Source organism: Chelonia mydas, chromosome 24 (genome assembly GCF_015237465.2).
Source record: "Chelonia mydas isolate rCheMyd1 chromosome 24, rCheMyd1.pri.v2, whole genome shotgun sequence".
Taxonomy (NCBI): domain Eukaryota; kingdom Metazoa; phylum Chordata; order Testudines; family Cheloniidae; genus Chelonia; species Chelonia mydas.
In genome coordinates this window covers 12,321,970-12,393,370 of record NC_051264.2, presented here as the reverse complement: position 1 = coordinate 12,393,370, position 71,401 = coordinate 12,321,970, and the positions used below count along the sequence as shown (strand labels likewise).

Here is a 71,401-nt window from a genome sequence, read left to right as displayed (position 1 = left end):
ATGGATTCACCAAGGGCAAGTCATGCCTGACTAATCTAATTGCCTTCTATGACGAGATAACTGGCTCTGTGGATGAGGGGAAAGCAGTGGACGTATTGTTCCTTGACTTTAGCAAAGCTTTTGACAAGGTCTTCCATAGTATTCTTGCCAGTAAGTTAAAGAAGTATGGGCTGGATGAATGGACGATAAGGTGGATAGAAAGCTGGCTAGATTGTTGGGCTCAACGGGTTGTGATCAATGGCTCCATGTCTAGTTGGCAGCTGGTATCAAGTGGAGTGCCCCAAGGGTTGGTCCTGTGGCTGGTTTTGTTCAATATCTTCATAAATGATCTGGAGGATGGTGTGGATTGCACCCTCAGCAAGTTTGCAGATGACACTAAACTGGGAGGAGAGGTAGATACGCTGGAGGGTAGGGATAGGATACAGAGGGACCTAGACAAATTGGAGGATTGGGCCAAAAGAAACCTTGTTGAGGATACAGAGGGACCTAGAGGGATAGGATACAGAGGGACCTAGACAAATTGGAGGATTGGGCCAAAAGAAACCTTGTTGAGGTTCAGCAAGGACAAGTGCAGAGTCCTGCACTTAGGATGGAAGAACCCCATGCACTGCTACAGACTAGGGACTGAATGGCTAGGAAGCAGTTCTGCAGAAAAGGACCTAGGGGTTACAGTGGATGAGAAGCTGGATATAAATCCACGGTGTGCCCTTGTTGCCAAGAAGGCCAATGGCATTTTGGGATGTATAAGTAGGGGCATTGCCAGCAGATCGAGGGACGTGATCGTTCCCCTCTATTCGACATTGGTGAGGCCTCATCTGGAGTACTGTGTCCAGTTTGGGGCCCCACACTACAAGAAGGATGTGGAAAAATTGGAAAGAGTCCAGCGGAGGGCAACAAAAAAGATTAGGGGACTGGAACACATGACTTATGAGGAGAGGCTGAGGGAACTGGGATTGTTTAGTCTGCGGAAGAGAAGAATGAGGGGGGATTTGATAGCTGCTTTGAACTACCTGAAAGGGGGTTCCAAAGAGGATGGATCTAGACTGTTCTCATGGGTAGCAGGTGACAGATCGAGGTGTAATGGTCTCAAGTTGCAGTGGGGGAAGTTTAGGTTGGATATTAGGAAAAATCTTTTTCACTAGGAGGGTGGTGAAGCACTGGAATGCGTTACCTAGGGAGGTGGTGGAATCTCCTTCCTTAGAAGTTTTTAAGGTCAGGCTTGACAAAGCCCTGGCTGGGATGATTTAGTTGGGGATTGGCCCTGCTTTGAGGTTGGACTAGATGACCTCCTGAGGTCCCTTCCAACCCTGATAGACTATGGTTCTAGGATTCTATGAATTGTACTTCTGACAATTGCACTCACATGTATCACAGTGAAAGATGGCTTAGAAATATTCTACAGCCATATGATCTCTTCAAAGCTAAACCTGGGCTGCAGTTCTGGGCCCCATCATTAAACTCAGTAAGTGGACACTGTACCCACCCTACCCAGCGTGGTCCTCCTGCATTAGTGTCTTTCTCAGCTCTGTGTTGGTTCCCAATTTGTTCTTGCAGCTGGTCCAGACATGTCACCTATATGGTCCCTTTCAGCAAATCTAGAAAGTCTCTCTTAGTGCCTCCAGTCCCCTGACTCCCCTAACTGTCAAATGGGCCCAACATCGAGCCATTCGCTGTGGTCAGGTAAGGTGTCTAGCATCATGGGTCTTTACAAATGAAGGGGGGTCTGGCACTGCAGGGGAGAAGCCCCCACCAGGGATCAAGAATGAGTCTCCTCATTGCTCCAACCCATTTTTTTAATCTGATAAATGACCTCTGGCATCAGCGCCCATATCCTTCAATGGACTCTGGAAATTCAGAGATCTTTGCATCTCTGCAGGCTCTGGCATCTTCTCCCAAGACCTGGATGAATCCTAGACTGGGATTATCTCTGATATCAGCCTTGAACCTGGAACAATCTTCAGGATCAACTTCTATGATCTAAACTGGAATCAATATTGTCCTCTGAACTGGGATGGCCCCTGACATTGACCGTGCACACGAGAACGGTCTCGGGTATCTCCTCCTATGCCCTTGGATGGACCCTAGCATTGCTTCTAAACCAGGATGATCTCTGACATGAACCTAGTACCCCTGAATAGTGTGTGTGTGTGTGAGACCAAGAGGCTCTGTTTTGAAATAGGCTGATTCCTAGTTTCAGAGAGACAAGGGCAGTGGCAGTGTGTGAGTGTGGAGACTATTTCAGGCCCTAGGATATGATGAGAAAATTACCAGTCAGAGTAGTTGATCTTCAGTTCTATTTTGATCTGGATCAGGCTAAGATACTACAGTGCATTCAGGAGTGAAGGCAGGCATCAGATAGCATTCTGGGTTCAATTTGGTCCCATGGAACAAGTGATTACAGAGATCACCCTGATCAGAGTCTTTTCATGGTACAAGCAGGAAGCTTTCCTGGAACCTCTGAATGATGGTTGGGGGCATGCCACAGACTAGGGAAGAGCAACTGGCGAAAGAGGAAGAGATGATGAGACAGTAAACAGAGAAAGAATGAAGCTCCTCTTCCTGGCAGGCAGAGAAGAAATTCCCACCTTGGGACCACCAGGTGACAAGTACCTTCAGACCCATCTCCCTCCCAGCAGTTAATCCTCCCATACAGCTTGAATGACAAGTGCACCAACTCATTGCTGTAGCTTTGGAGAGTGAGTACCAAAGAAGGTTTTACGGTATTGCCTGGGTAGTGGAGTAGAGAAGTGGTAGGAAACTCTGGAAAATTAGCTGTCTATGTGAATTTTGTTCAGATACAAAATGCGTGCACACATTAGATTCCCTTCCATTAACGCGTATGCAAAAGGTTCTGGTTTGCTGCATCACTGGGCATGGCATGGACTCTGTCACAGCCTCCTCTCACCTGGGTGCATGGACTCAGACATCATGCCTAATAGGCTCTCTGTGTCTAGCTTCCCTCTGCTCTCCTCCTGAATGTGGTCGTGAAAGGCTGTGGTCTAGGAAGAGGGACAGCAGTGCTGAGTGAAGCATTGGGTGAGCGATGAGTGACTTTTCTCATCCTCTCAGCTACTGCAGAGGGAAAGCAAGGAAAGGGATAGTGCAGGAGGGAAACTTGCATGATGAAAGCAGAAAATGTTGCATCAGAACACAGGGTCATAATCTGGTGCTCACAAGGAGATGTCGGGGGTTGCAACTTGAACCACCACGCTCTTTCTATGACTAGAGAGAAGGGAGGTCTTGAAACTTTTTTCGTTGCAACCGCGTTATGGTCTGGAAAAGGCTATGAATCCCTGCCTTAGATGGAGTATGACAAAAGGGTAGCTGGGTGGCTTGAAGCTGGGCAGATTGTGCTCAGGAAGCTGTGAGGCGAGCTCTTGAAGTATCATGCTCCTTGGACACTAGTTAATTGTAATAACTTCCTTTTAATGAGCCTTGTTGTGACACTAGGCTATCTTCCTATGGGGCCTGGTCACAATGGAGGTAGAAGACCCTTTCACAAACAACATCATTAGAAGCACAGAGATCATTACCTTCCCCCTGAAGTTACAGAGATAGACTGAGCATCCCCAGCTGAGGGCACATGGGTCTAAAATTACAAACACATAAAAATCTGCAGGTGCCATCCCCAGGCAGAGACAAATAACTGCAGGTGGCCCTGATGTCCTGCCTGCTTTAAAAATAACTCTGAAGCAGCCAAAAGTGCTTGAAAATATTCAATAACTTTATCATTGGAAGATCGTATAAATTCATTGCTGGTGAAATTTTTAGATAAGACAAAAATTGGTGGAGTGATAAATAATGATGGGGACTGGTCAGTTTTATGAATCTATTTGGATCACTGGGTCAACTGGGCTCATTTGAATACCATGTGTTTTAATACAGCCAAACACAAGGTCTCACATCTAGAGACAAAGAATGTGGGTCACACTTACAAAAGTGGGGACTGTATCCTGGAAAGCAGTAATTGTAAATGGTTTAGAAATCATGGTGGAAGCTGAAGATGCGATGTAGTAGCTTAAACTGATAGTGCAATCCTTGGACGTATGAGCAGTAGAATATTGAGAAGGAGTAGGAAAGTGGAAATACCTCTGTATACAGTATTAGTGAGACCATTACTAGAATACTGTGTCCATTTCTGGTGTCCACACATCAAAAAGAATGTTGAAAATTTGGAAAGGATTCAGAAAAAAAGACAAGAACAAAAGAGGTTGAAGAACATTACTGAATCAGATTAATTGTTCATCTAGGCCAGTATCCTGTCTTCAACAGTGACTAGTACCAGAGCTTCAGGGGGAGTGTACAGAACAGGGCAATTTTGTAGTCATCCATCCATCTTTCACTCCTGGCTTCTGATAGTCAGAGGTTTAGGGTTGCCCCAAGCATATGGTTGTAGCCATCGATGGACTTATCTTCCATGAACTTATCTAGTTCTTTTTTGAACCCAGTTATACTTTGGCCTTCAAAACATACCATGGCAATGTGTTCCACAGGTTGACTGTGCATTGTGTGACAAAAGTACTTTCTCTTGTTTGTATTAAACTTGCTGCCTTTTAATTTCATCAGGTGACCTCTGGGTTTTGCATTGTGGGAAAAGGTAAATAACACTTTTTCCACACTGTTCATGATTTGATAGACCTATATCATATGACCCTTTTGCCATCTCTTTTCTTAGCTGAACAGCCCTAATCTTTTTAGTCTCTCCTTGTATTGAAGCCATTCCGTACCCTTGATCATCTTTGTTGCCCTTCTCTGAACCATTTCCAGTTCCACTATATCCTTTTTGAGATGGGCAGCAGGAACTGTATTCAAGATATGGGTACACCATGGATTTATATAGTGGCATTATGATATTTTCTGTCTTATTTTCCATCCCTTTCCTAATAGTTCCCAACATACTGTTAGCCTTTTTGATTGCTGCTGCACACTGAGTTGATGTTTTCTGAGAACTTTCCATGGTGACTCCAAGAACACTTTCTCGTCTGATAACAATTAATTTAGAACCCATCATTATATACCAATAGCTGGGAAAATGTTGAAATTAATCTGTCCAGTAAGTGGATCTCTTGTTTGGACTGGTCCAGGCTGAGGTTGATGGTGGGATGGATAATGTCACGGCAAACCTGGTGGCTGAACTTTGTGACCTTGTCCTCACCCATAACTATTTCATATTTGGGGACAATGTATACCTTCAAATCAGCGGCACTGCTATGAATACCTGCATGGCCCCACAGTATGCCAACATTTTTATGGCTGACTTAGAACAACACTTCCTCAGCTCTCGTCCCCTAATGCCCCTACTCTACTTGTGCTACATTGATGACATCTTCATCTTCTGGACCCATGGAAAAGAAGCTCTTGAGGAATTCCACCATGATTTCAACAATTTCCATCCCACCATCAACCTCAGCCTGCACCAATCCACACAAGAGAACCACTTCCTGGACACTACAGTGCTAATAAGCGATGGTCACATAAACACCACACTATACCGGAAACCTACTGACCGCTATACTTATCTACATGCCTCCAGCTTTCATCCAGACCCCATCACACGATCCTTTGTCTACAGCCAAGCTCTACGATACAACCACATTTGCTCCAACCCCTCAGACAGAGACAAACACCTACAAGATCTCTATCAAGCATTCTTACAACTACAGTACCCACCTGCTGAAGTGAAGAAACAGATTGACAGAGACAGAAGAGTACCCAGAAGTTACCTACTACAGGACAGGCCCAACAAAGAAAATAACAGAACGCCACGAGCCATCACCTTCAGCTCCCAACTAAAACCTCTCCAACGCATCATCAAGGATCTGATGGACGACCTGAAGGACGACCGATCACTCTCACAGATCTTGGGACACAGGCCAGTCGTTGCTTACAGACAGCCCCCCAACCTGAAGCAAATACTCACCAGCAACCACACACCACACAACAGAACCACTAATCCAGGAACCTATCCTTGCAACAAAGCCCGTTGCCAACTGTGCCCACATATCTATTCAGGGAACACCATCATAGGGCCTAATCACATCAGCCACATGATCAGAGGCTCGTTCACTTGCTCATCTACCAATGTGATATATGCCATCATGTGCCAGCAATGCCCCTCTGCCATGTACACTGGCCAAACCGGAGAGTCTCTACGTAAAAGAATAAATGGACACAAATCAGACGTCTAGAATTATAACATTCAAAAATCAGTTGGATAACACTGCAACCTCTCTGGTCACTTGATTACAGACCTAGAAGTGGCAATTTTTCAACAAAAAAACTTCCAAAACAGACTCCAACGAGAGACTGCTGAATTGGAATTAATTTCAAACTGGACACCATTACATTAGGCTTGAATAAAGACTGGGAGTGGATGTGTCATTACACAAAGTAAAACAATTTCCCCATGTTTATTCCCCCCACCCCCACTGTTCCTCACACATTCTTGTCAACTGCTGGAAATGGCCCACCTTGATTATCACTACAAAAGGTTGTTTTTGTTTTTGTTTTTCTCCTCTCCTGCTGGTAATAGCTCACCTTACCTGATCACTCTTGTTACAGTCTGTATGATAACACCCATTGTTTCATGTTCTCTGTGTATATAAAATCTCCCCACTGTATTTTCCACCGCATGCATCCGGTGAAGTGAGCAGTAGCTCACGAAAACTTATGCCCAAATAAATTTTTTCATCTCTAAGGTGCCACAAGTACTCCTTTTCTCTTTGTGGATACAGACTAACACGGCTGCTACTCTGAAACCTGTCATATTACAATATGTAGTTCTGCAATTTCATATTTGAGTTCCTTCAAAACTCTAGGATGAATAACATCTGGTCCTGGTGACTTATTACTGTTTAATTTATCAATTTGTTCAAATACCTCTTGTTCTGACACATCAATGTGGGAGAGTACTTCAGATCTGTCACCCAAAAAGACTCTGATGTGGATATCTCCTCATAACCTCTACACTAAAGACCAATGCAAAGAATTAATTTAGCTTCTCTGCAATGTCCTTGTCTTCTTGAGTGCTCCTTTAACACCTTTGTCATCTAATAGTCCCACTGCTTGTCTGGCATGCTTCCTTCTTCTGGTGTACTTAAAAAATCTTATTTTTAGCTTTTGTGTCTTTAGCAAGTTTCCTTTCAAATTCTTTTTTGGCCTGCCTTATTGTACTTTTACACTTAACCTCGCAGAGTTCTTCATTAGGATTTGACACCGAAGTTCTTCATTTTCTTCATTAGGATTTGACTTCCCATTTTAATAGATGCCTTTTTGCCTGAAATGGCCTCTATTACTCTGCTGTTTAGCCATGGTGACATTCTTTTGGTCTTTTCTGATTTGGGGTGTAGCCTTTTATTTTATTTAAAGTGAATTTAGTAACGTGGTATTACATTGGGCCAAAAGAAATCTGATGAGGTTCAGCAAGGACAAGTGCAGAGTCCTGCACTTAGGACAGAAGAATCCCATGCACTGCTACAGGCTGGGCACCAACTGGCTAAGGGGCAGTTCTGCAAAAAAGAACCTGGGGATTACAGTGGATGAGAAGCTGGGTATGAGTCAACAGTGTGCCCTTGTTGCCAAGAAGGCTAACGGCATATTGGGCTGCATTAGTAGTAGCATTGCCAGCAGATTGAGGGAAGTGATTATTCCCCTCTATTCGGCACTGGTGAGGCCACATCTGGAGTACTGTGTCCAGTTTTGGGCCCCCCCACTACAGAAAGGCTGTGGACAAATTGGAGGGAGTCCAGCGGAGGGCAATGAAAATGACCAGGGGACTGGGGCACATGACTTATGAGGAGAGGCTGAGGGAACTGGGCTTGTTTAGTCTGTAGAAGAGAAGAGTGAGGGGAGATTTGATAGCAGCCTTCAACTACCTGAAGGAGGGTTCCAAAGGGGATGGCGCTCGGCTGTTCTCAGTGGTGGCAGATGACAGAACAAAGAGCAATGGTCTCAAGTTGCAGTGGGGGAGGTCTAGGTTGGGTATTAGGAAACACTATTCTACTAGGAGGGTGGTGAAGCACTGGAATGGGTTACCTAGGGAGGTGGTGGAATCTCCATCCTTAGAGGTTTTTAAGGCTCGGCTTGACAAAGCCTTTGCTGGTGCTGGTCCTGCTTTGAGCAGGGGGTTGGACTAGATGACCTCCTGAGGTCTCTTCCAACCCTAATCTTTTATGATTCTATGATTGTGGGAGTAATGGGAATTGAATGGAAGGGATGGATTATTGGCCATAGTAGCCTTACTATATGTGCCACCTTTACCTCATGTTACATGGGAGGAAAATTTAGAGCCATATGTGCAGAAAGGGTTAAACGCCAGCCTGTTTCCTTTCCCTTGCTATGCACTGCCACTTCACTAGCAGCAGCTAAAGCTAACATGAGAGAAGTAGATGAGGATGTGGATGGTGAGGATTACTTAAAATCTTATTCACTATATATAATGTTCTACCACTCCCAAGAGAACGGACACATTATCCACCAGGTCAATGAATATTTCAGATCTTACCCAAATACATGCTTACAGCCAATTCTTATTCACTAATCTAAGATTTATTTAAAAAGAAAGAAAGGGTACCTGCGGCTAAATACATACAGATATGAATAAAGTTCTTAGGTCAGCATCATAGCAGAGATGGTGAGCTGCTCATTTACAAAAGTCCTTCCGTAATTAATTCCATAGGCAGCCCGTGTGCAGAGTTTGTTCAAATTCTTCCATAAGAATTGCAGGGTTAATCCAGAAGGGAGGTGGAAACCTCAGTCTTGTAGTTTGAACTTTCCCTCACAAAAATTAAGCAGATCTGAGATAAAAAGGATCAGACCCTAGAGTTCTTTTATAGTTCTCTGGCAGGCTATGGTAGCCTCTTGACAGCAGACAACCCAGCAGGCATTCCTTGGAATAGGTAATATACATGGTAGCTTTGAAATAAATCCATCTCCTAAGCACACACTACTAACTAGCTCCATTCATTAGCATAAGGTAATTAACTATTCAAGCAGTTCATAGACAGTTTGCTACAAACTTCAAAGAGAAATATAGAGAATGATATTATTACACCCAACTTTCATCTAAATATGAATATTCCCTTTTGATCTCTGAATCAATCTAATATAGCAACAGACATTACAGATAAGAACCAAAGTTTAGCATCTACAAGCTAATTGGATCACATTGTGGATCTTCTAACAAGCTATGGGTAAACACAGACAAATACAATTAGTACCTATTCTTAATATTCTAACAATACAGGTTTACATTTCAAATAATTTAGTCTACTCTACATGGCTTTGATAGCTATTGACCAGAAATGGCCCTGTTTACCACTTCAATACTTCTCTAATATGTTCTTAAAGGTTGATTTTGGGTCACTTAGCCTGCTGGTTGTTTAACCTTCACTGGCTCAGTGTCACAGCACCTTTTAATTTCCATCTAAGAACAGTCCTCATTCTTGTGTAGTTCTCCTTTCTAAAGTAAAATGTTACAGTCGTGGCTTTTAGATTTTTGGTGTTGGTTTTTTGGGTTGGTTTTTTTTGGTATTATCCCCCCTCCAGGGACATTAAATTTAAGTATATTATCACTATTACTGAGTGGTTCAGTCAGAGTTACCTCTTTGACCAGATCCTGTGCTCCACTTAGGACTAAATCAAGAATTGCCTTTTCCCTTGTGGATTCCAGAACTAGCTACTCCAAGGAGCAGTTGTTTATGGTGTCTACAAATTTTGTGTCTGCATCATGCCCCGAGTTTACATTTACCTGGTCAATATGAGGGTAGTTGAAGTCACCCACTCTTATTGTACTTTTTGCTTTTGTAGCCTCTCTAACCTCTTTAGCATTTCACAGTCACTGTCACCATACTGGTCAGATGGTCAGTTGTATATTCCTTCTGCTATACTCTTATTATTCAAGCCTGGAATTTCTATCCATAGAGATTCTTTGGTACAGTTTGATTCTTTTAAGATTTTTACTTTATTTGACTCTATGTTTTCTTTAACATACAATGCCATTTCCCTCACCAGCACGACTAACTCTGTCACTTCTATATCTTTTATACCCTGCTACTGCCATGTCCCATTAATTATCCTCATTCCACCAAACTTCCATAGTGATACAAAAATGATCTGAGGTCTGGAAAACATGCCTTACAGTGAGAGACTTAGGAAATTCATTCTATACAGCTTATCAAAGAGAAAGTTAAGAGGTGATTTGATCATGATCTCTAAGTACCTACCTGGAGAAGATTTTTGATAGTAGTGAGCTCTTTAATTTAGCAAAAATAGACATAACAAGATCCAGTGATTGGAAGCTGAAGCTGGTTAAATTTAGGATAGAGATAAGATGCAAATGTTAAACACTGAGAGTAAATAATCACTGGAACAACATACCTAATGGTGTGGTGGATTCTCCAACACTGACAATTTTAAAATCAAGATTGGATGTTATTCTAAAAATATACTGTTATGGGCATGATGCTGGAATAACTGGGTGAAATTCTCTCACTTCTGTTATACAAGAAGAGAAACTGGGAAATCATAATGTTCCCTTCTAGCCTTAAAACTGGTGAACCTATGAATATGAATAATTACATACAAAGAAGTCAAAAGAACATTGTTGAGTTGCAAAGTCAAGCACTCAAAAGTAATGAAGGAAGCGGGGGAGGGATAGCTCAGTGGTTTGAGCATTGGCCTGCTAAACCCAGGGTTGTGAGTTCAATCCTTGAGGGGGCCATTTAGGGATCTGGGGCAAAAATCGGGAATTGGTCCTGCTTTGAGCAGGGGGTTGGACTAGATGACCTCCTGAGCTCCCTTCCAACCCTGATATTCTATGATTCTATGAAGGAAGCCTGTGCCACCTTAATTTGGCCCTCTTGTGCATATACATTATGACCTAACTTCCCTGTAAGCTGCGTGGTCATGCAGCAGTCTATTTAGGGCCACGCAGGTGCTCAGAGAACCCACCTGGAGACCTGCCACAGCTGGAGGAGGGCACCCTTCCCCCAGTCCCAACCTAGCTCGGACTCCAACCTGCCATGGCTGGCGTGGTCCCCCGGCCTCAGCTATGCCACAGCCTGGACCTCCCCCACCCTGGCCCAAATGCAACTGGAGCAGTGCAGCCAGGCCTGGCCCCAGCCGCAGCCAGGGCATCATGGCACAGTCCAGACCCAGCAATGGCTGTGGCATTGTGGTGCAGTCCGGACCAGCCACGGCAACCTGGGTTGTCTGGCCTGGACCTGTCACAGACCTGCAGGGGCCAGGGGAGAGGTGCCTATCTTGCGGTCCCAGCCCTGGAGCTGCCACGGCGGGGAGAGGTGCCTCTCCCCCTAAGCCCAGGTGCTGCTGTGCGGAAAGAGACCTGGAGGGAGTCCTTTCTTCCCACCATAGCCCCAGAGCTCCCTCATGGAGCAGGTCCTCAAAGAATCAATCCTGAAGCACTTAGAGGAGAGGAAAGTGATCAGGAACAGTCAGCATGGATTCACCAAGGGAAGGTCATGCCTGACTAATCTAATCGCCTTTTATGATGAGATTACTGGTTCTGTGGATGAAGGGAAAGCAGTGGATGTATTGTTTCTTGACTTTAGCAAAGCTTTTGACACGGTCTCCCACAGCATTCTTGTCAGCAAGTTAAGGAAGTATGGGCTGGATGAATGCACTATAAGGTGGGTAGAAAGCTGGCTAGATTGTCGGGCTCAACGGGTAGTGATCAATGGCTCCATGTCTAGTTGGCAGCCGGTGTCAAGTGGCGTGCCCCAGGGGTCGGTCCTGGGGCCCGTTTTGTTCAATATCTTCATAAATGATCTGGAGGATGGTGTGGATTGCACTCTCAGCAAATTTGCGGATGATACTAAACTGGGAGGAGTGGTAGATACGCTGGAGGGGAGGGATAGGATACAGAAGGACCTAGACAAATTGGAGGATTGGGCCAAAAGAAATCTGATGAGGTTCAATAAGGATAAGTGCAGGGTCCTGCACTTAGGATGGAAGAATCCAATGCACCGCTACAGACTAGGGACCGAATGGCTAGGCAGCAGTTCTGCGGAAAAGGACCTAGGGGTGACAGTAGACGAGAAGCTGGATATGAGTCAGCAGTGTGCCCTTGTTGCCAAGAAGGCCAATGGCATTTTGGGATGTATAAGTAGGGGCATAGCGAGCAGATCGAGGGACGTGATCGTTCCCCTCTATTCGACACTGGTGAGGCCTCATCTGGAGTACTGTGTCCAGTTTTGGGCCCCACACTACAAGAAGGATGTGGATAAATTGGAAAGAGTCCAGCGAAGGGCAACAAAAATGATTAGGGGTCTAGAGCACATGACTTATGAGGAGAGGCTGAGGGAGCTGGGATTGTTTAGTCTGCAGAAGAGAAGAATGAGGGGGGATTTGATAGCTGCTTTCAACTACCTGAAAGGGGGTTCCAAAGAGGATGGCTCTAGACTGTTCTCAATGGTAGCAGATGACAGAACGAGGAGTAATGGTCTCAAGTTGCAATGGGGGAGGTTTAGATTGGATATTAGGAAAAACTTTTTCACTAAGAGGGTGGTGAAACACTGGAATGCGTTACCTAGGGAGGTGGTAGAATCTCCTTCCTTAGAGGTTTTTAAGGTCAGGCTTGACAAAGCCCTGGCTGGGATGATTTAACTGGGACTTGGTCCTGCTTTGAGCAGGGGGTTGGACTAGATGACCTTCTGGGGTCCCTTCCAACCCTGATATTCTATGATTCTATGATTCTATGATTCCTGCATCCCAAACCCCTCATCCCCAGCCCCACCCCAGAGTCTGCACTTCCAGCTGGAGCCCTCCCTGCAACCCCAACCCTGAGCCCCCTCCCACACTCCAAACCCCTTGGCCCACCCCAACCACATGAATGTTGTTATGTTCACCGATATGAAGGTGATGTGTCACACATCACCTCCATGTTGGTGCACAAAACAACATTCGTTCAGCACATGGGTGTGGGGAAGGGGGAAAAATTAGAGGGAACACTGATTATGACATAGATGACTCGTGCCTCCTGATACTGGGGGCACATTGTAAAGGGGAGGATATGTGACTGCCCCACCTGTCTCCTTTGGGAGAAACTTCCAGCCCCACTGCCCTGGGCCAGGGCAGCTAATCCCTCTAGCTCCTGGGGGGCTGAGGCCACAGAAGCAGGAAGCATATGCCTCTGGGCCCAGGTGGGGCCAGCCCCAGCCTCAGCTGAGCAGAGCCCAGGGAACCTGCTCCCAGCACCTTCCCCAGAGCCCTCCCACCCCACCCTGTGCATAGCCAGAGACTGCCACACTATCCCCACCCCACCAGAGTTACCGGGGCTGGGGGCTCTGTTCTTCTCCTGCTGCACCTCCCCCGCCCCAAGTTTGACCCCTGTCCCTGGCAGCTGGGTCCAGGCAGGGAGAGGAGAGGGAGGGCCATTGCCGCCACCTCTCCAGACGGGCTCTCTTTCAGGCAACTGCCATGCTGCACAGAGCAGCTACCCGGAGAGGCTGACATGAGAAGTGGCTGGTCCTGCCCCTTCCACTGCCCACCCAGACCGAGCTGCCAGGGACAGGGGATGAGCGTGCAGGGGGGGCTGGTGCAGTGGGTCAAGGACAGAGAACTTCTCCCTCCCTGCCTTGCAGGCCATGCAGAAATCGGGGAGGGGAGGGGGGACTTGACCCCGCATGCCCCCCCCCCATGTGTCACCTATGGATTATGATACAGCCTTTAATGATATGATCACATGCTATATTTTTCCACCAGACCACTGCATCCGATATTGATTTAAAAATTGTCAGTGATGGAGAATCCACCGTGACCCTTGGTAAGTTGCTCCAGTGGTCAGTTTCTCTCACTGTAAAAATGTGCACCTTATTTCCAGTCTACATTTGTCTAGCTTTAACGCCCAAGCCATTGGATCGTGTTAGACCTTTCTCTGCTAGATTGAACAGCCCATTATTAAATATTTGTTTCCTATGTAGATACCTATAGACTGTAGTCAAGTCACCCCTGAACCTTCTCTTTGTTAAGCTAAATAGACTGAGCTCTTTGAGGCTATCACTATCAGGCAGGTTTTCTAATCCCTTAAACAGTCTTGTGGCTCTTCTCTGACCCTTCTCAAATGTATAAACATCCTTCTTGAACTGTGGGTACCAGAACTGAACACATGATTCCAGCAGCAGTTGCACTTCTGCCAGATACAGAGGTACTCGCTCCTACTTGAAATTCTCCTATTTATGACAGGTTTCAGAGTAACAGCCGTGTTAGTCTGTATTCGCAAAAAGAAAAGGAGTACTTGTGGCACCTTAGAGACTAACCAATTTATTTGAGCATGAGTTTTTGTGAGCTACAGCTCACTTCATCGGATGCATACTGTGGAAGCTGCAGAAGACATTATATACACACAGAGACCATGAAACAATACCTCCTCCCACCCCACTCTCCTGCTGGTAATAGCTTATCTAAAGTGATCATCAAATTGGGCCATTTCCAGCACAAATCCAGGTTTTCTCACACACACCCCCCACAAACTCACTCTCCTGCTGGTAATAGCCCATCCAAAGTGACCACTCTCTTCACAATGTGTATGATAATCAAGGTGGGCCATTTCCTGCACAAATCCAGGTTCTCTCACCCCCTCACCCCCCTCCAAAAACCACACACACAAACTCACTCTCCTGCTGGTAATAGCTTATCCAAAGTGACCACTCTCCCAACAATGTGCATGATAATCAAGGTGGGCCATTTCCAGCACAAATCCAGGTTTTCTCACCCCCCCACCCCCATACACACACAAACTCACTCTTCTGATGGTAATAGCTCATCCAAAGTAACCACTCTCCCTATAATGTGCATGATAATCAAGGTGGGCCATTTCCAGCACAAATCCAGGTTTTCTCACCCCCCCCCCGCCAACACACACAGAAACTCACTCTCCTGCTGGCAATAGCTCATCCAAACTGACCACTCTCCCCACAATGTGCATGACAATGAAGGTGGGCCATTTCCAGCATAAATCCAAGTTTAACCAGAACGTCTGGGGGGGAGGGGGGGAGGGGTAGGAAAAAACAAGGGGAAATAGGCTACCTTGCATAATGACTTAGCCACTCCCAGTCTCTATTTAAGCCTAAATTAATAGTATCCAATTTGCAAATGAATTCCAATTCAGCAGTTTCTCGCTGGAGTCTGGATTTGAAGTTTTTTTGTTGTAAGATAGCGACCTTCATGTCTGTGATTGCGTGACCAGAGAGATTGAAGTGTTCTCCGACTAGTTTATGAGTGTTATAATTCTTGACATCTGATTTGTGTCCATTTATTCTTTTACATAGAGACTGGGAGTGACCAATGTACATGGCAGAGGGGCATTGCTGGCACATGATGGCATATATCACATTGGTGGATGTGCAGGTGAACGAGCCTCTGATAGTGTGGCTGATGTTATTAGGCCCTGTGATGGTGTCCCCTGAATAGATATGTGGGCACAGTTGGCAACGGGCTTTGTTGCAAGGATAGGTTCCTGGGTAGTGGTTCTGTTGTGTGGTATGTGGTTGTTGGTGAGTATTTGCTTCAGGTTGGGGGGCTGTCTGTAGGCAAGGACTGGCCTGTCTCCCAAGATTTGTGAGAGTGTTGGGTCATCCTTCAGGATAGGTTGTAGATCCTTAATAATGCGTTGGAGGGGTTTTAGTTGGGGGCTGAAGGTGACGGCTAGTGGCGTTCTGTTATTTTCTTTGTTAGGCCTGTCCTGTAGTAGGTGACTTCTGGGAACTCTTCTGGCTCTATCAATCTGTTTCTTCACTTCCGCAGGTGGGTATTGTAGTTGTAAGAATTGGATAAGCTATTACCAGCAGGAGAATGAGTTTGTGTGTGTGGTTTTTGGAGGGGGGTGAGGGGGTAAGAGAACCTGGATTTCTGCAGGAAATGGCCCACCTTGATTATCATACACATTGTGAAGAGAGTGGTCACTTTGGATGGGCTATTACCAGCAGGAGAGTGAGTTTGTGGGGGGTGTGTGTGAGAAAACCTGGATTTGTGCTGGAAATGGCCCAATTTGATGATCACTTTAGATAAGCTATTACCAGCAGGAGAGTGGGGTTGGAGGAGGTATTGTTTCATGGTCTCTGTGTGTATATAATGTCTTCTGCAGCTTCCACAGTATGCATCCGATGAAGTGAGCTGTAGCTCACGAAAGCTCATGCTCAAATAAATTGGTTAGTCTCTAAGGTGCCACAAGTACTCCTTTTCTTCTCCTATTTATGCATCTCAAGATCGCATTGGCCCTTTTGTTCACAGTGTTGCAATGGGAGCTCATGTTCAGCTGATTATCCATCAAGATCCCCAAATCTTTTTTGGTCACTGCTTTCCAGGATAGTGTCCCCCATTCTGTAAATATGGCCTACATTTTTTGTTCCTAGATATATGCATTTACCATTAGCCATATTAAAACTCATATTATTTGCTTGCGCCCATCTTACCAAGCAATCCAGACAATCTATCCTCCCCATTATTTTACCACTCCCCCAATTTTTGTGTCCTCCGCAGACTTTACTTGTGATGATTTTGTTTTCTTCCAGATCATTAATACAAATATTAAATCATTAACTTGCTGATCCAAGGCGCCAATTCCCAGTAACAACATAGTCTTTTGCTTGTTCCTTTTAGGTTTCTTATCCAGTGCTATCCGTTGAAGCTCCTTTTCCACGCAGTCCCAGACTCCCCCTAACACATCTCTGGGGAGTCCATAAGGACCTCCTTTGGATTCAACCCACTCCTCCAGCATGCTGGCCTCAACTAAACATTATCCTTCTTCCAGTCTTCTGAAATTTCCCCAATGATCCAAGACTTTATTGAAAATCAACATTAACAGTCCAGTGAGCTCCTCAAACAACTCTTTTAAACTCTTGGTTGCAAGTTCTCCAGACCAGCTGATTTAAATATGTCTAACATCCTTCAGAGATACTACTGGACTGGAAAGAGTCCAGTAGTGATATGATTACATGAGCTGTTTTTTCCCCAAATATGGACCAGAAGTATTAATTGAACACATTTCTCTTTTCTGCATTACTATTGATAATTCTACTATTTCCATCTAGTAATGGACCAATACCATTGTCAGGATTCTTTTAGTTCCCAATATACACTTTAAAAACTCCTTCTTATTGTCCTTAACTCTGATAGCAATAGAGTTCGCTTTGTGTCTCTTTGCTTCCCGTATCAATTTTCTACAAACCCTAGCATCTGATTTATGTTCGTTATTATCAACTTCCTCTCATTACCCTGTGAGTCTCAAAGCAGGGTCCACGGGGTTCACAGTTGATGGTTGCCCCCTTGCTCCCATCCAGCAGCTGATTGCTAACCAACTGAGTGGAAAGACCATGGAACCTGAAGCTACTTCAAGGAGACCTCTCCTGAACCATGAGTGGAGGAATACTGAGACCCCTGATTGGTCAGGGCTTCCCATTTAAACCCAAAGAGAGGTGCAAGAAGGTGTCTGCACAACTAGGCTCTACCTGGCTGCTACACTGGCTCCTGCCTTCTTCCCTGATTCCCTGCCTTGATCCTGATCCTCCTTTCCAGACCTTCTCCTGATTCTTGCCTTCTAGCCTTGTTCCTGATTCTTGCCCTGATTTCTGACTCTAGCTGCACTCTATATGATTTTATGAAAATATGCAGATGAGTGTGATTTTCATGTAACTGGAATATGCTTCATGCGAAAGGTCTCTTGTAAGGTATCACTACAAAGCTTATAATCTGCTGAGTGTGGTCATCCTATTTGTATAAATGTATCACTCTTGTATCTGAAACTAGAAATATGAAATATAACTCTGAGGGCCTATAGTAGTTATGCAAAGTGTGGGCCATTAATGGTGGTTTGGAATCTCGATGGCTCCCGTCAACCAGGACAATTGACTGTGGATGGCTCTGTTTGCAGGCAGACCTTCCTGTGAGTCAGGCTGGGAAGAATGAAGGCTTGGGGGGGGTCTCACAGGACATGTGACCATGTCACCTGGTACCGGAATCCATCTTAAACCTAGTGCTTTTCCATTTGGGGGAGGGGGCGGGGGGGAGACCCAGAAGGACAAAGGATTCCTGCCTTATGCAAATGATATATAAGTGGGTGGAACAGAACAAAGTGAGGGAGCCATCATGAGGAATCCCCTAGCTACCACCTGAGCTGGAACAAGGGGAAAGGATTGTGCCAAGACAAGGAAGGCGTCCAGTCTGTGAAAGAAACTTATTGAAACATCTCTAAGGGTGAGATTAAATCTGTATTCAGTTTTTATTGCTGTACTAGACTTAGACTTGCGTGTTTTATTTTGTTTTGCTTGGTAATTCACTTTGTTCTTTCTGTTATTACTTGGAACCACTTAAATCTACTTTCTGTATTTAATAAAATCACTTTTTACTTATTAATTAACCCAGAGTATGTATTAATACTTGGGGGGGGGGGCAAACAGCTGTGCATATTTCTCTATTAGTGTTATAGAGGGAGAACAATTGGGAGGGTAAATGAGTTTACCCTGTATAAGCTTTATACAGGGTAAAACGGATTTATTTAGGGTTTGGACCCCATTGGGAGTTGGGCATCTGAGTGTCAAGGACAGGAACACTTCTGTAAGCTGCTTTCAATTAAGCCTACAGCTGTTAGGAGACGTGGTTCAGACCTGGGTCTGGGTTTGCAGCAGGCTAGCGGGTCTGGCTCAAACCAGGCAGGACACTGAAGTTCTAAACTGACAGGGCAGGAAAGCAGGAGCAGAACTAGTCTTGGCACATCAGGTGGCAACCCCCGGCGGTGTCTGTGATCCAACCCATCACAGTGGAGTAGTTGTGACGTTATTGACTTGAACTGAGACCATATAGAACACTGTTGCAACCAAGATCCTGTAGTGGCACCAAATCTTGTATAAAGGGGGTCAAATAAGGTGTCTAAGACAAGGTTATGATTTGCTGGTTATGATTATGCTATGTTGAGGCTGTGTTGGTGAGTATCTGAGTGTCTGTTGTGGGGACCGTTTGACCACGTGCTTGATTGGTTGTTTGAAAAGTGTGAATTGGGAGTGCTTTGTTCCAGGTGAGCCTTGAGTGGGCCTGACTGTTATAAAAAGCCAATCAGCTGCAAACCAGCTCAGCAGCGAACAGCAGAGAGGCTAACAGAGGGAGGTTGCCTGGGAGTTCGCCTTGGGAGAGCCCACCGAGGCTTAAATCTTGCCGGCTTCTCTGAGTAGTTACTACAACTCCTGAGGAAGCTCGCAGAAGGAAGGTAATATGGATGGGGAGTGTTCAGCTGTTGTGACCTGCACTGGATGTGCCATGTTTGTCTTTCTTCCACAGGACAGAAGCGACTTTGTCTGTACAAAGTGCAAGCCGGTCTTCAAATTGGAAGAGAAGGTTCAAGGTTTGGAGAAACAAGTATCGACCCTGCGTTGCATAAGAGAAACTGAAGATTTCCTGGACAGATTTCAGGATATGCTTCTATGGGCACAATGTTCTGAAGATTCAGAGCAGGCTGCGCAGCGGGGACAGGACGGTGAAGAAATTTGGCAGCATGTGACCTCCAGAAGAAGAAAGGGGAGCGTCCATGTACCAGCAGCGCAGATACAGGTAAGCAACCGTTTTCATGTTCTCTCCACAGGTACTAATGAGGAGAGTGGACTAGATGATACAGCTGAAGGAAGAGAACAGAAGGAGACTCCGCCGATTAGAAGGCATGAGATGCACTGTCCTAGGGATGGGGGTTCCATGACCACCACTCCCAAGAGAAGGAGATGGGTGGTGGTGGTCGGGGACTCTCTCCTCAGGGGGACTGAGTCATCTATCTGCCACCCAGACCAGGAAAACTGAGAAGTCTGCTGCTTGCCAGGAGCTAGGATTCACGATGTGATGGAGAGACTGCAGAGACTCATCAAGCCCTCGGATTGCTACCCCTTCCTGCTTCTCCACGTGGGCACCAATGATACTGCCAAGAATGACCTTGAGCAGATCACTGCAGACTACGTGGCTCTGGGAAGAAGGATAAAGGAGTTTGAGGCGCAAGTGGTGTTCTCGTCCATCCTCCCCGTGGAAGGAAAAGGCCTGGGTAGAGACCGTCGAATCGTGGAAGTCAACGACGGGCTACGGAGGTGGTGTCGGAGAGGAGGCTTTGGATTCTTTGACCATGGGATGGTGTTCCAAGAAGGAGGAGTGCTAGGCAGAGATGGGCTCCACCTAACGAAGAGAGGGAAGAGCATCTTTGCAAGCAGGCTGGCTAACCTAGTGAGGAGGGCTTTAACCTAGGTTCACCGGGGGAAGGAGACCAAAGCCCTGAGGTAAGTGGGGACATGGGATACCAGGAGGAAGCACGAACAGGAGAGCGCGAAAGGGGAGGGCTCCTGCCTCATACTAAGAAGGCAGGACAAACAGCAAGTTATCTCAATGCCTATACACAAATGCAAGAAGCCTGGGAAACAAGCAGGGAGAACTGGAAGTCCTGGCACAGTCAAGGAATTATGATGTGATTGGAATAACAGAGACTTGGTGGGATAACTCACATGATTGGAGTACTGTCATGGATGGATATAAACTGTTCAGGAAGGACAGGTTTTTCTGCAGTTTCATACCGGAGCTCTGAGCAGTCATACTGCTCTCTTACATACAATGCAACTCCCCCACCTTTTCTGCCCTGCCTGAGTGTCTTTGGATTAAATTTAGAAGTGTGAGCAACAAGGGTGATGTCGTGGTGGGAGTCTGCTATAGACCACCGGACCAGGGGGATGAGGTGTACGAGGCTTTCTTCCAGCAATTAACGGAAGTTACTAGATCTCAGGCCCTGGTTCTCATGGGAGACTTCAATCTCCCTGATATCTGTTGGGAGAGCAATACAGCAGTGCACAGACAATCCAGGAAGTCTTTGGAAAGTGTAGGGGACAACTTCCTGGTGCAAGTGCTGGAGGAACCAACTAGGGGCAGAGCTCTTCTTGACCTGCTGCTCACAAACCGGGAAGAATTAGTAGGGGAAGCAAAAGTGGATGGGAACCTGGGAGGCAGTGACCATGAGATGGTTGAGTTCAGGATCCTGACACAAGGAAGAAAGGAGAGCAGCAGAATACGGACCCTGGACTTCAGAAAAGCAGACTTTGACTCCCTCAGGGAACTGATGGGCAGGATCCCCTGGGAGACTAACATGAGGTGGAAAGGTTTCAGAGTAGCAGCTGTGTTAGTCTATATTCGCAAAAAGAAAAGGAGTACTTGTGGCACCTTAGAGACTAACCAATTTATTTGAGCATAAGCTTTCGTGAGCTACAGCTCACTTCATCGGATGCCTAAGTCTCTAAGGTGCCACAAGTACTCCTTTTCTTTTTATGAGGGGGAAAGGAGTCCAGGAGAGCTGGCTGTATTTTAAAGAATCGGTTACAGGGACAAACCATCCCGATGTGTAGAAAGAATAGTAAATACGGCAGGCGACCAGCTTGGCTTAACAGTGAAATCCTTGTGGATCTTAAACACAAAAAAGAAGCTTACAAGAAGTGGAAGATTGGACAAATGACCAGGGAAGAGTATAAAAATATTGCTCGGGTATGCAGGAGTGAAATCAGGAAAGCCAAATCACACCTGGAGGTGCAGCTAGCAAGAGATGTTAAGAGTAACAAGAAGGGTTTCTTCAGGTATGTTAGCAACAAGAAGAAAGTCAAGGAAAGTGTGGGCCCCTTACTGAATGAGGGAGGCAACCTAGTGACAGAGGATGTGGAAAAAGCTAATGTACTCCATGCTTTTTTTGCCTCTGTCTTCATGAACAAGGTCAGCTCCCAGACTGCTGCACAGCATGGGGAGGAGGTAACCAGCCCTCTTTGAAGAAAGAAGTGTTTCGGGACTATTTAGAAAATCTGGACGAGCACAAGTCCATGGGGCCGGACGCGCTGCATCCAAGAGTGATAAAGGAGTTGGTGGATGTGATTGCAGAGCCATTGGCCATTATCTTTGAAAACTCATGGCGATCAGGGGAGGTCCCGCATGACTGGAAAAGGGCTAATGTAGTGCCCATCTTTAAAAAAGGGAAGAAGGAGGATCCTGGGAACTACAGGCCAGTAAGCCTCATCTCAGTCCCTGGGAAAATCATGGAGCAATCAATTCTGAAGCACTTAGAGGAGAGGAAAGTGATCAGGAACTGTCAGCATAGATTCACCTGACTAATCTAATTGCCTTCTATGACGAGATAACTGGCTCTGTGGATGAGGGGAAAGCGGTGGACGTGTTGTTCCTTGACTTTAGCAAAGCTTTTGACACGGTCTCCCACAGTATTCTTGCCAGCAAGTTAAAGAAGTATGGGCTGGATGAATGGATGATAAGGTGGATAGAAAGCTGGCTAGATTGTCGGGCTCAATGGGTAGTGATCAAAGGCTCCATGTCTAGTTGGCAGCCGGTATCAAGTGGAGTGCCCCAAGGGTCGGTCCTGGGGCTGGTTTTGTTCAATATCTTCATTAATGATCTGGAGGATGGTGTGGATTGCACCCTCAGCAAGTTTGCAGATGACACTAAACTGGGAGGAGAGGTAGATACGATGGAGGGTAGGGATAGGCTACAGAGGGCCCTAGACAAATTAGAGGATTGGGCGAAAAGAAATCTGATGAGGTTCAACAAGGACAAATGCAGAGTCCTGCACTTAGGACGGAAGAATCCCATGCACCGCTACAGACTAGGGACTGAATGGCTAGGCAGCAGTTCTGCAGAAAAGGACCTAGGGGTTACAGTGGACGAGAAGCTGGATATGATTCCACAGTGTGCCCTTGTTTCCAAGAAGGCCAATGGCATTTTGGGATGTATAAGTAGGGGCATTGCCAGCAGATCGAGGGACGTGATCGTTCCCCTCTATTCGACATTGGTGAGGCTTCATCTGGAGTACTGTGTCCAGTTTGGGGCCCCACACTATAAGAAGGATGTGGAAAAATTGGAAAGAGTCCAGCGGAGGGCAACAAAAAAGATTAGGGGACTGGAACACATGACTTATGAGGAGAGGCTGAGGGAACTGGGATTGTTTAGTCTGCGGAAGAGAAGAATGAGGGGGGATTTGATAGCTGCTTTGAACTACCTGAAAGGGGATTCCAAAGAGGATGGCTCTAGACTGTTCTCAGTGGTAGCAGATGACAGAATGAGGAGTAATGGTCTCAAGTTGCAGTGGGGGAGGTTTAGGTTGGATATTAGGAAAAACTTTTTCACTAGGAGTGTGGTGAAACACGGGAATGCATTACCTAGGGAGGTAGTGGAATCTCCTTCCTTAGAAGTTTTTAAGGTCAGGCTTGACAAAGCCCTGGCTGGGATGATTTAGTTGGGAATTGGTCGTGCTTTGAGCAGGGGGTTGGACTAGATGACCTCCTGAGGTCCCTTCCAACCCTGATATTCTTTGATTCTATGATTCTATATGCATGTATCATTTTTGTATTTAAAGCTATAAATATTGGCTCTATACTGTCTTCTAGTTCAAACTTGTGCTATGCTTCTGGGTGACACCCCAGACAAGTTGGTGTCAGCTCTGCCTAGCCTGCTTGATGGCCCATTAAGGACCATCAGCTATACAATTGACCCATTGAGAGAAGGCAGACATGCCTTGTGACTCAGCAAGGTATGCAGGGACATGCCTAAGGACAGAACTCTGAGGTTTTTCCAGGCCATGTGATGGACAGCTTGTCTTTAAACAAGAAAGCAGAGACCACATGGCAAGAGAATATAAAAAGCTGCTGCAGCTCCTCCATCAGGTCTTCAATCCTGCTTCATACCTCTGGAGGGACTTTGCTGCACTGAAGCTTTGAACAAAGGACTGAAAACCCATTCCAGCTGTGGATGTTCTCCAGAGACTTGATTTGAATCTGCAGTTTATTCTATCACTGCTGCAAGCCTGAACCAAGAACTTTGCCATTACTGTGTGTAATTGATTCCATTTAACCGATTCTAGCTCTCATCTGTATCTTTTTCCTTTTATGAACAAACCTTTAGATTTTAGATTCTGAAGGATTGGCAACAGCGTGATTTGTGGGTAAGATCTGGTTTGTATATTGACCTGGATCTGGGGCTTGGTCCTTTGGGATCGAGAGAACCTATTTTCTTTTACTGGGGTGTTTGGTTTTCATAACCATTTGTCCCCATAATGAGTGGCACTGGTGGTGATACTGGGAAACTGGAGTGTCTAAGGGAATTGCTTGTGTGACTTGTGGTTAGCCAGTGGGGTGAGACCAGAGTCCTCTCTGTCTGTCTGGTTTGGTTTGCCTTAGAGGTGGACAAAGCCCAGCCTTGGGCTGTAACTGCCCTGCTTGAAGCAATTTCTCCTGAATTGGTATTCTCAGTTGGGTCCCACCAGAACAGCATTGTTACAGTAGTTGAGCAGGATCTGTGCACAGCTGATTGCTTTGCGGTACTGGTAGTGATTTTAAGTGAGTTTTAAGTGTGGTGGCTGGAGAACAGACAAAGTGATTACTGGTTTGTTATTTTCTGTTTGCTTATTTCGGGTAAGGGAAGTAGGGACAAAAAGGAAGCAAAATAAGTAAGAGGGAAGATCAGAAGAAGCTAAACCTGCATAGGTTGTAAATCGCCCAGAAAGGCTGAACACTGGGCACTGGGAAAGTCTCTGTTAGCTAAGTGCAAGTTTCAGTGAACTGCAGATGGGTGTGGCCCAACCTCTGTGTCTGTGCTGAAGCTGACTGGAGTGTCTTAACTCAGCAAGACAGGAGTGGAGGGGTGCCTGTTCTGGCAGGAGGGGGTTTCTGTGATCTAACCCATCACAGCAAGTGGCCATTGTGTGTGATGACTAGAGGTCAAAGACTCAAAGTGCGTTCCTCAGTCACCATCATCAAAGGAAAAGCCCACATGGGCAGTGGTGGATTAAAGATTTTGCCGCCCCCTAGGACCTGAAATAATTGCCGCCCGCCCCACCCCAGCTCACCTCTGCTCCACCTCCACCTCCTCCCCTGAGCGCACTGCTGGGTCCTGCTTGTTCCCGCTCCCTGCCAGTGCTTGTGCGTGAAACAGCTTCGCGAAGGAGGGGGAAGAGAGGGGAACACGGCGCGCTCAGGCGAGGAGGCAGGACCGGGGCGGGGATTTGGGGAAGGGGACCAATAGGGGCAGGGAGGGGGCAGGGAAGGAGTGGAGTTGGGACGGGGCTGGGGGCGGAGGGCGCGAACCGGCAACGGGGGAAGCAGCCTCGGGCTGCTATTATAAATTTGCCACCCCTGAAAATTTGTCGGCCTAGGTGTTCATACGCCGCTGCACATGGGTAGAGACACTGTCAGCTTGTTTTCTGTCAGAAAAGGTTATAAATGTGGATTCAAGGAAAGATCTCTGGACAGTTTGGAGTCTTACAGGGAAGTGTACCAGATGCAAAACCGAGATCCCCATAGACAATCTGGGTACCCCGAATAGACTTTTGGGAAACTGACAGTTTATTACATCACTGCCACAGTTAGGAATTACAAACTGTGACTCACTTGTGCATATATTTTACCTGTTTTAACCTCTCAATAACTCTCATTTCCTTTTCTTAGCTAATAAATCTTAAGTTAGTTTACTATAGAATTGGCTACCAGCATTGTCTTTGGTGTAAGATCTAGAGTACCCATTGATCTAGGGTAGGTGACTGGTCTCTTGGGACTGGGAACAACCTGACGTGGTGTGATTTTTGTTTTAAGTGACCTTTTATCAGAAGTTCAGTTTGTCTGGGTGGCAAGATAGACTGGAGAGTCTAAGGGGACTGGCTGTGACTCCATGGTAAGACTGGTATTGTGATCCAGGAGTTCACATTTGTTACTGGATTAGTGAAATCTAATTATGAACACATCACCAGCTTGGGGTCTCTGCCCTGTTTATTCTCCTAATAAAATCCATAAAAAATATACCAGACTGGTTCCTTTCTCAAAACTGCAGTGAGAGCAAACAACTTCAAGAACATAGGTGGCCACTGGACCCTGCCACTGAACACATTGTTATCCTGGCAATAGTCTACAAGGCTAGATTCACAAAGTGACTTAGGTGCTTAAGTGCCACTTTAGGCTCTAAATCCAAGAATCAGGCCCCACTGGGATTCATAAAACCCCACTCAGCTGCCCCCAAGCTCTGTAGGTGCCTAAAATCATTTGTGTTGCTGTTACAGAACTGTGAACTCTGAGGGGGTTTTAGGGTCACAATGCTGCATCCTGCACAATATCAAATTGCAGTGTGGAACATCTTTACCTGAGGGTTTAGACAGAGATGGTGAGAAGGGGGGAGGTGGATGAGGAAGAAACATTAGAGGAGGCATTTGGTGTTCCCAAGAGCAGGAGCTTCTAGGTATCCCAATCATCATGCAGGGATGACAAATTCACCAACCCTTTTTGCATGAGGCATTCTAAAGCACCTCAGGTACTTGTTTACTTCAAGGATGAGTGGTGATGAAGGCCAACAGACTCCAAAGCGCGGGCTCATAACTTTGTTAGAGTCACAGCATTGTTTTTCAGGGGAATTTAGGGAGGAAAAGTTGGGGCATGTGGCATGGCCTCAAGGGGAAGAGGAGGAGCAGGGGGTAGGACCACAGAGGGTGCGGGGCTTCTGATTGTGTCCCAACAGAAAATCAGTTGGCAAGAGCAAACATGACAAATGCCCAGTTTTGCCAAAAAGGGCTTGGGGGCTGAGTGGTGGGGCTTGGGCCAGGCCCACGTGGCGGGGCTTGGGCCAGCTCCATATGGGGGGTAGGGAGAAGGATGACTGGCTTGGGCCAGTTCTGTGCGGGAGGGGGAGGGAAGTTCAGGTGAGCAACTAGGGCCAGCTCCATGGGGTGAGGAGGAGGCCTTGGGCCAGCTCTGCATGGAGGGGGAGGGAGCTCAGGCCAGCTCCGCAGGGAGATATGGTCACCTGCCACAGCCTGGCTCCAGCTTCTGGCCTGGCCAGGGGTGGGACCTCAGGGGGAAGAGGAGGAGCAGGGGCAAGGACACAATTCTGGTGCCAGTGGCCTTCCCACCTCTACACAGGGTCCAGTGCTCCTGCAGGGGCCCCCAAATTGGCTGGGTAGGGATGCCAGGTATCCAGTTTTTGACCGGAACACAGTCAAAAAGGGACCCTGGTGGCTCTGGTTGGCACAGCCGACCATGCCATTAAAAGTCCAGTCAGTGGTGCAACAGGGGCCCAGGGCTAAGGCAGGCTCCCTACCTGCCCTGGCTCTGCACTGCTCCTCGAAGCAGCCGCCAGGTCCTTTGGCCCGTAGGCGCTGGGTCTGCCAGGGACTGGGAGGCTCTGTGCGCTGCCCCTGCCCCATGCCGGCTCTGCAGCTCTTATTGGCTGGGAACTGCGACCAATGGGAGCTGCGGGAGGGTGGTGCCTGTGAGCGTGAAGGCAGCATGCACCACAGAGCTGTCTGGCGGCCCATGCGCCTAGAAGACACAGGGACCTGGTGACTCCCAGGCACAGGGCCCGTGCATTAAGCCACTACTGGGGATAGGGAAAAGGGACAGTGTGGAGAGGTAGGAGGATGGGATGGGGAAAGAAAGGGAGGGGATGGAGCAGGGGTAGGGTTGCCAACTTTCTAATCACACAAAACCGGACACCCTAGCCCCGCCCCTACTCCGAGGCCCTGCCCCCCACTCACTACATTCCCCTTCCTTCTCACTCTCACTTTCCCCCACCCTCATTCACTTTCACTGGACTGGGGCAGGGAGTTGGGGTGTGGGAGAGGGTGAGGGATCTAACTGGGGGTGTGGGCTCTGGGGTGGGGCCAGAAATGAGGGGTTCAGGGTGTGGGCTGGGGCTCCAGGCTGGAGCAGGGGGTTAGGGTGTGGGAGGGGGTAAGGGCTCCAGCTGGGGATGTGGGCTCTGGGGTGGGGCCCAGAATGAGGGGTTTGGGGTGCAGGAAGGGGCTCCAGGCTGGGGTGTGGGTAGAGGGGTTCAGGGTGTGGGAAGGGGCTCTGGAATGGGGCAGGGGGTTGGGATGCAGGGGGAGTGAGGGCTCTGTCTGGGGGTGCAGTCTCTGGGGTGGGGCCGTGGATGAGGGGTTTGGGGTGCAGGAGGGGACTTGAGGCTGCGGGGGGGAGACTCAGGGCTGGGGCAGGGGGTTGGAGCTTACCTCCTGGTCAGCAGCGCAGCAGGAGGGCTAAGGCAAGCATCCTGTCTGTCCTGACTCTGTGCTGCGCCCCGGAAGTGGCCAGCAGGCCCGGCTCCTAAGTGGAGGCTTGCAGGCAGCTCTGCGCGCTGCTCTTACCCGCAGGTACTGCCACCGCAGATCCCATTGGCCGCAGTTTGCGGCCAATGGGAGTGCAGAGCTGATGCTTGGGGTGGGGGCACCACACGGAGCCCTGTGGCCCCCTGCCTAGTAGTTGGACCTACTGGCCACTTCTGGGGTTCAGCGTGGAGCCAGGACAGGTTGGGACTAGCCTGCCTCACAGCACCACCGACCGGACTTTTAACGGTCCACTCGGCGGTGCTGACTGGACCCAACAGGGTCCCTTTTCAACCGGGTGTTCCGGTTGAAAACCTGACACCTGGTCACCCTAAGCAGGGGGCAGTGGGGAGTGGAAGGGGGAGGAGATAGGGCAGGGGGCAGTGGGGAGAGGAAGGGGGAGGGGATGGAGCTGGTGCCATGGGATGGGGAAGGGGATGGGGTGGGGAAGAGAGAGTGGGGAAGACAAGGGATAGGGAAATGGGGGAGAGGGGATAAAGGAGTGGGGGGAGGGGGATGGGGCAGAGGACAGTTGGGAGAGTAAAGGAGATGGGGTGGGACAATGGGGAGGGGGAAGGGGTGAGAAAGAGAAGGGGATAGAGAAATGGGGGTGGGGGAGTGGGAGCCCGGTATGCAGCGTTCCCTCTGCAGCAGCAGCAGCCCCAGCAGGAAGGCCGGTCACAGCAGCACCAGGAGGCACCAGAGTGGTGGCATTGCTGGCTCCCTGCAGCAGCTGGTGCTGGGGTGTCCGCAGCTCTCCTGCTCAGGTCATCACAGCAGCAGCTGGGGCTCCCCTGTTAAGCCAGCACCAGCAGCCCAGACACCACTCCAGGCTGGGGAGAGAGCCAGTGAGCATGGGCAACTGGCTTCAGTGCACACGTGCTTGTGCTGCTCCTCCAAATATAGCAGTCAAACTATGCTCAGTGCTAAATGTGCAGCAGCGGCCAAAAGTAAACCAAATGTTGGGAACCATTAGGAAAGGGACAGAGAGCAAGACAGAAAATGTCATAATGCCACTATATAAATCTATGGTACCCCCACATCTTGAATACTGCACGCAGATCAGGTCATCCCATCTCAGAAAAGACATACTGAATAGGAAAAGTTACAGAAAAGGGCAACTAAAATGATGAGGGGTATTGAACAGCTTCCATATGAGGAGAGATTAATAAGACTGGGACTTTTCAGCTCGGATAAGAGACGACTAAGGGGGAATATGATAGAGATCTATAAAATCTTGACTGGTATGGAGAAAGTGACAAGGAAATGTTTTTTACGCTTCATAACACAAGAACCAGCTGTCACCCAATGAAATTAATAGGCAAAAGAAAAGGAAGTATTTCTTCACACAACGCACAGTCAACCTGTGGAACTCCTTGTCCAGGGATGTTGTGAAGGCCAAGACTATAACAGGATTCAAAAAAGAATTAGGTAAGTTCATGGAGGATAGGTCCATCAATGGCTGTTAGCCAGGATGGTCAGGGCTGCAACACCATGCTCTGAGTGTCCGAAGCCTCTGTTTGCCAGAAGCTGGGAATGGGCAACAGGGGATGGATCACTTGATGAGTCCCTGTTCTGTTCATTCTCTCTGGGGCACCTGACATTGCTCACTGTCAGAAGACAGGATACTGGGCTAGATGGACCATGGGTCTGATCCAGTATGGCTGTTCTTATGTTCTTATGTACACCTATGCCTGCCTCCAGGGGCCCACCTTGGTTCTCACTGCCCTTTAGGCAGCATTTAAATCTGTGTCTTATCCGACCCCCTCCTCCCCCCTTCCCAGCAGACTCGGATGCCCCCAGTGCCCAGGCCGCACCGCAGCTCGCTCCCAGGGCTGCTGGAAGGGGGCTGTTCCCGGGCACTTGCTCTCTTTCTTTGCCCTGGACAGTGCTGGAGCTGTGACTTCCCTGCGCTCTTCTCCCTGCAGTGACCGGGATGGAACTTTGCATCTTTTGGACGCAGATTGCAGCAGCTTCAGTGCTGAGTGCAGGGGCCAGAGTGCAGCGAGCTGATCCCAGGGACTCTGGCAGCCTCTGCCCTGCCTCCCCCCATGCCATGCACCCACCCCACATGGAGCACTGCTGCACAGAGCCTGGTATCTCCTGGGACACCTGTCCCAGAGCCTGGGATTTCCCCGCTCCAGGGGATACACACTCTACAGTCTGGGATCCGCTGGACACAGAGGAATCATAGAATCATAGAATCATAGAATATCAGGGTTGGAAGGGACCTCAGGAGGTCATCTAGTCCAAACCCCTGCTCAAAGCAGGACCAATCCCCAATCAAATCATCCCAGCCAAGGCTTTGTCAAGCCTGACCTTAAAAACTTCCAAGGAAGGAGATTCTACCACCTCCCTAGGTAACGCATTCCAGTGTTTCACCACCCTCTTAGTGAAAAAGTTTTTCCTAATATCCAACCTAAACCTCCCCCACTGCAACTTGAGACCATTACTCCTTGTCCTGTCCTCTTCTACCACTGAGAATAGTCTAGAACCATCCTCTCTGGAACCACCTCTCAGGTAGTTGAAAGCAGCTATCAAATCCCCCCTCATTCTTCTCTTCCGCAGACTAAACAATCCCAGTTCCCTCAGCCTCTCCTCATAAGTCATGTGTTCCAGACCCCTAATCATTTTTGTTGCCCTTCGCTGGACTCTTTCCAATTTATCCACGTCCTTCTTGTAGTGTGGGGCCCAAAACTGGACACAGTACTCCAGATGAGGCCTCACCAGTGTCGAATAGAGGGGAACGATCACGTCCCTCGATCTGCTCGCTATGCCCCTACTTATACATCCCAAAATGCCATTGGCCTTCTTGGCAACAAGGGCACACTGCTGACTCATATCCAGCTTCTCGTCCCCTGTCACCCCTAGGTCCTTTTCCGCAGAACTGCTGCCTAGCCATTCGGTCCCTAGTCTGTAGCTGTGCATTGTGTTCTTCCGTCCTAAGTGCAGGACCCTGCACTTATCCTTGTTGAACCGCATCAGGTTTCTTTTGGCCCAATCCTCCAATTTGTCTAGGTCCCTCTGTATCCTACCTGCCCTCCAGCGTATCTACCACTCCTCCCAGTTTAGTGTTTTCTGCAAATTTGCTGAGAGTGCAATCCACACCATCCTCCAGATCATTTATGAAGATATTGAACAAAACCGGCCCCAGGACCGACCCCTGGGGCACTCCACTTGACACCGGCTGCCAACTAGACATGGAGCCATTGATCACTACCCGTTGAGCCCGACAATCTAGCCAACTTTCTACCCACCGTATAGTGCATTCATCCAGCCCATACTTCTTTAACTTGCTGACAAGAATACTGTGGGAGACCGTGTCAAAAGCTTTGCTAAAGTCAAGAAACAATACATCCACTGCTTTCCCTTCATCCACAGAATCAGTAATCTCATCATAGAAGGCTATTAGATTAGTCAGGCATGACCTACCCTTGGTGAATCCATGCTGACTGTTCCTGATCACTTTCCTCTCGTGTAAGTGCTTCAGGATTGATTCCTTGAGGACCTGCTCCATGATTTTTCCGGGGACTGAGGTGAGGCTGACTGGCCTGTAGTTCCCAGGATCCTCCTTCTTCCCTTTTTTAAAGATTGGCACTACATTAGCCTTTTTCCAGTCATCTGGGACTTCCCCCGTTCGCCACGAGTTTTCAAAGATAATGGCCAATGGCTCTGCAATCACATCCGCCAATTCCTTTAGCATTCTCGGATGCAACTCGTCCGGCCCCATAGACTTGTGCACGTCCAGCTTTTCTAAATAGTCCCTAACCACCTCTTTCTCCACAGAGGGCTGGCCATCTACTCCCCATGTTGCGATGCCCAGCGCAGCAGTCTGGGAGCTGTCCTTGTTAGTGAAGACAGAGGCAAAAAAAGCATTGAGCACATTAGCTTTTTCCACATCCTCTGTCACTAGGTTGCCTCCCTCATTCAGTAAGGGGCCCACACTTTCCTTGGCTTTCTTCTTGTTGCCAACATACCTGAAGAAACCCTTCTTGTTACTCTTGACATCTCTTGCTAGCTGCAGCTCCAGGTGCGATTTGGCCCTCCTGATTTCATTCCTACATGCCCGAGCAATATTTTTATACTCTTCCCTGGTCATATGTCCAACCTTCCACTTCTTGTAAGCTTCTTTTTTATGTTTAAGATCCGCTAGGATTTCACCATTAAGCCAAGCTGGTCGCCTGCCATATTTACTATTCTTTCGACTCATCGGGATGGTTTGTCCCTGTAACCTCAACAGGGATTCCTTGAAATACAGCCAGCTCTCCTGGACTCCTTTCCCCTTCATGTTAGTCCCCCAGGGGATCCTGGCCATCTGTTCCCTGAGGGAGTCGAAGTCTGCTTTCCTGAAGTCCAGGGTCCGTATCCTGCTGCTTACCTTTCTTCCCTGTGTCAGGATCCTGAACTCAACCAACTCATGGTCACTGCCTCCCAGATTCCTGTCCACTTTTGCTTCCCCCACTAATTCTACCCTGTTTGTGCGCAGCAGGTCAAGAAAAGCTCCCCCCCTAGTTGGCTCTTCTAGCACTTGCACCAGGAAATTGTCCCCTACGCTTTCCAAAAACTTCCTGGATTGTCTATGCACCGCTATATTGCTCTCCCAGCAAATACCAGGAAAATTAAAGTCACCCATGAGAACCAGGGCGTGCGATCTAGTAGCTTCTGCGAGTTGCCGGAAGAAAGCCTCATCCACCTCATCCCCCTGGTCCGGTGGTCTATAGCAGACTCCCACCACTACATCACTCTTGTTGCTCACACTTCTAAACTTAATCCATAGACACTCAGGTTTTTCTGCAGTTTCATACCGGAGCTCTGAGCAGTCATACTGCTCCCTTACATACAGTGCTACTCCACCACCTTTTCTGCCCTGCCTGTCCTTCCTGAACAGTTTATAACCATCCATGACAGTACTCCAGTCATGTGAGTTATCCCACCAAGTCTCTGTTATTCCAATGACATCATAATTCCTTGACATCACCAGGACCTCCAGTTCTCCCTGCTTGTTTACAAGGCTTTGTGCATTTGTATACAAGCACTTGAGATAACCTGCCGATCGCCCCTCCTTCTCAGTATGAGGCAGGAGCCCGCCCCTCACAGACGTTCCTGCCTGTGTTTCCTCCCGGTATCCCGCTTTCCCACTTACCTCAGGGCTTTGGTCTCCTTCCCCCGGTGAACCTAGTTTAAAGCCCTCCTCACTAGGTTAGCCAGCCTGCTTGCAAAGATGCTCTTCCCTCTCTTCGTAAGATGGAGCCCATCTCTGCCCAGCACTCCTCCTTCATGGAACACCATCCCATGGTCAAAGAATCCAAAGCCTTCTCTCCGACACCACCTGCGTAGCCATTGGTTGACTTCCACGATCCGATGGTCCCTGCCCCGTCCTTTTCCTTCCACGGGGAGGATGGACGAGAACACCACTTGCGCCTCAAACTCCTTTATCCTTCTTCCCAGAGCCACGTAGTCTGCAGTGATCCGCTCAAGGTCATTCTTGGCAGTATCATTGGTGCCCACGTGGAGAAGCAGGAAGGGGTAGCGATCCGACGGCTTGATGAGTCTCGGCAGTCTCTCCGTCACATCACGAATCTTAGCCCCTGGCAAGCAGCAGACTTCTCGGTTTTCCCGGTCAGGGCGGCAGATAGATGACTCAGTCCCCCGGAGGAGAGAGTCCCCGACCACCACCACCCGCCTCCTTCTCTTGGGAGTGGTGGTCGTGGAACCCCCCATCTCAGGACAGCGCATCTCATGCCTTCCAACCAGCGGAGTCTCCTTCTGCTCCCTTCCCTCAGACGTATCATCTGGTCCACTTTCCGCATTAGTACCTGTGGAGAGAACATGAAAGCGGTTAGTTACCTGTGTCCGCGTTGCTGAAACCCGGACATCCCTCCTTCTTCTTCTGGAGGTCACATGTTGCCAAGCCTCTTCACTGGCCTCTTGGCTCCGCTGTGCAACCTGCTCTAAATTTTTAGAGCTTTGTGCCCGTAGAAGCATATCCTGACTTTTGTCCAGGAAATCCTCAGTTTCTCGTATGCAACGCAGGGTCGTTATCTGTTGCTCCAGACCTTCAATCTTCTCTTCCAATATGGAGACCAGCTTGCACTTTGTACAGACAAAGTCGCTTCTGTCCTGTGGAAGAAAGACAAACATGGCACATCCAGTGCAGGTCACAATAGCTGAACCCCCCCCTTCCATATCACCTTCCTACTATGAGCTTCCTCGGAGAAGTTGGCAAGATGTAAGCCTCACTGGGCTCACTCCAGGCGAACTTCCAGGCAAACTCCTGCTGTGTGCTGCTCTGCTGTCCCCCGCTGCTCAGCTGGTTCGCCGCCGCTCAGCTGGTTCGCGAAGCTCTGGCTATTTTTAAAAAGGAGTGTGGGAATGGCTAGGAGGGCTGCATTCTCTGCCTTTCTGAACTGGGCTGCCCCCTAGCCTGGAAGCTGCCTATATCTCAGCAAAGGAAGCTGTTGTTAGCTGAGTGGATTCTTCTCCATTGGGCTGCAGTCACCCTTGCCTATTTGTCCATCACCATATGTTCGAGGCTTAAAAACACTTCAATGGGCAATTCTACCCTGTTCCTGCCCCCACAGTATGAGACGGCACCTTGCCATAGCTGGATGAGCTCCATATCCACTATCTGCTTGAAGATTTTTAGGGCATAGACCCATGGGGCATCAGCCTGCCATGAGATGCCAAGGATTCTTGAAGTGTCCTGGGTCGTGACTGAGGGTGACTTCTGGGAGTATGTTCCTTGCAGCGCATGGAGCCTGGAGAAGAGGGATGGGGCACTGGTGTAAGTTTTGGGGGGGCATACGAGTGGAATTGAAGCTCTGCTCCCCCGATCTCCCTTCTCCCTTCCTGTTTTCTGTAGCCTCCTTACCTTTTCCCCTGTCCCCTCCATGTTGGATCACATGTCCCTGCACTGTCTTGGAGCAGTGGTGTCTGCTGTCTGTGCACATGGCATCTGGAGCCTGCTGTGCTAGGTGTGCCCTGTCCAAAGAGGTGCTGCAGGGGAAGGGAAGTGGGGGCCTAGGAAGGTAGATGGGGCTTTGTCAGTGTCCTGGAGTCTGTATTTCAGGGGATGCTACCTGTGTCTTTGTGCCAATGTTGTCAGTTGGTGGGAGCTTCTTCTGACTGAGACTATTGTTTGGCCTGGCCACCAGAGCTTGTGGGGGTCTTCCTTGCACCCCACCCAGGTTGCTGATTTCTGCGAATTCCATTCTTAGACCTTGTCTGCACTGGCAGCAGCATGTAGGATATGGGTAGCTACATGCCACAGTGAAAAGCAGGCTGAATCCACACTCATAGTATCATAGAATATCAGGGTTGGAAGGGACCTCAGGAGGTCATCTAGTCCAACCCCCTGCTCCAGCAGGACCAATCCCCAACTAAATCAACCCAGCCAGGGCTTTGTCAAGCCTGACGTTAAAAACCTCAAAGGATGAAGATCCCATCACCTCCCTAGGTAACCCATTCCAGTGCTTCACCACCCTCCTAGTGAAATAGTGTTTCCTAATATCCAACCTAGACCCGCCCCCCTGCAACTTGAGACCATTTGCTTCTTGTCACTCCAGTGTGTAGCTACATGCAGCAGTGACAGGCCCCAGCAGGAAGGAGGCAATGGGGAAAGGCTCCAGCGGTGGGCAGGCAGTGGACACTATGCTGTTAAAAATAGCAGCCAGTGTAGACCTTGGAGAACAGTTTAGAACTTTGTTACATTAGGCTCTGTGGGGAAATGATCAAAGGAAGGATTTGGAATAGAAAACTAGTTGAAAATAGCATGAGAATAAGCTAGACAATTCAGCTTTGTCCTCTGCACTGAACAGATACAGGTTTGGGGAGGACCAGAGGGAAAACTGATGTCAATTTAAGGTATTTAAACTTCATTTATAAATATAAAATTGAACAAAACCTGAAAGCCACTAAGAGGCCTTCTGAATCTAAGCACGCTGTGCAAGCCCTCCCTCACTTCCCAGCACAGAGGAGAGTCCTGCCCTTTGTGCCTGTTAGTTTTACTTTCATCTTCCTGTATACTTGCAGGAGAGAGGCAAAAGGGCTCGACAGTACCAGTCTGCAGGGAAGGAGGACCACATGCCCCAGGGGCAGATGCGTGGGACCATATTATAGAAGGAGAATTAAGGAATGACTTGGTTATTTTAGCAGTTTGTGATCTTTAACGCGATGGAATGAAAACTGGAAGGTGAGATTTCTGTCTGAAGTTGCAACTGAACGCACAATCTGCACTTCCCTCTGTGCAATGATGATGTACTTCAGCTGAGGTTTTGGAAGGAGAATCCCAGGGGTATTTCAAACAGAAACATGTTTTAAGGAAAGGAGCATTTAGTGGAGGTGTCTAACAGTGAAGAAAGTGAGACACTAAGAGGTTTTGTTATTCATGTTCCCTGCAGTTTTTTTCTTTCGTTTTCTCATTAGTTCTGCATTTTAAACCTTATTTTCCTCTGAATTTCCCTTTCCTTTTCTTGGCACTTTGCTTTGGGAAAATCTGTTTTTTCTGTTTAACTTGTAAAAAGTGTTTAATCAGTAATTGAATTTCTGCGGGTATGTTTTGCATGTCTGTCTGTGTTCTGTGTTCACGTGTGTGTTTGACATGAATGCTGCTGCTGTGATTTGCCAGAGAGGAGACTGGTTTGTTGAAGCCGAGCAGGTCCATGAGACCAAGGGCAGATCAGATCAGATCTTCTAGGGCCAGGGAGCAAAGTGGGTTTAAGGGACTGACTTAGATTCTCTTTAGTAGAGCTGGCCAGAAAACAGAATTTCTGTCCTGTGGAAAATGGGAAGGTTTTGGAAGTATTTCATCCCAATTCAGGACAAAGAATAGAACCTCACATTTTTTGTGGGAGAGAAATTAAAAAAAAATCTGTTTTGGGAGAATGAAAATGTTTTTTTTGTCTTGCTGGCAAAGTGACAGACTGACCATATCTTGCAATATCCTGAACTAACTTTATGGAATTCACATAAACTCTATTGACTTAAGTTAAACCTTTTTGAATTAGGGTTAATACCTTCAGGTACATTGTGGATGTGTTGTTGTGGCATTGTATGTACCTTCTCTGGGGAACCTTCTCCATTATCAGCTTTTGAAGCCTGCCCTTCTCCAGAGAGAGAGAGACGCATATACTGGTTCAAACTGTATTCTCCAGAGACCAACAGACAAAGAAAAGACTTTTGAATGAAGAGACAGAGCTTAAAATGACTCTGGGCTTTCTTCCTGATCCAGCAAATGGACAGGACACCTGGTCCACGGAGGGTCCCAATCCTTAGCGTAGGCTCGGGAGAACTTGGCCTATTGAGGCCTCATAAGACAGACAGGGAAGAATGACAGCTTGTTCTGAGCTGAAGCTCTGATGAACTTGTAGCCACAAGGAAGCCCCCGTGACTGTACAGGGAGCTGCTCCCCGATGCCAAACCCCCATGCATCTGGACCCCCCCATACCCAACACTCCTGCCGAGCCTCACTCCCCCACACCCAGAACACCCCCACTTAGCCCTCTGCACCCAAACCCTGCACCTGGACCACCATAACGAGCCCCCTGCACCCAGACCCTCCTGCTTAGCCCCAATCACAATCAACTGGACCACCCTGCAGACTCCCATTCCCCCTGCACCTGCAACCCCCTCAAGAAGCCCCTTTGTATCCAGATTCCACCCACACCCAGACCCACCACCAGGCCACCCATACCTAGATTGCCCCACACAGAATCCTCTCACCCCACACCTGGATCCCCCCATATTAAGTCCCTCAACACTTGGATCCTGTTAGGTTGAGCCTGTTAGGTTGAGCCATACCTGTATCGGGGTCAGGGCTACACGTGCATGCAAGACTCTGTCCCTCTTGCTCGCAATATTGGTATGCCTGGCACAGAGGGGCAGAGCCCCTGGGTGTTTCTGTGGCAGGTCCGCCCTTGTGCTGTGTCAGGGTTGGGTGCAGCCTCACTGCTTAGTCCATGTCCCAGGGAATGGGGGCTAGTAGTAATACCTCAATAGTATTCATCACCAGCATTTTTTGACAGGTTTCCATGCCCCGTTTGGGGCTTTTGTCCCACCTTCCCACCCCGTTTCTGTTGGCGCCGAAGTTTGGCGCCATCGGCCATTTTGAAAATTTTTTTGTGCGCATTTGAATGGGGGAAGTGTTGTGCTTGGATACATGGAGAGCAGTTTAAAGTTTGGGTAAGGTTTATTGAAAAAAGGGGATTGTGTAAGGAGAGCTGTTGTTAAAGGGCAGGTTATTAAAGAAAAGAGAGATGATGGGATGCTAGAGAAGAATAGAAAATGTGATAGATTGAGAGATGTTTGGGTAAGGTTTATTGAAAAAAGGGGAGCTGATGGTAAAGAAGAGAGTGTTTGTGTAACTGAACACATGCAGAGCGAAACATTTTACCCCTTTGACTGTGAATCGGGGAAGTGTTTGTGCTTGGATACATTGAGATCAAAAAGGTTATTGGCTGTGATTGAGTAAGGAGAGCTGTTTGTGTTACTGAACACATGCAGAGCAAAACATCCTACCCCATCACTGCCGGTAGTGAAATGATAGCTGGTTTGGGCAGAGCTCCTGGGAGCTAGCCCCTCCTTTTGGTGGGCCATTCAGAGGTTGTTTTACAGCTAGGTCACAGAATGTGCTTGTGGAACCAATCCTGTAGTCCCAAGATTTAGAGAAGATCTTTACATTACATTAAAAGCTATAAAAACAGGATTAAAAAGGAAATTTAGTAAGCACACGATAAAAAAGCATTAAACAATATTAAAAACTTGTTGAGTAAGCACATGGCCAAAAACTGGCTAAAAAAGCAATAAAACCCAGGTTTAAAAAGGAAATTTAGTAAGCACATGATCAAAAAGTGAATAAAAAGCATTAAATAAAAGCACATGGCCAAAAACTAGTTAAAAAAACATTAAAAGCTAGGTTTAAAAAGAAAAATTAGGAAGCACCTGATAAAAAAGTGAATAAAAAAGCGTTAATTAATATTAAAAACTAAGGCAAAACCTGTTTAGTAAGCATTTGATAAAAAATGGGAATAAAAAACCATTTAGTATCAGGGTAGGTTAAAAAAAAAGAAATGTTAAAAAAACAGGGCAAGAAAAGGAAATTTAGTAAGCAGATAATCAAAAAGTGAATAAAAAAGCATTAAACAATATTTAAACCTGTTGAGTAAGCACACGTCCCAAAGCTGGCTAAAAAAGCATTAAAAACAGGTTTAAAAAGAAAATTTAGGAAGCACGTGATAAAAAAAGTGAATAAAAAAGCACTCAGTATCAGGGAAGATTAAAAGAAAGAACAAAAAAAAGATAGAGAGCACATGGCTGAATCAAAGAGAAAAAGAGAAGATCTTTACCTTACATTAAAAGCTATAAAAACAGGATTAAAAAAGAAATTTACTAAGCACATTATAAAAAAGCATTAAACAATATTAAAAACCTGTTGAGTAAGCACAGGGACAAATGCTGGCTAAAAACCATTAAAAGCTATAAAAAGGAAATTTAGGGAGCACATGATAAAAAAGTGAATAGAAAAGCATTCAGTATCAGGGTAGATTAAAAGAAAGAACAAAGGAAAGATAGAGAGCACATGGTTAATCAAAAAGAGAGAGAGAGATTTTTTACCTTGCCTGTCTTTCTGTAAAATGAGGCAGCTGCACAGTTTAGAAATTTTCAGATTTGTTATTCCCGCCTTTGGATTGGGCCAATCAGAGGTTGTTTTACAACAGCATTATAGAGCTTATTTTTCTGAACCAATTTTATAGGCCCAAGGGTGCCCCCCCCTTAACTGCTTTATGCTTATCTAAAGAAACAGACCCCCCAGCATTTTACCCACCATGTAGTTTTTTAGAAGGGGGTTTTCATAAAAGTTAAAACCATAAGCTTTTAGTAACAAACAATTTTAAAAGTTTTTTTCTAAGTTTTAGGCTAGTATTGGTTATTTTTTTAGAAAGCCCAATATAAAACAACAGGCTTTTGCAGCTGATAGCTGTGATTAGAAAGAAGAAGTTTGCTTTTTTACCTGCTTCAAAAAAACAAACACAAGTTAGTTACATTAAGTTTTGTAATGGAATAAAGCTTTGCTTTATATTGACTTGAAAAGACACAGCCCTTTATTTACAGGGCTGTGTCAATAAAATAGAGCAGGCAGAATTACCCCAGGTTTCTAGTAACAGGCAGTTTATATTTCCCTTATTTTGTTAACCCCTGGATCAGAGAGAAGAAGTTTGTTTCTTTTGTCACTTTTTAACAAAGGGAAGTGAAAGTCTTGTAAAGGAATAAACCCTTGAAAAGATACACTCCTTTATTTAGTCCCAGAGGCATAAGTGTTTTAATAAAAGGTAAGCCTGCAGAAACAGTTCAGGAATTAAAAACACAAAAAGGTTTTAGACTAACATGGTCAGTAAGAACAACGTGAAAAAAGAAGCCATTGTGATCAGAAATAAGAAAGCCCAAGGCCTGCTTTTAAAACAAAATAATACCAAAGACTTGTACTAAAAAGAACAGTAACTTTAACTGTAAATAAGCTTACTATATAAAATAAAAACTTTTTAAGCATTAAAGCTAAAGCATGTAGCCCAGGATTCCTGCCCCCCCTTTTTTTAGAGGCCACTTGCTCTGCTCTTATCTGAACAAACTGGACCCTGTAACAAAAGGTGACCAGCACACACTATAAACAATTTAAAAATGTGTTTATTTGTAAAGTAATGCCTAAAATCCCCTCTTTTCTAACTTATTAAATAAACACTTTAAAAGAAAAACCCACCTAAAGACACAACCCTTTACTTACAGGGGTGTTTCAATAAAAAAGCATCCTAGGGCCTAAACCCTGACTAAGAAAAAGTTTTTCCCCAATGTTTTAGTGAGAACAACTTGAAACAGCCTTCTGAAGGTAGTGGATTAGAAAAGAAGAAGACCCCTTTGAAAAACAAGGCTATCTGAAGACACAATTTTTCATTTAACCCCCTTGGCATAGGTGTTTCAACAAGTGAGTCTGCAGAAACAATCCAGGGTTAAAAACACAGAAAACCTCTTTATAAAAGTAATGTATAGTGATAAAAATGTTTTCCCACTCTGTTTTAGACGAGCACTGGTCACTTTTTTAGTAAGCACAGTTTGAAACAGCATGCTTTTGCAGCTGTTAGCAAAAACAGCCTCTGTAAACCGGTGGATCAGAGATAAGACGGCTGCTTCTTCGCCTGCTTTTTAACAAATACAAGTGAAAGTTCTATTAAGTTTTGTAAAGGAATAAACACTTTAAAAGACAAACCTATATGAAGACAGAGTCCTTTATTTAACATTTTTACATGTTTTGTTTCAATTAAAAAAAAAAGAGATGCAGAAAGCACCCCAGAGTGAAAGCCATTGAACCTTCGTAACAGTGAGTTTCTATTCCCCTTATTCTGTAACCCAGTGGATTAGAGAGAAGTTTATTTTCCTCCCCCCTTTTTAACATATCCATGCAAAAGTTATATTAAGCTTTTATTTTCTTAGGACTTTTAGATTTAAGTATGAATTTTTCTGTTGCATTATTAGAATGTCTTGGTTTTTAAATGTTTGCAACCATGTGCTGAGACACAGAGACAAGCTCCTGTGTTTGTTTTGCGTCCATAGATTTTATTAAACTAATACAGCACAGGCTGAAGCTGTATTAGTTTCTCTACATTTTAAAAACAGATAAGCCTAATTAGGCTAGCCAGTGGTCCATGCACTATAGTCTGCCTTAGCAAGGCTCTGGGGTCATTCCTTCAGTTTGCTTGGTTTTTTACTCAGACTTTTTTACTAACTTTTTAAACGCTGTTAAAGTTTTAACAAATGGTGAGACTGCATTGAAAGATACTTTGTGAAAGTTATAACAAGTATTTTATTCCATTTACTGATTGTAAAAGACAAAAACAGTCGCTTTGTGACTGCATGAAGCTTAGAGATAGCTTATCTGAAGATGACCCGCCCTTTTTTCCCCCTTCTTCTTTTTTATTGTTTTTTAAAACCTAACCCGAGGACAAACAAATTTTAAAAAAAGCCACAGAGATCAGCCCATGGGGGTAAGAAAGCTGTCCTGAGTTTTAGGGGGCATGTTGATAACTCTTTTAGTGAAACGGTTTTGTAGGCAGCCATTTTGTGTTAGTTGTTATGCTTTAGCATGGGCAAGCGTTTGTCATTTGGAAGCACTTTTCCACTTTATGAGGTATTATCTTCTTCCTGCAGTGGGACAGTCAGGGTTTGGACATTTCAATTTTCCTGAGGAAAACCCGTTTTTTCCCCAACAAAATTGAGTTTTTCCTCCAGAAAATTTTGATTTTGTGAAAAGACCATTTTCCTTTGGAAAATCATTCTGACCAACAGTTCCCAGCTAGCTCTGATCTGTATGGGCTGCCTGTCCAGCTAGCCAGTCTCCTATAGCGTGTCTGAGAAAGGGTTGGGAAGATGGCAGGCAGGATGGTATGGGCTGGGGAACAGGATTCCTTCTCTCTCCCTCTATGAAGGTGTTGGGGGGGCCGGCTAGGTGGTCACCCTCAGAGGTGATATGAGGGGGAATGCCCAATCTCCCCCCACAAGAAACTCCAAGGGTGAGTTCTTAGAGGTGGGAGGTGTTAATGGTGAGGGGATATGAGGAAAATGGGGGATGGATCATAGAGACAGGTGGGTGTTTGACATGATGACTGGATGTTTGTGCTGGGAGAATAGGCCTCATTTGCTATGAGGCAAGAGGGGCCGTTGCCCCCCCCGACCTTGGTTTGGCCCCCCTACTTTTCCTGAGTCTATATGCTTTATGCCCTCACCCAACTTCTCAAAGATATAATATAATCACATGTACTGTTCTGTATGCTGACACACCTTTGTCCCCTCCAGAACTGTTCTGAAATGACATCGCTGTAGCATTTCCCTGTGCCGAGGGGAGAACGTAGGTACTCCACCTCCATGAGAGGCAGTAGCTATGTTGACAGGAGAACTTAGCTCCCTTGGCACAAGCGCTGTCTACACAGGGAGTTAGGTCGGTATAATGATGTCTCTCAGGGGGGTGGATGTTCTACCAATGTCAGTTTATAGTTGAGACCTGGTGTTAGGGAAAAAAACCTGGTCATGCTTTCTTTGAGCCCCATAAACAAGCAAAAAAGGGCATGAGTCCAATTTTTATAATCCTTTTAAGATTGTTTTTGAATATCATATAACTGCTTAGAAGTATATGAATGGTACAGATTGAAAAGGATTGTGCAGCCTGGTACAAGAGGGGATGGAGAACTGAGGGATTACACCAAGCAAAGGAACATTTAAGCTTAATTTCCTGAGAAGTCTATTCAATTGTGAGTAATTTTCTAGTGGAAGTGCTGGGAGCCCATCACAATTTAGTCTGGAGAGAGCACAGTGAGGGACAAGTCTGCTTTGGATCTCCAGCTTCTGAGATTTTTTAGAAGAGGTTTTAATTATATGAAGGCAGGAGGTATTAAAAATCTGTGCCCACCGCATCCCACTCATGACGTGAGCTGGAGATCCTCTCCCCCGCTGTCTGGCTGGTTAATCCCTCAGCCCTCAATAAGGTCTCCTTGTCCAATCTCACTGTATTCTTCAGCAATATGGATGAATACCTCAAGGAGCTGTCTGCACTTCGCAGGGGGCCAGGACACAGGACTGTAGTAAATAGGTACATAAGAGATAACTGGCAATAGTTCTTTGTTCAGGGCAGTAATCAGCAGTCTAATGTATTTCCTGTTGCCACATGAACTTGGCTGAGTTCCCAGCTCTACAGTTTAAAAAGGCCTAGTACACCCTAGTAGGGCCCCACCCCCTGAAACATGGAGTTGATTTTGTCCAAAGGTGCGTAGAGCGGAGATAACAGATCTCAGAAGGGGTGAATTTTACTAGCAGCATTGAAAGAATATAATCTGGCCCCTTCTTACTCCACATCACTACCCTGTGCAGTCTTTACACTGCATCCTCTACTCACTTCCTCAGCTCAAATTAGTGCAGTCCCATGACTTCTCTCTTAACACTCCTTTCCCCCTGCCCTCCAAACTTGCTTACAATCCAACTTACAACTTACAATCCAAACTTGCTAGGACTTCCCTTTCATCCCTCTTCACTTGTGCACAACTTTCCCTAACTATCCCTACACCTGGCTTGATTCTGACCTTGCACCATCCACAACACCCTATGGCCCACCCCGCTTCCTGAGCCTGCAGTGTCCTCGTTAACCCTAAAATACCAAGGTGTCACTCCTCCATGTCCTGATCCTTTTCTGATCTTGCTGCCTCATCTTGCCCCATGGGGTTGATCTCCATGCCTCCTGACCCACTTGCACCTGCTGGCCCTATACTGACCTTGCTTATCTCTAGGCCTTGCCCCAGGTTTGATTCTATACATAGACTTTTGTTACCTCCCTAAACTCCTCAGTACATCACAGAGGATTACAAGGGTGTGTGTCTCGTGAGCAATGATGGAGAGAAAGTAAAAGTCCCTTCTCTATTGATTATGTTGTTCATGCGCACCACTGTGCTTTGTTGGACGAACATCAGGGGTAGGTGTGTGTGTGTGTTTTGGGGGAGGGGGGATGTTTACATCATTGACTTGTACAATATGAAAAATGCCAGACATTGGAGAGAAGGCTTCCAGTGTTGCTGTATCTGTGTTGGCCCCAGGGTACTAGAGAAACAAGGTGGGTGAGGTCACATCATTGATTGAACCAACGTTTTTTTTCTTTCGTTCTTGACCATGGTGTTATAACCTGTTCATACATGTACATGCGCCCTATGCACGCCATACGTGTACACGCGCCCTATGCACGCCATACGTGTACATGCGCCCTATACACGCCATACATGTACACGCGCCCTATGCATGCCGTACGTGTACACGCGCCCTATGCACATCGTACGTGTACACGCGCCCTATGCACGCCATACGTGTACATGCACCCTATGCACGCCATACGTGTATACGTGCCCTATGCATGTCATACGTGTATACATGCCCTATACATGTCATACATGTGCACGCGCCCTATGCACTCCATACGTGTACATGCACCCTATGCACGCTATATGTGTACACGCGCCGTATACACGCCATACGTGTACACGTGCCCTATGCACGCCATACGTGTACACACGCCCTATGCACGCCATACGTGTACATGCGCCCTATACACGCCATATGTGTACACGCGTCCTATGCATGCCGTACGTGTACACGCGCCCTATGCACATCGTACGTGTACACGCGCCCTATGCACGCCGTACGTGTACACGCGCCCTATGCACATCGTACGTGTACACGTGCCCTATGCACGCCATACGTGTACATGCACCCTATGCACGCCATACGTGTATACGTGCCCTATGCACGTCATACGTGTATACATGCCCTATACATGTCATACGTGTACACGTGCCCTATGCACGCCATACATGTACACGTGCCCTATGCATGTCATACATGTATACGTGCCCTGTACGCCCTTTACTGAATCACTTCTGTTTGTGACTGAGTCACCCACTGGAAGCAGGAGGATACTGATATGTGATAGAAATTCCCATGGATCTCAGGTAAAAGTCTGTGTTTTGGGAAAGTTTTATAGCTGCAAGCGTACACAGCAGACGACTGCAGGATATATGTCTGTAGCTATTCACTGTAAGATTCTACTCAAGGTTCTAGTTTTTTTAGGAAAAGACATAGAACCAAGGCTATGACCTCTTGAATCTATTACAATCCTATCTTTTTTTGCTCAAGAAGTGGTGTTAACTGACATCCTTACAGGATAGTACCTTGGATAATTATATTTTTTCTACCTAAAATTCCTCTTGTAATAACAATTATTGTTTTTCACTTTTCCTCCCTGAAATTTTTTGTGAAGTTGGAATTCTACAAGAAGGACATGGCCATGGATGCAGACAGAGAACTCTTGGAAAAGATCAGTCTGAACGAATCTGCCTCTAAGATGGGGGAGGAAAAAGAAAAAGGTCAGTAATTCGAAAGGGACTGTAATCTCCAGAGCCTTTTCCTACTGACATGCCACAGACCAGTGACTAGGAAAGGGACACAGTTTGAGATGAAGCTAATAGGACAAGAGTCCTTGTGGATAGTCATTGTGGATAGTTCTCTGAAAACATTCACTCAATGTGCAGCGGCAGTCAAAAAAGCAAATAGAATGTTGGGAATCATTAAGAAAGGGATAGATAGTAAGACAGAAAATATCATATTGCCTCTATATAAATCCATCGTACACCCACATCTCAAAACTACGTGCAGATGTGGTCTCCCCATCTCAAAACAGATATATTGGAATTGGAAAAGGTTCAGAAAAGGGCAAAAAAAAAAAGATATTGGGTATGGAACGGTTTCTGTATGAGGAGAGATTAATAAGACTGGTTTCAGAGTAACAGCCGTAACAGCAGGACCAAGTCCCAGTTAAATCATCCCAGCCAGGGCTGTGTCAAGCCTGACCTTAAAAACCTCTAAGGAAGGAGATTCTACCACCTCCCTAGGTAACGCATTCCAGCGTTTCACCACCCTCTTAGTGAAAAAGTTTTTCCTAATATCCAATCTAAACCTCCCCCATTGCAACTTGAGACCATTACTCCTCGTTCTGTCATCTGCTACCATTGAGAACAGTCTAGAGCCATCCTCTTTGGAACCCCCTTTCAGGTAGTTGAAAGCAGCTATCAAATCCCCCCTCATTCTTCTCTTCCGCAGACTAAACAATCCCAGCTCCCTCAGCCTCTCCTCATACGTCATGTGCTCTAGACCCCTAATCATTTTTGTTGCCCTTCGCTGGACTCTCTCCAATTTATCCACATCCTTCTTGTAGTGTGGGGCCCAAAACTGGACACAGTACTCCAGATGAGGCCTCACCAGTGTTGAATAGAGGGGAACGATCACGTCCCTCGATCTGCTCGCTATGCCCCTACTTATACATCCCAAAATGCCATTGGCCTTCTTGGCAACAAGGGCACACTGCTGACTCATATCCAGCTTCTCGTCCACTGTCACCCCTAGGTCCTTTTCCGCAGAACTGCTGCCTAGCCATTCGGTCCCTAGTCTGTAGCGGTGCATTGGATTCTTCCATCCTAAGTGCAGGACCCTGCACTTATCCTTATTAAACCTCATCAGATTTCTTTTGGCCCAATCCTCCAATTTGTCTAGGTCCTTCTGTATCCTATCCCTCCCCTCCAGCGTATCTACCACTCCTCCCAGTTTAGTATCATCCGCAAATTTGCTGAGAGTGCAATCCACACCATCCTCCAGATCATTTATAAAGATATTGAACAAAACCGGCCCCAGGACCGACCCCTGGGGCACTCCACTTGACACCGGCTGCCAACTAGACATGGAGCCATTGATCACTACCCGTTGAGCCCGACAATCTAGCCAGCTTTCTACCCACCGTATAGTGCATTCATCCAGCCCATACTTCCTTAACTTGCTGACAAGAATACTGTGGGAGACCGTGTCAAAAGCTTTGCTAAAGTCAAGAAACAATACATCCACTGCTTTCCCTTCATTCACAGAACCAGTAATCTCATCATAAAAGGCGATTAGATTAGTCAGGCATGACCTTCCCTTGGTGAATCCATGCTGACTGTTCCTGATCACTTTCCTCTCATGTAAGTGCTTCAGGATTGATTCTTTGAGGACCTGCTCCATGATTTTTCCAGGGACTGAGGTGAGGCTGACTGGCCTGTAGTTCCCAGGATCCTCCTTCTTCCCTTTTTTAAAGATTGGCACTACATTAGCCTTTTTCCAGTCATCCGGGACTTCCCCCGTTCGCCACGAGTTTTCAAAGATAATGGCCAAGGGCTCTGCAATCACATCCGCCAACTCCTTCAGCACTCTCGGATGCAACTCGTCCGGCCCCATGGACTTGTGCACGTCCAGCTTTTCTAAATAGTCCCTAACCACCTCTATCTCCACAGAGGGCTGGCCATCTCTTCCCCATTCTGTGATGCCCAGCGCAGCAGTCTGGGAGCTGACCTTGTTAGTGAAAACAGAGGCAAAAAAAGCATTGAGCACATTAGCTTTTTCCACATCCTCTGTCACTAGGTTGCCTCCCTCATTCAGTAAGGGGCCCACACTTTCCTTGGCTTTCTTCTTGTTGCCAACATACCTGAAGAAACCCTTCTTGTTCCTCTTGACATCTCTTGCTAGCTGCAGCTCCAGGTGCGATTTGGCCCTCCTGATATCTTTCCTACATGCCCGAGCAATATTTTTATACTCTTCCCTGGTCATATGTCCAACCTTCCACTTCTTGTAAGCTTCTTTTTTATGTTTAAGATCCGCTAGGATTTCACCATTAAGCCAAGCTGGTCGCCTGCCATATTTACTATTCTTTCGACTCATCGGGATGGTTTGTCCCTGTAACCTCAACAGGGATTCCTTGAAATACAGCCAGCTCTCCTGGACTCCCTTCCCCTTCATGTTAGTCCCCCAGGGGATCCTGGCCATCTGTTCCCTGAGGGAGTCGAAGTCTGCTTTCCTGAAGTCCAGGGTCCGTATCCTGCTGCTTACCTTTCTTCCCTGCGTCAGGATCCTGAACTCAACCAACTCATGGTCACTGCCTCCCAGATTCCCATCCACTTTTGCTTCCCCCACTAATTCTACCCGGTTTGTGAGCAGCAGGTCAAGAAAAGCGCCCCCCCTAGTTGGCTCCCCTAGCACTTGCACCAGGAATCATGACTGGTGCGGAGAAAGTAAATGAGGAAGTGCTATTTACTCCTTCCGATAACACAAGAACCAGGGGTCACCAAATGAAAATAACAGGCAGCAGGTTTAAAACAAACAAAAGGAAGTGTTTCTTCACACAACACACAGTCAACCTCTAGGACTCTTTGCCAGAAGATGTTGTGAAGTCCAAGACTATAACAGGGTTCAAAAAAGAACAAGATAAGTTCATGGAGGATGGGTCCATCAATGGCTCCCTGCTGTAATAGGCCCCTAGCCTCTGGCTGAGTTACTGAAATCCTCAAATCATGAGTTGAAGACTTCAAGTTACAGAGAATCCACCTTTTATTCCAGTTTAAACCTTCAAGTGACCCGTCACCCATGCTGCAGAGGAAGGCAGAAATCTATCAGGGTCTCTGCCAATTTCACCCGGGGGAAAATTCCTTCCTGGCTCTAAGTGTGGCGATCAGTTGGACCCTGAGAATGTTGGCAAGACCCTCCAGCCTAACACCTGGGAAAGAATTCTCTGTAGTAACTCAAAGCCCTCCCCATCGAGTGTTCCATCTCTGGCCACTGGGGATATTTGCTGCTAGGAGTCACAGATGGGCCACATGCCATTGTAGGCAGTCCCAGCACACCATCCGCTCCATAAGCTTATCAAGCACAGTCTTGAAGCCAATTAGGTTTTTTGCCTCCATTGCTCCCTTTGGAACTCTGTTCCAGAACTTCATTCATTTGATGTTTAGATATCTTCATCTAATTTCAGGCCTAAACTTGTTGATTGCCAGTTTATATCCCTTTGTTCTTGGTCAACATTGGCACTTAACTTAAATAACTCCTCTCCTTCCCTGATATTTATCCCTCTGATATAAAAATCAATCATATCTCCCTCAGCCTTCTTTTGGTTAGGCTAAACAAGACAAGCTCTTTGAGTCTTTCCTCGTAAGGTAGGTTTTCCATTCTTCTTATCATCTTAGTAGCCCATTATACACCTGTTCCAGTTTGAATTAATTTTTCTTAAACACGGGAGACCAGAATTGAACATGGTATTCCAGGTGAGGTCTCACAAATACCTTGAACAATGGTACTAAAACTTCCCTATCTTTACTGGAAGTGCCTCACCTAATGCATCGTAGGACTGCATTAGCCTTTTTCACAGCCTCATTAATGGCTCATAGTCATTCTATGATCAGTCAATACACCCAAGTCTTTCTCCTCCTCTATTGCTTCCAACTGATAAGTCCCCAGTGTAGAGAAATTTTTTTTGTAGTTAGTCTCTAACTGCATAGTCTCACACTTTGCACTGTTAAAATTCATCCCATTTCTATTACTCCAGTTTTCAATGTAGTCCAGATCTTCTTGTATGATATTCCAGTCTTCCTCCATATTGGCAATACCTTCCAACTTTGTTGCATCCAAAAATTTTATTAGTACACTCCCACTATTTGTGTCAAGGTCATTAATTAAAATATGACCAATCCCGGAGGAAGTCCCCTAGTAATCTCCCTCCAACCTGACAGTTCACCTTTCAGTATGACCTGTTGTAGCCTCCCCATTAGACAGTTCCTTATCCACTTTTCAGTTCTCATGTTAATCCCCATCCTCTCCAATTTATCTAATAATTTCCCATGTGGAACTGTATCAAATGCCTTATTGAAATCCAGGTAGATTAGATCGACTGCATTTCCTTTGTCTAAAAAAATCAGTTATCTTCTCAAAGGAAGAGATCAGGTTGGTCTGGAACAATTTACATTTTGTAAAACCATTTTGTATTTTATCCCAGTTACCGTTCTTAAGTATTTTCTCTTTCTGAATTTGTTCCAAGACCTTGCATAAAATTAAGGTCAAACTAACAGGCCTTTAGTTTCCTGGATCACTTTCCCTTTCTTAAAAGTAGGTACTATATTAGAAATGCTGTAGTCATGGAATCACTTTTTTCTCTTTCATAAAAATAGGGACTATATTAGCAATTCTCTACTCATAGGGTACGTCCCCCAAGTTTACAGATTCATTAAAAATCCTTTGCTGTTGAGCTTGCAATTTCATGTGCCAGTTCCTTTAATATTCTTGGATGCAAATTAGCCAGGACCCCCAATTTGCTCCAATTAAGCTGTTTGAGTTTGACTTTCACCTTGTGTGTGCTATTTCTATATCCTCATTTCCATTAGCCTCCCTGCCATTAATACTTAGCTCCCCATTACCCTTATTAAAAACAGAGGAAAAGTATCCATTTAGTTGTTGGGTCATGTCTAGATTATCTTTAATCTCCACCCCACCCTCAGTGTTTAGCGGTCCCTCTCCGTCGTTCCACGCTGTCTTTTCATTTATGTGGCAATAGAACATTTTACTGTGGGTTTAAATTTCCTTTGCATGGTCCATCTTGGTTTTTGACTGTTCTCACTTTTCCCCTACACTTTCTGACCTCCTATGCTAGGTGTGGAGCGAGTGGGGCCAAGTCTCCTCCCCTCTCTGCCCACTCCCCACGAACTGCTCGCTTGCATTAGGGGAAAGGCTCAAAGTAAACATGCCCAAGGATTCGAGGTAGCCTGTGCAGGGGCAGAAGGGGTTTCTTTCAGAGGAATTTGGGCACCCAACTCCCTAGGAGCCTTTGAAAATCCCAGTCTAAATTCCAACTACAGACTCTATATTACTGATGAGGAAGAGCATGCCTGAAAGAACCCAGCTTGATCTCAGGTCCCAGGTTGAGCTTACAGGGCAGGCAACTGGAAAAAAAAACAACACCTTTTTTCATCTGTACCAGGGCAAATTGAGCATCAATTAACTGAGACAATAAAGAGGGACGCGCACAGTGCCATTTTACAGGGATTTTTCTGACTCTCTCCACATTTCTAAATAAGTTTAATCAGTATTCTATACACATCATAGAGAATGTAACACTTTGCACATGTTGGAAAACTGATGCCTGACATTCAGGTGATAACAGGGCTAACAACAATCTATGGTTACAAGGGCAGTAGGAAGTCAGGCCAGAATTTAGTGCAATAAATCTGTTTGGGCATGATCAAAAGCACACTGAAGTCAGTGGGAACCTTTCCATTCACTTTAGTGGGGTCTGGATCAGGTCCTCTGTATAGCTTGTATTGCATTGTTCCTTATACATAAAATAGCAAGAAGACATGCAGATAGGGTGCCCTATATGTACAGTGATGTATCATTATACATGGATACGTGCTTAAGTCCTAAAGAGTTTGTTAAAATATCATTTTAATGTCTCAAATACCTATAATACTAAATAACAGGTTTTTACCTTTGTTCAGCGTGCTGGGTGTATTAAGTAAATCTTCAGAGTGTAAGGACCAATATAAAAAGAAATAGGTGCTTTCCCCTGTAAAGTGAATATTTCTTAAGGGTTGGAACTAGGGTCAATTTTTAAGCAGAGGAAAGGGGAGAAATCAATAGGGATCTTTCCAATGACTTTTTGGGGACAGGATTTCATGACAGTAGTGGGAAGAGAAATGAGGACATCACTGGGTGTGTAGTCCGCCAGCCTTCCATTAGATTTTGTGCAGTACATCACTCTATCTGGTGCTCATAGAGAAGGCGGCAATAGGAACCTTTTGGAAACGGAGATTTTCCATATAGGCTTGGATGATTAGTCTCATTTGTGAAAGGTTACCACCAAAGTAACCATCAACCCTACCAAAATACTGATAATTTCTATACTGGCAGATCTTCTGACCACAGTAGAAAATCCATCCCTGCATTGATTACTCTACTAAACAGAGAGCACCCAATCCCCCGCAAAAATGAATGGAAATGCAAAATTCCACTCATATGCTTTACATCTTTTTCATTTTTAGCCTTGGGAAACAGGAACCATGCTGCACCATTCCTGATCTCCAGCCTCCAGGAAGGGACCTCTGTACTGAATACTTACACAGCAGAGGAGGAGAAGAGCAAAATACTTCCAAAGAACAAGGGCCAGATCATTTTTGATGACCACACACACCTGAAATGGGTTGAGTGGGAAGGGTCAGTTCCAAGTGGGGCAGTTTCCATCTGGAATGAGGCGGCATCTCGCACAGACTATGTCTGTGCAGAGGCAGGATGTTCTGTTGGGTTTTTCAATGAAAGCAAAGGTCCATATTGTTACTATTCCAATGCTGATCAAGAACATCGCACCTCAAACTTCAGAATGTTGGTAAATGAGAATAACTTTGAAGTGCTAGAGTGGAAGAAAGAATCATATGGTTCTGTTCCACCAAAGTCAGTTCCAAGCTACCCAGGAGTTAACGTTTTTGTTGGTAGGAATGGTTATGGCTTAGGGAAAGTAGTCCCTAGGTTTGAAGCTTTCTTCTTACCTCATCATGGCAAAGAGAAGTGCTACAAAGAATACGAAGTTCTGACTGTTAACACACCCAAGAGACAGCAGAAGTTCAGTATTTAATAAATAAGGCAAAATTTTCTTACTGGCCAATTCCAATCTTAACTTTGTCCAAAATCCTTAACAATTTTCAAAAGATAAAGGAAACCATGACTAATCAGCAAAATTGGAACATTGGTCACCCAACTTGAAATGGAGTGATTTCCACTATCAGCACAAAAGTTCCCATTTTCAATGGGACATCAGTATGTTTTTCATTAGAGATACTTTTCCATTGTATTGGTACCAGTCGTACCAAGCTGCGAAAACATCCATCCACCTGTGAAATGAAAGTCCCCATCATTCACAAATGTGAGGTGGTCATGATGGGTACAGAGATGAGGACTTATCTCTGTACCTAAACAGCCACACTCATCCATACACTTATCAAACTGGAGAAACTCTTACCACCACCATTCGGGAAACATGCACCAACATCCACATCTCAGATGTGAACGCTGAGGTGAGACTGTGCCAGCCCATAAGAAATGCTGAACTGTGTCCAAGGGAGTCTGTCGTCCCAGTATCAGCAATATAGAAAATACTAGCTCTACCTCAGGCTCTCTCTTTCCCCAGATATTAATCTTTCCATGGAATTAGTAGAATAACTTTATTGTTTAACATTTTATTCAGGGTTATTTTCTTTAGATACTGAAGGTTGGGACCAAAACCAGAATACAACCCCCAAGGAACACCTCCGTATCCATTAGCCACTTTATTCTCTGTTCTCATGCCCCTGCTGCCATGTATAATCTGAACAGCCACAGGAGAGTAAAAAGATGATAAACGTTGTGCATCAGATTTATTTTCCTGTTGTTCAGATGGTTTTTAGCGTGCCCATCATTGTCGTATCTAAGTGCTGCATAGCTGAATTAATTCTGCATTGTGAGGTCCATGGTAAGGTTCTGGCATGGATCCACAGGGCAAGCTGGCCTCTTTTGTCACGGATCCACAGGATCATGGCTATGGCCCTGCTTTGGAACAGTCTCTAGGAGAATCATAGAATCATAGAATCATAGAATATCAGGGTTGGAAGGGACCTCAGGAGGTCATCTAGTCCAAACCCCTGCTCAAAGCAGGACCAATCCCCAATTAAATCATCACAGCCAGGGCTTTGTCAAGCCTGACCTTAAAAACTTCTAAGGAAGGAGATTCTACCACCTCCCTAGGTAACGCATTCCAGTGTTTCACCACCCTCCTAGTGAAAATTTTTTTCCTAATATCCAACCTAAACCTCCCCCACTGCAACTTGAGTCCATTACTCCTTGTCCTGTCCTCTTCTACCACTGAGAATAGTCTAGAACCATCCTCTCTGGAACCACCTCTCAGGTAGTTGAAAGCAGCTATCAAATCCTCCCTCATTCTTCTCTTCTGCAGACTAAACAATCCCAGTTCCCTCAGCCTCTCCTCATAAGTCATGTGTTCCAGACGCCTAATCATTTTTGTTGCCCTTCGCTGGACTCTCTCCAGTTTATCCACATCCTTCTTGTAGTGTGGGGCCCAAAACTGGACACAGTACTCCAGATGAGGCCTCACCAATGTCGAATAGAGGGGAACGATCACGTCCCTCGATCTGCTCGCTATGCCCCTACTTATACATCCCAAAATGTCATTGGCCTTCTTGGCAACAAGGGCACACTGCTGACTCATATCCAGCTTCTCGTCCACTGTCACCCCTAGGTCCTTTTCCGCAGAACTGCTGCCGAGCCATTCGGTCCCTAGTCTGTAGTGGTGCATTGGGTTCTTCCGTCCTAAGTGCAGGACCCTGCACTTATCCTTATTGAACCTCATCAGATTTCTTTTGGCCCAAACCTCCAATTTGTCTAGGTCCCTCTGTATCCTATCCCTGCCCTCCAGCATATCTACCACTCCTCCTAGTTTAGTATCAGCCGCAAAGGAGTATCCCCTTCAGTGTGTCAGACCCCCTCGGGGTCTCACTCTTCCACCAGGGTCAGCCACACAGCTTCACCACCTCCTTAGACTGGACCTCTGAGCCTTCAGCACCGCTGCTTCACACCCTGAGTTCTGTTCAGTGAGTAAAACTGAGACAGACAGCTGAGGGAGACTTGTCCCCTATTCAGGCACCTCATCCAGCATTTTCAGTGACACTAACACAGCATTGTCCGAACAGAAGGGTTTATTAGTCATCTGGAACACAGCATAGGAAGTCCTTGGGTTTGCACAGAGAAATTAAAGCATAGCCCAGAGCCCACCCAAGGAGTAATGAACCCCTGGGTTGAAGCTCTGTCTTTCTCTGTCTGACCTCCATGGCCAGACTCAGGTGAGAGCCCCTGACTGCCTCCAGCAGCCAGCTCTTATCATCCACCTCACACCTCTGCAGTCCTTTGTTCTCAAGCTGGGGAAAAGCTACTTGGCTTCCTGCAGAGAGGTGGGCAATCTATGGTCACTGGTTGCTGGGTTTCAATGTCCTAGTGATCGGATTTGTATTGTCTTCATGGATTCTCCACTGATATGGGGTTACCAGCCAGTCCCTTTCCAATGACCCATTTAGTCCCAGACAGCTAGGTGTCTTCAAACCTCCTGAGATCCCTTCCAACCCTGATATTCTATATTCTATTGAAGCAACCTAGCCTTTTGGCTACCTCTCAGACAGCCAGATCAAATATGAAAGTTCTACCAATCCCAAAGGTTTGGACACATCACCTCCCAGGTTAATGAATATTCTAGATCTTACCCAAATACAAACTTACAGCCATTCTTATTAACTAAGCTAGAATTTATTAAAAAAAAAAGAGAGAGTATTGGTTAAAAAGATCATTATCCGTACAGATATGACTGTAGTTCTGAGATCAGTTCCATAGCAGAGATGGTGAGCTTTGGAGTTATAAAGAATTCTTAGATTTAGTCCATAGGTTCAGTCCAAATACATTTGAAGACTTCAATCTTGCAGCTCAATGCTTCCCCGATAAAGCATAAGCGGATTTGAGATTAAAAGGATCAGGACCCAAGGGTCCTTTATACAGTTCCAGGCCTTCTCTTGACAGCACGGAGTCCTCAGCTGAACAATAGGCAGTAATCCCTACTTTGAAGTAGACCTATTTCCAAAACATCATTGGTAATTAGTTACACAGATTAACATCTTCCACTATTTGCAGGTGATGTTACTATATTTACAGTTCATTTAAATGTTAAGATCTCCTTTTGATCTCTGATTTAACAGAATACAGCATAGACAGGAACTGTTTAATTACATTGTCAACCTTTAACAATATATATTGTTGCAGAGCTCCAACCTTGTCCCCATGGGGCCCGCGCTTCTAGGCGGTTTATGCTAGCTTCAGAGGCTCACTGCAACCCTCCACTGCCTCCTGTGGACACTTACCATCTGCCTCAAGCTCCTGCCTCTGGGACTCTGCTGCTTCCTTGGCTTGCTGCGCTCTTTCACCACCTTTTGGGCCTGAAGCAGCAGTCAGCCCAAACTGACTCTTTGCAAGCACACGTGGGCGTGCATGCCCCCTCTCTCCCCGGACTGACCCCCTTCAGCAAGCCCCCAGCTTTGTCCCTTGCTACCTGCCCCATTTTGCCCCTTGCACCCTTTTGCCCCTTCCCTTTGCCCCAGCCCCTCCTTACTAGTTTTAGTTTGTTTGTCTGCCCCGCCCTTTTCCCTCTGCTGCTTTTGTTTGTTTGCCCTGCCCCGGCCTCTGAAGCTAGCTCCTTGGTTCCCTGTCCTACCTCCAGCCTGGTTGTTTTCCCCCACCCTGCGGTTCCCCTTGCCCTGATTAACCACTCCCCTCGCGTGCCCATGTCCTCTCCCATGTGCTTGTGCCCTTCCCCTGTTTGAGTTTGCCCCTATCTCACTGTACACCCCTAACGTTGTTATAACCACCCTCCCCTAGTGCAGCTAGAGGAGCCGGATTTCCATCCTGAGTTGGTGACTGCCCCCCACAAGCCCTTGATGGCCCCCCTTCCAACCCACCCCTTTTGGCGCCCTCCTCTCCTGCCTGCAGCCTAGCGGGGAGGAGTGGTCAACCTGCTTCACCTTTCCCCGCCTCTCTCTGGTGTTTTCCCCTCCCTTCCTGTTCATTATGGTGGGGGACACGGCGGGTGGGGCCCCTCCAACAGACCCAGCTGCCAGTCCCCCGCCTGCCCCTCCATCACCCAACCAAGCCTCTACCTCAACCGTCGCTGCCAAACCACCTGCCACCGCCCCTGCTGGGGAGCCGGCAGCAGCGGGCACCAGGGTGACCTCTGCTGCTGCCACATCCCTCGGCCCCTCAGATTCTGGGGGAGCCCCCCCAGCTGGCAGGAAGGGCCAGGGTAAGAAGAAGGGGAAGGGCCCAACCAAAAAGACCAGGCCCTCCATGGCAGGGACTGTCCCCACTGCCGCGGCCCCGCCACCAGCAGCAGCATCCCTCCCTGCTGTTCCCTCCACCAGCCCTGCGGGTGCCCCTCCCCTGGCCCCCAGGGCGTGCACTCAGGTGGCGGCAGCCCCCCCACCTGCTGCTCTGTCATCTCTCCCGCCCACCGCCTCCGCTACCGTCTATAGCGGCCGGGGCCCCTTTCCCACCATGACCAGGAAGCACAGCGTCCGTTGCCTCCTGGTGCCCGCCTTGCCCCATGTGCAGACCTACATGTGGGTGTTGCCGAGGGTGGTGGGGCCCACGGCCATTGTGGCGGCCTCCAAAATGTACGGAAAGATTGTCTTCTTCTTAGCGTCGGAGGCCGCCGCTCTTGAGCTGGTGGAGAAGGGCCTGGCGGAGGTGGGTGTTTGTCCCCCTAGAGCCACTAGAGAATCTGGGTGTCTGTCTGGTCCTGACCTCTGTCCCTCCCTTTCTTCCCAATGTCGCCCTATTACCCGCTCTCTCCACCCTGGGGAAACCCATCTCCGTGGTCAGCCCTCTCCCGTTGGGCTGCAAAGACCCCGCCCTCCGTCACGTCCTCTCGTTCTGCCGGCAGGTGCAGCTTCAACTGCCGCCGGCGGCACATGATGGAGAGATGCTCGAGGGGTCATTCTTGGTCCCCCTACCAGGGGCCTGTTACCGGGTGCATTATTCTACGGGGGAGACCTGGTGCTACCTCTGCTGGGCGATGGGGCAGGTCCGGGGGGGCTGCCCCCTGGTCCGGCAAGGAGGGGCATCCGGGACCCCCAAGCCCTGACAGGGCACCGGCCCTGTCATCGCCAGCACCCCTGGCTGCCCAGTGCCCAGAGCCGCCCCTCCTCCTCCTCAGTCCACCACTGCTCCCGCTCGGGCCCGAAGGGTACTTCCCCCAGCGTGCCCAGACAAGCGGGAGAGCCCCACCTCTGCTGCATGCAAACTGGTGGGGCCCCTAGAGGAGGGTGCGGCAGGGATGCCGTTGGGCATGGGAGAGGGCCCGCCCCAGGGGGAATCTTTCCTCCCTCGTGTTGCCCCACCGTTACCCCCCCGAGTCCCTGAGCCATCGCCCCTGCCCCCTGACCCGACCCCTGCTACCAGCCCCCGGATAATGCCATGGAAGGCTGGGCCCTAGTCCAGGGGAAGCAGGGCAAGTGAAAGGCTCAAGCTCCACTCCTCCCATCCGATGCTGAAGCCCCTCAGAAGACCAGGAAGGGGGGCACAGATGCCAAACCTTCTGCTTTGCCCACGGGTGCGTTTCATCCACCGGTGCTGGCTGGGGAAGACGTGGCAGCACTGGAGGGCAGTACCTCCCCTCCATTGGAGTCCCTTCCTTCAGAGGCCCCTGATGGAGCCCCTCCTGCCCCATTCACATCTGGAGCTCCTGTGAGCCCCGAGGCGAGCGTCGCTTCGGGCGCTGCCGGGCAGACCTCCGGGGTGGTGGAAGGAGAGCTCCCCTCCATCTACGAGGCGATCGAGGCCCAGGGTCTGACCCCGGTCACCCAGGAGGAGGATGACCCTCTGCCAGTGCGCCTCGATCTGAGCGACCTCACCCCAGACCCCCTTTCCTCATGCTCCCTCCCCCAAACCGCTGCTTCTGCTTCTGCCTCCGAGGGTCCCCTGGGCTCCTCCATCTGCCCGGCCACAGGTGGCACCCTGCTGTCGGCCACCGAGCCCACTGAGGCAACGGCCGGTGCCACGCGGCCGGGACCCGAGCCCCATGGGATGTCACTCGTAGGTATGTGGCAACCGACCTCCTTCCCGGGCGGGGATCCCACTGAAGATTGTCCACCTTTCGATGCTGTGGCTACCATGCCGGCCATGGAGCCAGAGCCAGCATCACAGAGGGCCCCCTTCCCACCCCCCAGATCCCTGAGCCTGTCCGAGAGCGGCCACTTCCCAGCGGCATGACAACTGGAACCCAGGATCCTACCTTTGCCCCTCTCCCTGACTCTGCTCCTAACCCCTGCCCTGCCCCTACTCTTAATCCCTGCCCTACCCCTGATGCCAACCCCGTCCCTATCCCCTCCACCTCCCGTGATACCGTTGCCTCCCCTGGGGCCATCATCTCCTCGCTCCCAGAGATAGCCCCCAGGGAGCGGCCTCTGTATTTCCCTGTCCTGACTCACCAGGGGCTGCTATTTTCCCTCCGCTGCCCCCAACTGAATCGGGGTTTGAAGGGGCCATGTGGCGCCAGCCCATCAGGTGCCACGTTGGGTGTCCACCCCTTGCCTGCCCATCTTGGTAGGCCACGGGGCTGTGTCAGAGGCCCCTCCGGAGGAAAGCCGGGGGCTAGTGACCCTGGCCCCCCATACGCTGCAAGAGGAGCTGCAGGAGTTCCTTGAGGACGTCCGTGGCTCCCGTAACAAGGTGCAGCTCGCTCTCCAGCGATGGGGGGACTTCCACGAAATCCTCTGGGCCACAAGGGCCCTCATGGGGGAGGGTAGAAGGACCAGGAAGCAGGCCACCGCGGCCTACCAGTGGGTCTGCCTCTTCCGTGACTCCTTACTCACCTACGGGGTAGGTCACGTTTTGTTGCGCGGCCTGACGGGGGCCACGAGCAACCCTGCCGGCGAGGATCCCCCCCACCCTCCTCATGGCACCTCTCATTGTCGCAACATTGAATACCCAGGATTGTAGGATGGGCCTCCACAAGTGCCAGGTGCTCTCCTTCCTTCGGGGGGGGGGTACTCTGTGGTTTTCCTGCAGGAGACCCCTATGGATCCTGCCGCCGAAGACAGCTGGCAACTGGAAGGGGTGGACAGGGTCTACTTTAACCATCTCACAGTTTGTACGGCTGGAGTGGTGACCCTGTTCTTCCCCGACCTATGGCCTGAGGTGCTGAGGATTGCCGAGGCTGTGCCGGGCCGCTTGCTGCACCTCTGGGTCCACATGGAGGGGCTTGTGGTCAACCTCGTCAACGTCTATGCCCCGACATCAGGCCTGGAGCGGCTGTGTTTCTATCAGCAGGCGTCTGCCTTCCTTGGCACCTTGGATCCTCGCGAGTGCCTGGTCCTGGGCGGGGACTTTAACACCACCCTCAAGGACAGGACCGCTTGGGGACTGAGCAGTGCCCGGCTGCCGCGGACGTCCTCCAGGAGATAGTTGAACATCACTCCCTGGTGGACGTCTGGCGCAACCACCACCCGGTTCACCTTTGTCCGGGTGGAAGCCCATCAGTCGCGCCACTCCCGGTTGGACCGCATCTGTTTATCACATTTCCACCTTTCATGAGCCCACTCCTCCAGCATCCGGCCGGCCCCATTCTCTGATCATCATTTAGCCACTGTGATGGCCTCTCTCTGTGCAGAGAGGCCAGGACTGGCCTACTGGCATTTCAACACCAGCTTGTTGGAGGATGTGGGCTTCGTGGACTCCTTCTGGGAGTTCTGGCTGGTGAGGGCAGCGGTGTGCCTTTCCCTCTGCGTGGCGGTGGTGGGACCTGGGGAAGGTGCGCGCCTGGCTCTTCTGCCATGACTACACCCGGGGCGCCAGCCGATGGAGCGATGTGGCGATAGAGCAGTTGGAATTGGAGGTCTTAGAGATGGAGAGGCATCTGGCTGCCAGCCCCGAGGATCTGCCCCTGTGCGAAGTGTGCCGGGAGAAGCGGGAAGAGCTCTGGGTCCTCGAGGACCATCGGGCCTGGGGTGCCTTTGTTCGATCCTGCATCCTTCGGGAGTTGGATTGCGGCTCCCTCTTCTTCTACACCCTGGAGAAAAAGAGGGGGGCCAGGAAACATGTCACCTGCCTCCAAGCAGAGGATGGCACCCCCCTCACGGATCCGGCGGAGATGTGCTGGAGGTGTGCTTCTACGCAAGCCTTTTCTCCCTGGATTTGACCAATCCTAACGCTTGCAGAGTGCTCTGGGACGAACTCCCTATGGTCAGCGCGGGCGACAGAGACCGGCTAGAGCTGCCTCTCACTCTGGCCGAGTTCTCGGAAGCCCTCCGTTGCATGCCCACCAACAAATATCTGGGCATGGACGGGCTGACCGTGGAGCTCTACCACGTGTTCTGGGACGTCCTTGGCCTAGACCTCGTCACCGTCTGGGCCGAGTCCTTGCAGAGCGGGGTCCTCCTTTTCTCGTGCAGGTGAGCCGTGCTCGCCTTATTGCCGAAGAAGGGGGACTTCCGCGATTTATGAAATTGGCATCCCATCTCGCTCCTCAGCATGGACTACAAAGTTGTAGTGAAAGCCATCTCACTGCAGCTAGGGTCTGTGCTGGCAGACGTGGTCCGACCAGACCTACACCATCCCAGGCCGCACCATCTTTGACAACCCGTATCTGGTCCAGGATCTCTTGGAACTCGGGTGTAGGGACGGTCTGTTGTTCGCCCTCCTGTCCCTGGATCAGGAAAAGGCATTCTACAGGGTGGACCACGGGTATCTCCTGAGCACTTTGCGAGCATCTGGCTTCGGACCCCAGTTTGTGGGTTTTCTCCGGGTGCTGTACGCCTCCGCAGAGTGTCTGGTCAGGCTCAACTTGACCCTGACCGAACCAGTCAGCTTCGGGCGAGGAGTACGGCAGGGGTGCCCCCTCTCGGGCCAGCTGTACGCTCTGGCGATCGAGCCCTTCCTCTGTCTCCTCCGCAGGAGGTTAACAGGGTTGGTGCTGTGGGAGCCGGAGCTGCAGCTGGTCCTGTTGGCGTACACTGATGATATCCTCCTCGTGGTCCAGGACCCAGGCGACTTGGCGCGGGTGGAGGCTTGCCAGGCCATCTATTTGGCAGCCTCCTCCACCCGGGTCAACTGGGTCAAGAGCTCTGGCCTGGCGGTCGGGGACAGCTGGCAGGAGAGCTCCCTCCCACCTGCACTTCAGGCCATCTGGTGGAGCGTGGGTCTGCTGCTCTATCTCGGCATTTACCTTTCTGCCACGCATCCGTCTCCATGAGAGAACTGGCACGGTTTAGATGGCAGGGTGATAGAGCGGCTCTGGAAATGGACAGGACTACTCCGGTGCCTCTCCCTTCGAGGGAGAGCGCTGGTGCTTAATCAACTAGTCCTGTCCATGCTCTGGTACCGGCTCAACCCTCTGGTTCCAGCCCTGGGTTTCCTGGCCAACCTCCGGACATCGATTCTGGAGTTCTTCTGGTCAGGACTGCACTGGGTCTCTGCAGGGGTTCTCCATCTGTCCCTGGAAGAGGGAGGGCAGGGCATGAAGTGTCTCCACACTCAGGTCCATGTCTTCTGCCTCTAGGCTCTGCAGAGGCTCCTTTATGTTGCAGGTAGTCCAGCGTGGAGTGTAATGGCGCATGCCTTCCTGTGCCGCTTCCGAAGGCTCCGATATGATCGGCAGCTCCTTTATCTCCATCTGTGAGGTCTTCCATGAGACCTCTCCGGGCTGCCGGTCTTCTACCAGGACCTCCTCCTGACCTGGAAACTGTTCTCAGCGACCAGGTCCTGTGGCGGCCACTGTGGGGGCAGATCTCCTCGCGGAGCCCCTGCTACACAACCCCCAGCTCCATGTGCAGGTGGTGGAGTCCCCCTCAGTGCGCCTGAGGTTGGTCCTGGCAGAAGTCACCAGAGTCGGAGACCTTCTGGACTACGACCGGGCAGATCCTATGGCCAGATGTGCACCAGAGATAACTGCGCTTGCCAGCACCTTGGCCCCAAGCTGACAATCCCGGTGATTCTGGGCAAGTGGCACTTAGAAGCCCGAGTCGACTTGGGGTGTGGACAGACTTTGATATGCTGGTGGCTGATCCCAGCCCCTGACCAGATACGAGGTCAGATTAGCCTTTGCTGCATCGATGGGAACAAAGAGGTCTACCCCACAGCCCAGGTGACACTGATGGTGGCCAGACTGACAAGGGGAATGCACATGGGTGTCGCTCCAGTGCTGCCCTATCCCTGGCCTGGGTTCCACCAGGTGATGCAAACTGTCGGTCACCAAGGAACCCCCACCCAGACGGTTCTCGAGGGGGACAACCCCGATGATACGGAGGTGGAGACTGAGGAACCAGGCCTAAGTGACTTCGAGGGTGTCAAGGTTCCTTCCCCACTCTGAACTCTAGGGTACAGATGTGGGGGCCTGCATGAAAACCTCCTAAGCTTACTTTTACCAGCTTAGGTTAAAACTTCCCCAAGGTACAAATTAATTTTACCCTTTGCCCTTGGATTTCCACTGCCACCACCAAACTTTATCTGGGTTTACTGGGAAATGTAGTTTGGACACATCTTTCCCTCCAAAATCCTCCCAACCCTTGCACCCCACTTCCTGGGGAAGGTTTGGTAAAAATCCTCACCAATTTGCATAGGTGACCACAGACCCAAACCCTTGGATCTTAGAATAATGAAAAAGCTTACAAGAAGACTTTTAATAGAAGTAAAGGAACCACCTCTGTAAAATCAGGATGGTAGATACCTTACAGGGTAATTAGATTCAAAACATAGAGAATCCCTCTAAGCAAAACCTTAAGTTACAAAAAAGACACACAGACAGAAATAGTCATTCTATTCAGCACATTTCTTTTCTCAGCCATTTAAAGAAATCATAATCTAACACATACCTAGCTAGATTACTTACTAAATGTTCTAAGACTCCATTCCTGTTCTGTCCCCGGCAAAAGCAGCATACAGACAGACACAGACCCTTTGTTTTTTCTCCCTCCTCCCAGCTTTTCAAAGTATCTTGTCTCCTCATTGGTCATTTTGGTCAGGTGCCAGTGAGGTTACCTTTAGCTTCTTAACCCTTTACAGGTGAGAGGATTTTTCCTCTGGCCAGGAGGGATTTTAAAGGGGTTTACCCTTCCCTTTATATTTATGACATGCCCCCCAAATCTCAGCTAGGGTGAAACGCTGGCTGGGATTTCTTCCTGGAGCTCTAGGAAAAACAGAATTAATAAGACACATGCACCTCTAAATATACTACCAAGTACATAAAGACTAACAATATTTTCCACATCTCAAGGACGATTTTAACCAGTTGATTCTGGGAAACTTTCACAGGAGAGTGCATCAGCCACTTTGTTAGAAGCTCCTGAGATGTGTTGGATGTCGAAATCAAAATCTTGGAGAGCTAAACTCCACCGAATAAGTTTTTTATTATTTCCCATGGCAGTATGAAGCCACTGTAGCGCAACATGGTCGGTTTGCAGGTGGAAACGCTGTCCCCAAACATATGGGCGTAGCTTTTCCAGGGCATAGACAATAGCGTAACATTCTTTTTCACTGACCAGTTGCTTTCCCTCTCACACAGTTTTTTGCTGAGAAACGCTACAGGGTGGAATTCTTGATCAGGTCCTTTCTGCATTAAAACTGCTCCCACACCACGCTCGGACGCATCTGTGGTTACTAGGAACGGTTTGTCAAGTCTGGGGCCCTTAGTACAGGGTCAGACATGAGTGTCGCTTTAAGGTGGTTAAAGGCCTTCTGACACTCTTCGGTCCACTGAACGGCATTTGGCTGTTTCTTTTTGGTTAGGTCTGTCAGTGGGGCGGCGATTTGGCTGTATTGCGGTACAAATCGTCTGTAATAACTGGCCAAGCCTAAGAAGGATTGAACCTGTTTCTTTGACTTTGGGACAGGCCACTTTTGGATAGCATCCACTTTGGCCTGTAGGGGGCTGATAGTTCCTTGACCCACCTGGTGTCCAAGGTAAGTCACTCTGTTTAGGCCTATTTGACACTTCTTAGCCTTAACAGTTAGTCCTGCGTCCCTTATGCGCTCAAGGACTTTTTGTAGATGTTCCAGGTGGTCTGCCCAGGAATCCGAAAATATGGCCACATCGTCAAGGTACGCGACTGCATTTTCTCCTAATCCCGCTAGGAGACCATCTACAAGTCTTTGGAAGGTGGCGGGTGCATTTCGCAGCCCGAAAGGGAGTACATTAAATTCATACAGCCCAAGATGTGTAGTGAAGGCTGACCTTTCCTTGGCGGATTCATCTAGCGGTACTTGCCAGTACCCCTTGGTTAAGTCCAAGGTAGAGATGAACTGGGCCCGTCCCAGTTTCTCTAATAGTTCATCTGTGCGTGGCATTGGATAGTTGTCTGGGCGAGTTACAGCATTTAGCTTACAGTAGTCCACACAAAAACGTATCTCCCCATCTGGTTTGGGAACTAGAACCACTGGAGATGCCCATGCACTTCCAGAAGGGTGGACTACACCCATCTGTAACATATCCTGGATCTCCCGTTCTATAGCAGTTTTAGCTTGAGGAGACACCCGGTAAGGTTGGACTTTAATTGGGTGAGCATTACCTGTGTCAATGGAGCGGTATGCCCGTTCAGTCAATCCTGGGGAGGCTGAGAATGTTGGCGCGTAGCTAGTGCACAGCTCCTGGATCTGCTGTCGCTGCATACGCCCAAGGGTCATGGAGAGGTTCACCTCTTCCACACCACCAGCACTTTTCCCTTTGTAGTAGACACCTTCAGGCCACTCAGCGTTGTCTCCTCCCTGGGCTGTAAACTGACAAACCTTTAATTCTCTGGAATAAAAGGGCTTTAGAGAATTAATATGGTACACCTTAGGCTTTTGGTTGGAGGTGGGGAATGCTATGAGATAATTAACAGCTCCCAGGCGCTCCTGGACCATGAATGGCCCTTCCCACGATGCTTCCATTTTATGGGCCTGGAGCGCCTTTAAGACCATGACCTGGTCCCTTACTTTGAAGGAATGCTCTCTGGCATGTTTATCATACCAGGCTTTTTGCTCTTTTTGAGCATCCCGTAAGTTTTCTTTAGCAAGGGCTAAAGAGGTTTGGAGGGTGTTTTGTAGGTTGGTTACAAAGTCCAGAATGTTAGTTCCTGGAGAAGGTGTAAATCCCTCCCATTGTTGCTTCCCCAACTGTAATGGCCCCTTAACCTCACGGCCATATACAAGTTCAAATGGGGAAAACCCTAAACTGGGATGTGGTACAGCTCTGTACGCAAAGAGCAACTGCTGCAACACTAGGTCCCAATCATTGGAGTGCTCATTTACGAATTTACGTATCATGGCCCCCAAAGTTCCATTAAACTTCTCCACCAGGCCATTTGTTTGATGGCGGTAAGGAGTGGCAACCAAGTGATTTACCCCATGAGCTTCCCAAAGGGGTTCCATAGTTCCTGCCAGGAAATTAGTCCCTGCATCTGTGAGGATGTCGGAGGGCCAACCTACCCTGGCAAAAATGTCTGCTAGTGCCTGGCACACACTTTTAGCCCTGGTGTTGCTTAGAGCTACTGCTTCCGGCCATCGGGTGGCAAAATCCATGAAAGTCAGTATGTACTGCTTTCCTCTGGGTGTCTTTTTCGGAAAAGGACCCAGAATATCCACAGCTACTCACTGAAATGGAACTTCAATGATGGGGAGTGGCTGGAGAGGGGCTTTGACCTGGTCTTGGGGTTTTCCCACTCTTTGGCATACTTCACAAGACCGGACATAGGTAGAAACATCCTTGCCCATTCCCTCCCAGTGGAATGATCCCCCCAAACGGTCTTTGGTCCTGTTCACCCCAGCATGGCCACTAGGGTGATCGTGGGCTAAGCTCAAGAGCTTGGCCCGGTATTTAGTTGGAACTACCAACTGTCTCTGAGGATGCCAGTCTTCCTGGTGTCCACCAGAAAGAGTTTCCTTGTATAAAAGTCCTCTTTCTACAACAAACCTGGATCGATTAGAAGAGCTGAGAGGCGGTGGGTTGCTCCGTGCCGCCGTCCAAGCTCTCTGGAGGCTTTCATCTGCTTCCTGTTCGGTCTGGAACTGTTCCCTTGATGCTGGAGACATCAGTTCCTCATTGGATTGTGGACCTATGCATGGTCCCTCTGGAAGCGATGTAGGGGATGGGGCTGTTTCTGTTGACTGTGAACTGCTCTCCGCTGGGACACTATGTTGGGGTTCAGGCTCCGGCTGAGCCTCTTGTGTAGGGTTATGGGCTGCTGCTGGTTCAGGTTCAGTGGGGCCCTCTGGTGTTGAGGTTGCAAGTACTGGATTCAGTGCTGGCAATGGGTCTGGTGCTGGTTGTTCCGCTGGTTCCGGTTCTGGGACTGGTTCCGTCTGGGTCTCTGGGACTGGATCCACTACTGCTGTTGCAGACATTGACCTGGGGTCCGGGTCCATCACCTCTGACCGGGTCCTGATAGAAGTTTCCGGAACAGAGATAGGCCCGACGGCTTGTTTAGCCTGGCTTCGGGTGACCATTCCCACCCTCTTGGCCCGCTTCACATGATTGGCCAAGTCTTCCCCCAACAGCATGGGGATGGGATAATCATCATAGACTGCAAAAGTCCACGTTCCTGACCAGCCCTGGTACTGGACAGGCAACTTGGCTGTAGGCAAATCGAAAGAGTTAGACTTGAAGGGTTGAATCGTCACTTGGATCTCTGGGTTGATTAAATTGGGGTCCACTAAGGAAGCATGGATAGCTGACACTTGTGCTCCGGTGTCCCTCCACGCGGTGACCTTCTTCCCGCCCACACTCACAGTTTCCCTCCGCTCCGAGGGTATCTGGGAGGTATCTGGTCCTGCGGATCTTTGGTGTGATTCTGGTGCAATGAACTGTAATCTGTTGGGGTTCTTGGGGCAGTTGGCCTTTACATGCCCCAGCTCGTTACATTTAAAACATCGTCCAGCTGACGGGTCACTGGGGCGAGGTGGGTTGCTGGAGAACGGGGTGGTGAAACGATAAGGTGTCTGGAGGGTTCTTTGGGAGGTAGGTGGGGCCTTGGGCAGCCCCCGGTATTAGGGTGTGGTCTGGGGTTGTCCCTTCTGGTCTCCGCTCCAACTGCGACCAGTTTTCTTCTTCTCTGCCACCTCCACCCATCTGGTTCCAATCTCTCCTGCCTCGATTACAGTTTTGGGCTTCCCATCTAGGATGTATCTTTCTATTTCCTCAGGAACACCCTCTAAGAATTGTTCCATTTGCATTAGGAAGGGCAAACTTACTGGAGATTCAACACTTGCTCCTGATATCCAGGCATCCCAATGTTTCACAATGTGGTAGGCATGTCGGGTAACTGACACGTCTGGTTTCCACCTTAGGGCTCTGAACCTCCGACGAGAATGCTCAGGTGTTATCCCCACTCTGACTCTTGCTTTGGATTTAAACAGTTCATACTTGTTCATGTGTTCTTTAGGCATTTCAGCCGCCACCTCAGCTAAGGATCCACTGAGCTGCGGCCTCAGATCTACCATGTATTGGTCGGTAGAGATGCTGTACCCAAGGCAGGCCCTTTCAAAGTTTTCTAAGAAGGCCTCCGTATCATCGCCTGCCTTGTAGGTGGGGAACTTTCTGGGATGGGAAGTGGTACCTGGAGAAGGATTGCTAGGGTTTGTTGGTACATTCTGCTGAGCCTTTACCTTCTCCATCTCCAGTGCATGCTTCCTCTCTTTCTCCTTCTCCTCCTCCACATGCTTCCTCTCTTTTTCCTTCTCCTCCTCCACATGCTTCCTTGCCTCCATTTCCCTCCTGTGGGCAGCCTCCTGTACCTCCTTCTCCAGCCGCATGAGTTCTATCTGTCTTTCATGTTCCTTTTGTTTTTCCTCAGCCTGAAATCTGGCTAATTCCAGCTTTTGTTGAGCCGTGGATTCTGTCATCCTAACCTCTCTGTTTTTAACTAACTTTACACCCGAGGTTTAGAAATAAACAAACAAAACTTGGCTGTAAAATTTTGCTGTGCTGGAATAGGATACCTATTCGCTGATAGTGATTGTCAGCCTACAGAAAAAGACAATTCCCTTTGTCTCTGCTCTGGCCCCAAATCAAAGCAAAAAACCTCCAACTACTTGGAAACCTGCTTACCAGCAGCCCAAAGGAAAAAAAATTCCTTTTCAAACCTGTGCTCCTTGTAAAAAAAAATCAAAATCCTAAAAAAAAAAACCCCTGCCACTTTTGTCTCCAGGCAAAATGGGTAGAACACCCCCCTATTTACTTTTAGGGAAAAAAAAACCTCTGGTTTGCGAAGACTGTGAATTTCCCTGCAGGAGATTAACTACTCTGCCTTCAGGCAAAGAAAACCTGCAATTCACAAAGATAATCCCCTTTTGTCTCTGCTCTGGCCCCAAAGCAGAGAAAAAACTAGCTGCTTTCAGCTGAACCTCCTTTCCAGCAGCTCCAAAGGAAAAAAATATTTCCTTTTTAAAATCTGTTTTTCTGGTTCAAAAAATTTCAAATTGATCTCAAAAGGATTTCAGGTTAATCCCACCACTCTGCCACCATGTCAAGGTTCTTTCCCCACTCTGAACTCTAGGGTACAGATGTGGGGACCTGCATGAAAACCTCCTAAGCTTATTTTTACCTGCTTAGGTTAAAACTTCCCCAAGTACAAATTAATTTTACCCTTTGCCCTTGGATTTCTACTGCCACCACCAAACTTTATCGGCGTTCCTGAAAAAACGGAGTTTGGACACGTCTTTCCCCCCAAAATCCTCCCAACCCTTGCACCCCACTTCCTGGGGAAGGTTTGGTAAAAATCCTCACCAATTTGCATAGGTGACCACAGACCCAAACCCTTGGATCTTAGAACAATGAAAAAGCATTCAGTTTTCTTACAAGAAGACTTTTAATAGAAGTAAAGGAATCACCTCTGTAAAATCAGGATGGCAGATACCTTACAGGGTAATTAGATTCAAAACATAGAGAATTCCTCTAGGCAAAACCTTAAGTTACAAAAAAGACACACAGACAGGAATAGTCATTCTATTCAGCACAGTTCTTTTCTCAGCCATTTAAAGAAATCATAATCTAACACATACCTAACTAGATTACTTACAAAAAGTTCTAAGACTCCATTCCTGTTCTGTCCCCAGCAAAAGCATTACACAGACAGACACAGACCCTTTGTTTTTCTCCCTCCTCCCAGCTTTTGAAAGTATCTTGTCTCCTCATTGGTCATTTTGGTCAGGTGCCAGCGAGGTTACCTTTAGCTTCTTAACCCTTTACAGGTGAGAGGATTTTTCCTCTGGCCAGAAGGGATTTTAAAGGGTTTACCCTTCCCTTTATATTTATGACAGAGGGGGACACCCTGACAACATGGAGATGGAGTTAGGGGAACTGGGCCTCGGTCCACCAGAGGATCAGACTGCCAGGGACAATGCCACACCAATCCCTCCCAACGGGGCAGATATCTGGCTAGACATGGCAACAGACTTTTGCCAGCATCAAAGGGATGACTCCACACTGAAGCATGCCTATGAGCAGCTGTCCTGCATGGATGTGGTCATGGTAGATGCACAGAGGGCCAATCAGTGGCCTTGGTTTGAGCTCACTCGGGATCGTCTGTACCGAGTCGAGCTGGACCCCAGGATCTGAAAGCCCCGGTCCCAGCTGCTGATCCCTTGATGCCATAGATGAGCCATGTTAAGGCTGGTGCACGATGTCCTGGTGACCGGCCACCTCGGACTGGAGAAGACGCTGGCCCGGGTTCTGTCTCATTTCTTTTGGCCAGGTGTACACTGTGACACTAAGGACCACTGCACCTCCTGCCCAGAATGCGAGCGAGGTCCCTCTCCTGCTGGTGGGAACCCCTTTTGAAAGGGTAGCCATGGACTTGGTGGGGCCTCTGGTTAAGAGCGCTGCCGGATTCCGGTATATCCTGGTAGTCCTGGACTATGCCACCCAGGTTCCTGAGGCCAACCCGCTGAGAAATGCCACAGCCCGTACTGTAGCAGCAGAGCTTATCAAAATCTTTGCCTGAGTGGGCCTGCCCCAGGAATTACTCTCCGATCAGGGGATGAACTTTACCTCCTGGCTCCTCCGGGAGGTGTGTGCTCTTCTGGGGATCAAAAAGCTCCAGACTTCCGTCTACCACCTGCAAACAGAGGGGTTGGTGGAACAGTTTAACCGGGCACTAAAGAATATGCTTCGGAAATTCCCCCCTGAGGAGCTCTGCCACTGGGATCAGCTCACTCCCCACCTGCTGCTTGCTATTCGGGAGCTGCCACAGGCATCCACCAAATTTTCGCCTTTCGAGCTCCTATACAGCCTCCGGCCTCAAGGCCTGATGGATCTCATGTGGGAGACATGGGAAC

General features: G+C 48.0%; 1 protein-coding gene and 1 long non-coding RNA gene across 4 annotated transcripts in view; one reads left to right on the top strand and one right to left on the bottom strand.

Moving 5' to 3' along the window:
- The first annotated feature begins 36,098 nt into the window (after positions 1-36,098).
- LOC114021425 (natterin-3) lies at positions 36,099-56,331 on the top strand. Of its 2 annotated transcripts, none has more exons than XM_037883363.2 (3): positions 36,099-36,290; positions 45,936-46,041; positions 52,561-56,331. In XM_037883363.2, the coding sequence occupies exons 2-3, from the start codon at positions 45,957-45,959 to the stop codon at positions 53,145-53,147; spliced, it is 672 nt and encodes a 223-aa protein (XP_037739291.1). In that variant the 5' UTR covers positions 36,099-36,290; positions 45,936-45,956; the 3' UTR covers positions 53,148-56,331. The 2 variants fall into 2 exon arrangements, with proteins under 2 accessions (XP_037739291.1, XP_027686429.1); XM_027830628.3 differs by lacking the exon at positions 36,099-36,290 and adding an exon at positions 41,203-41,465 and having other exon boundaries at positions 52,561-53,924.
- Positions 56,332-70,277: 13,946 nt separating this feature from the next.
- LOC119564199 overlaps positions 70,278-71,401 on the bottom strand; it is an 18,507-nt gene continuing 17,383 nt past the window's right edge. The window contains exon 6 of one of the 2 annotated variants that reach the window (XR_005223046.2): positions 70,278-71,401. This exon is cut by the window's right edge and continues 249 nt beyond it. This is a non-coding gene — a long non-coding RNA (uncharacterized LOC119564199). The other variant, XR_006287277.1, reaches the window with a different exon arrangement.

Bases quoted from the DNA above. Each gene is read 5' to 3' on its own strand.
- LOC114021425 (XM_037883363.2), top strand. From the start codon at position 45,957: ATGGCCATGGATGCAGACAGAGAACTCTTGGAAAAGATCAGTCTGAAC. The intron at 46,042-52,560 runs GTCAGTAATTCG...TTTCATTTTTAG, and splicing joins GGGGGAGGAAAAAGAAAAAG to CCTTGGGAAACAGGAACCAT.